The sequence below is a fragment of the Pseudophryne corroboree genome, chromosome 4, assembly GCF_028390025.1.
Source record: "Pseudophryne corroboree isolate aPseCor3 chromosome 4, aPseCor3.hap2, whole genome shotgun sequence".
Classification (NCBI taxonomy): Eukaryota; Metazoa; Chordata; class Amphibia; order Anura; family Myobatrachidae; genus Pseudophryne; species Pseudophryne corroboree.
In genome coordinates this window covers 190394604-190466692 of record NC_086447.1, presented here as the reverse complement: position 1 = coordinate 190466692, position 72089 = coordinate 190394604, and the positions used below count along the sequence as shown (strand labels likewise).

The window sequence follows — 72089 nt, the reverse complement described above, 5'->3', positions numbered from 1 at the left end:
TATACCCCCACCTGCAGCATGAAGACTCCGCCGCGGCACAGTTATGATTGCATCCCCACCCCAGCAGGTGCAAGTGCGGCTCTTGTTTGGTGTCACCCCATTGAAGGGTGACACTCGAGTGCGGGCAGCAACCCCCCGCACCCTCCTCATGACGCCACTGATATATATATATATATATATATATATATATTTAACTTGAAGTAATACTGGATTAAATTGAAATTAACAGTTTATTTGGTACAAATAAATGGTACTGATTTCAATACAATCTTTAGCGGAAAAATAAATAAATATATATATATATATATATATATATATATGAGAAAACAAGAAAATAAACCAGCGGCACTCAGGGTCTTATGAAGAAGTAGATTTGTATTAAGACATCAATGAAGAAAACATCAACGTTTCGGGGAGTTAAACCCCTTTGTCAAGATGTGAGGTAGTGTATGAAAAAGGAAATGACTCACCTTATAAAGATAGAGACCCACCAAACCGAGTGCACGCAGCCGCTCCGTGTCATGCTGTGGATGCTGAGGTGCGCAGGGTGATGACGTATAGTCGCGTCTGGGCAGTGTCAGAGCCGGCTGGTTGCTAGGCAACGCCGGGAAGAGAGAGAGCATCAGCGTTCGTGCGGCTAAGAGAAAAGCAAGTGTAAAATACAGTAAAGCCAAAGCACCAACAAAAAGCTGTAGGCATGGGAGCAAAAAACTGACGGGGTGAAAACTAAAAGCCTGCAATGACATGGGCGTACATTACTATACCGTGAGACACCGTAATGACCCTAAATAGATGAAGCAAAGGGCAGTGGAGCAGAGGGCTCATAATGGTGAACTATAAGTGGGGGTCAGTGCCTGACGGATGTAGAAAAATAGTGAGCATGCACAGACACTGTGTCCTCTGTGTTCAGCAATGAAGGACAATAATAAACAATAATGAACAACACAAAATAATGATGGACAATTAAGGGCAATCAAGCAGATACTGTCCAGCAAATGCATGTACCGCGCTCCCCAAATAAGAAAAAAGTGTTGTCGGCCACTGTTCACCGGGGCTAAAGGATAGTTCAGCCGAAAGTACTCCAAACGATCCTCTCGTTCAGCCCAGTGGGGTAAATCGTGCCAAGGTTGTAAATCCAGGAGGCTTCTTTCCTGAGGAGCTGACCCTCTCTATCGCCCCCGCGTAGAGATTTGGAAACGTGGTCTATAATAATGTGCTTAAGGCCAGATAAAGTGTGATGGGCTTCAAAAAAATGTCTGGCCACAGGTTGATCGGATGCCTTTCCCGTTAGTGCTGCTTTTATCGCAGACCGGTGCATACGTTCACGTAGGGATCTGATGGTCTTACCCACGTAACACAAGCCGCACGGGCATGTTATCAAGTAAATGATGTAGGTAGAGGTACAAGACACCGTATGGCGAATACGGACCTCTTTATCAGATAGAGGTAATTTAAACACCGAGCCTGTCAGCATGTGGGTGCACGTAGTGCAACCCAGGCAGCGGTAGCAGCCGGGTTTCTTGGTGATGAAAGTATCCTTCGGGGGCCCATCAGGGGCCTTAGGGAAGTTGGTGATGTCAGTATGCACCAGCATATCACGGATATTGCGACCTCTCCTGTAGCACATCATGGGTGTTTTGTGCTTGAAGGGAAGTGATGTGTCTGTAGAGACTATGGGCCACAAAGCCCGGCTTGCTCGGGTGAGTATAGGACTGGAGGTGTCGAACGACGTGATCCAAGGAATTCTGCTGTCCGTTGATTTGGATTTGGACTGCAATAGGGTACTACGAGGCATCGTCAGGACCTCTCTTTTGGTGGCCTCAAGGGAGGAGCACTCGTATCCTCTGGCAATGAACTTAAGGATCATCTTGTCGAGTTCGCTCTCCAAATTCGCCGATTGACTGTGAATACGGGCTACCCTTATCATTTGGGACCTGGGGAGACCCTGCTTCAATGACCGAGGGTGGTGGCTATTGGCTCGGAGGAGGGTGTTTTTATCCGTAGGCTTGTGAAAGACACTCGTGTGCAATCTGCCAGCTTGCACTGTGACCAGGACGTCCAGATAGTTGATGGATGCAGGAGACCAATGGTAGGTAATTCTAATTGGTGAGGATCTGGTGTTAATAGACTCTAATAAATCTTCCAAATGATGAACAGGTCGTCAATGTATCTAGTGAACAGTGCAATTGACGAAGGCGATGTCTGGTCGTGAAAGAACATCTGGACCTCCTCCTTGAGCATGTACACATTGGCATACGACGGAGCCACGTTGCTGCCCATCGCACACCCGGTCCTTTGTTGATAAAAGCGGGCGTCGAAAAGGAAATAGTTCCTAGTGAGGGTCAGTTCTAGTAGATTCATAAATAAGTCAAGGTCCACGTCTGCCATTTTTTCATCAATCAGGAAGGACCTCATGGCTGCCAAGCCATCAGAATGCGGCATGCAAGTATACAGGCTGCAAATGTCGACTGTGCAGAGAAGTGCCCCTTCAGGGACTGGACCGAAAGCTTCCAACGTGCACAGAAAGGAGGTGGTATCCTTCAGGCAGGTGGACTGTTTAAGCACCAAAGGCTGCAGTATGCTGTCCAAAAACTGCGACATGGGTTGATATAAGGACTGCCGGGCCGAGATGATGGGGCGGCCGGGGGGCGACTTTAGGTTCTTGTGAATTTTGGGCACTGTGAACAGAACCGGCACTACCGGATGCTTCTGCAGAAGAGCCTTAAAAAGCTTATCCGAAATCAGCTGTTGAGAATGTGCTGATGCTAAGATGTTGTCGAGTTCCTGTTTGTATACAGTAGTGGGATCGGAGCTCAGTAAGCTATATGTGTTGGTGTCAGATAGCTGGGTCAGGATTTCTGACTTATAGTAGGCAAGATCCAGAATGACCACGCCGCCCCCTTTATCAGCGGGGCGAATTACGATGTCGGTGTAGGAGCCTAGATTTTTGAGGGCTGCCCATTCTTGCTTGGATAGGTTGTGGTGATGTCGCTGCTCGGCCTTGGTATATTTGTCAACGGCTTCGTCCATCAGTCGTGTGAATGATTTGATAGAAGGGTTTGAAGAAGGGGGATCAAAAAGAGATTGACTTCTTTTATTTAGAAAGGGTTGGAAGACGGGTGTCGATGAAAGGTCCTGTAGAGGATGTGAGGCAAAATGTTTACTGCCGGCGTAGCTTCCGTGAGAATTGGAACAGATCAACTTTCCAGAAAAGCTCGTAGTGTGAGTTGGTAGGGACGAAGGAAAGCCCATGGTTGAGTACATTTAACTCCACTGAGGTGAGGGTGCGCTTTGAAAGATTGACTACTAGGTCTTGTTTTTTACAGCCCGATCTCTTGAGTCTCGTGTTCTGGCCGCCCCGACGGGTGGCCGCCCTTTTGTTTTTGAAGGCTGGGGGGCAGCTTGATCTAAAGGGATGGCTTGTGTATCTTGCGAGCAGTCAGAGTCGGCTAAGACAAACTCACTGTCACTATTTGACGAGGCTGCTGACCTAGAGGTGTTTTCTCTTCATCGACGCCAGCCCTGCCTGGATGTGCGGGATTTTTGAAAAGTGTTGGATCCGCCTCCTCCCATCAACCAGCGATACACCCTATTATTTTTGTAGTCGTCTTGGACGATATTATGCTTGTTCTTTTTAAACTTGATGAGGTCCCTGCGGTAGTTGTCACATTGGGTGCATAGTTTGGACAGCCAATCGTGCGATTCATCCTGTTGCAGAAACGACAGATGGTCAGCTTCAAATGACTGTATTTTCTCCTTGACCACTTTGAGCTCTCTGCCCGCCTCCTCAATCACCAGCAACATCAGGTCGAGGCTGCATTTATTGGTGATTCCTACCCACTTCTTGCAGAAATCGGGGTTGAACCTCCCTATAGTGGGTGCGTTCCTGACCCTGAAGCCTCTGCATTCCCTATGATAGTCAGATAGGGAAATGCCATGTAATAGAAAGTCGGTCTCCCTTCCTTTCAATTTATACAGCTGCTGGTACAGATCCTCTGGCCCAAAAGATTGCTCCGTGGAGGATGGCTGCTCTCTAAAGCGGAGTCTATCTGCATCCTCGTCAGTAAAGCTATATAAGTCGCCTTTGGCGATGTTTAGGTGTCTGTATCCGCTCACCTCATCCATGGTTGCTGCTGAGGTGCTGGGGTTCATGCCTAGAGTCCTGTTGGAACTCGTGGCTGTGCAGATAAATGCTAAAGTGTCCAGTGCTTAATAATAAAACACCCTGTGTGTCCCAAAGAGTTCACCAAAAGGTGCTGGTAGTGCTGATAAAATGCTGCAGCTAGGCAGGCGACGGCTCAAGCATCTTTCAAGGGAAATGCAAGTAAGCAATGACTGTTGAAAAATCGTGGTGCCTTGGCTCAGGCAAGTGCTGTCCTCAGAACGGCTCCTGAATGAATATCATGTAAACTCAGCCCGGCACTCCTTTGGTAAATCTTGCCAAGGTTGTAAATCCCACTGGGCTGAACGAGAGGATCGTTTGGAGTACTTTCGGCTGAACTATCCTTTAGCCCCGGTGAACAGTGGCCGACAACACTTTTTTCTTATTTGGGGAGCGCGGTGCATGCATTTGCTGGACAGTATCTGCTTGATTGCCCTTAATTGTCCATCATTATTTTGTGTTGTTCATTATTGTTTATTATTGTCCTTCATTGCTGAACACAGAGGACACAGTGTCTGTGCATGCTCACTATTTTTCTACATCCGTCAGGCACTGACCCCCACTTATAGTTCACCATTATGAGCCCTCTGCTCCCCTGCCCTTTGCTTCATCTATTTAGGGTCATTACGGTGTCTCACGGTATAGTAATGTACGCCCATGTCATTGCAGGCTTTTAGTTTTCACCCCGTCAGTTTTTTGCTCCCATGCCTACAGCTTTTTGTTGGTGCTTTGGCTTTACTGTATTTTACACTTGCTTTTCTCTTAGATGCACGAACGCTGATGCTCTCTCTCTTCCCGGCGTTGCCTAGCAACCAGCCGGCTCTGACACTGCCCAGACGCGACTATACGTCATCACCCTGCGCACCTCAGCATCCACAGCGTGACACGGAGCGGCTGCGTGCACTCGGTTTGGTGGGTCTCTATCTTTATAAGGTGAGTCATTTCCTTTTTCATACACTACCTCACATCTTGACAAAGGGGTTTAACTCCCCGAAACGTTGATGTTTTCTTCATTGATGTCTTAATACAAATCTACTTCTTCATAAGACCCTGAGTGCCGCTGGTTTATTTTCTTGTATTCCGATCCAATACTGAGGGCACCTGGGCAATCATCTCTCACACTAAAAGGAGTGCCGGGCTGAGTTTACATGATATTCATTCAGGAGCCGTTCTGAGGACAGCACTTGCCTGAGCCAAGGCATCACGATTTTTCAACAGTTATTGCTTACTTGCATTTCCCTTGAAAGATGCTTGAGCCGTCGCCTGCCTAGCTGCAGCATTTTATCAGCACTACCAGCACCTTTTGGTGAACTCTTTGGGACACACAGGGTGTTTTATTATTAAGCACTGGACACTTTAGCATTTATCTGCACAGCCACGAGTTCCAACAGGACTCTAGGCATGAACCCCAGCACCTCAGCAGCAACCATGGATGAGGTGAGCGGATACAGACACCTAAACATCGCCAAAGGCGACTTATACAGCTTTACTGACGAGGATGCAGATAGACTCCGCTTTAGAGAGCAGCCATCCTCCACGGAGCAATCTTTTGGGCCAGAGGATCTGTACCAGCAGCTGTATAAATTGAAAGGAAGGGAGACCGACTTTCTATTACATGGCATTTCCCTATCTGACTATCATAGGGAATGCATGATCCCCAGAGGCTTCAGGGTCAGGAACGCACCCACTATAGGGAGGTTCAACCCCGATTTCTGCAAGAAGTGGGTAGGAATCACCAATAAATGCAGCCTCGACCTGATGTTGCTGGTGATTGAGGAGGCGGGCAGAGAGCTCAAAGTGGTCAAGGAGAAAATACAGTCATTTGAATCGGACCATCTGTCGTTTCTGCAACAGGATGAATCGCACGATTGGCTGTCCAAACTACGCACTCAATGTGACAACTATCGCAGGGACCTCATCAAGTTTAAAAAGAACAAGCATAATATCGTCCAAGACGACTACGAAAATAATAGGGTGTATCGCTGGTTGATGGGAGGAGGCGGATCCAACACTTTTCAAAAATCCCGCACATCCAGGCAGGGCTAGCGTCGACGAAGAGAAAACACCTCTAGGTCAGCAGCCTCGTCAAATAGTGACAGTGAGTTTGTCTTAGCCGACTCTGACTGCTCGCAAGATACACAAGCCATCCCTTTAGATCAAGCTGCCCCCCAGCCTTCAAAAACAAAAGGGCGGCCACCCGTCGGGGCGGCCAGAACACGAGACTCAAGAGATCGGGCTGTAAAAAACAAGACCTAGTAGTCAATCTTTCAAAGCGCACCTTCACCTCAGTGGAGTTAAATGTACTCAACCATGGGCTTTCCTTCGTCCCTACCAACTCACACAACGAGCTTTCCTGGAAAGTTGATCTGTTCCAATTCTCCCGAAGCTACGCCAGCAGGAACATTTTGCCTCACATCCTCTACAGGACCTTTCATCGACACCCGTCTTCCAACCCTTTCTAAATAAAAGAAGTCAATCTCTTTTTGATCCCCCTTCTTCAAACCTTTCTATCAAATCATTCACACGACTGATGGACTAAGCCGTTGACAAATATACCAAGGCCGAGCTTCGACATCACCACAACCTATCCAAGCAAGAATGGGCAGCCCTCAAAAATCTAGACTCCTACACCGACATCGTAATTCGCCCCGCCGATAAAGGGGGCGGCGTGGTCATTCTGGATCTTGCCTACTATAAGTCAGAAATCCTGACCCAGCTATCTGACACCAACACATATAGCTTACTGAGCTCTGATCCCACTACTGTATACAAACAGGAACTCGACAACATCTTAGCATCAGCACATTCTCAACAGCTGATTTCGGATAAGCTTTTTAAGGATCTTCTGCAGAAGCATCCGGTAGTGCCGGTTCTATTCACAGTGCCCAAAATTCACAAGAACCTACAGTCGCCCCCCGGCCACCCCATCATCTCAGCCCGGCAGTCCTTATATCAACCCATCTCGCAGTTTTTGGACAGCATACTGCAGCCTTTGGTGCTTAAACAGTCCACCTGCCTGAAGGATACCACCTCCTTTCTGTGCACATTGGAAGCTTTCGGTCCAGTCCCTGAAGGGGCACTTCTCTGCACAGTCGACATTTGCAGCCTGTATACTTGCATACCGCATTCTGATGGCTTGGCAGCCATGAGGTCCTTCCTGATTGATGAAAAAATGGCAGACGTGGACCTTGACTTATTTATGAATCTACTAGAGCTGACCCTCACTAGGAACTATTTCCTTTTCGACGCCCGCTTTTATCAACAAAGGACTGGGTGTGCGATGGGCAGCAACGTGGCTCCATCGTATGCCAATGTGTACATGCTCAAGGAGGAGGTCCAGATGTTCTTTCACGACCAGACATCGGCTTCGTCAATTGCACTGTTCACTAGATACATTGACGACCTGTTCATCATTTGGACAGGAGGAGAAACCACGTTGAAGACTTTATTAGAGTCTATTAACACCAGATCCTCACCAATTAGAATTACCTACCATTGGTCTCCTGCATCCATCAACTATCTGGACGTCCTGGTCACAGTGCAAGCTGACAGATTGCACACGAGTGTCTATCACAAGCCTACGGATAAAAACACCCTCCTCCGAGCCAATAGCCACCACCCTCGGTCATTGAAGCAGGGTCTCCCCAGGTCCCAAATGATAAGGGTAGCCCGTATTCACAGTCAATCGGCGAATTTGGAGAGCGAACTCGACAAGATGATCCTTAAGTTCATTGCCAGAGGATACGAGTGCTCCTCCCTTGAGGCCACCAAGAGAGAGGTCCTGACGATGCCTCGCAGTACCCTATTGCAGTCCAAATCCAAATCAACGGACAGCAGAATTCCTTGGATCACGTCGTTCGACACCTCCAGTCCTATACTCACCCGAGCAAGCCGGGCTTTGTGGCCCATAGTCTCTACAGACACATCACTTCCCTTCAAGCACAAAACACCCATGATGTGCTACAGGAGAGGTCGCAATATCCGTGATATGCTGGTGCATACTGACATCACCAACTTCCCTAAGGCCCCTGATGGGCCCCCGAAGGATACTTCCATCACCAAGAAACCCAGCTACTACCGCTGCCTGGGCTGCACTACGTGCACCCACATGCTGACAGGCTCGGTGTTTAAATTACCTCTATCTGATAAAGAGGTCCGTATTCGCCATACGGTGTCTTGTACCTCTACCTACATCATTTACTTGATAACATGCCCGTGCGGCTTGTGTTACGTGGGTAAGACCATCAGATCCCTACGTGAACGTATGGCCCTGCACCGGTCTGCGATAAAAGCAGCACTAACGGGAAAGGCATCCGATCAACCTGTGGCCAGACATTTTTTTGAAGCCCATCACACTTTATCTGGCCTTAAGCACATTATTATAGACCACGCTCCCAAATCTCTACGCGGGGGCGATAGAGATGGTCAGCTCCTCAGGAAAGAAGCCTCCTGGATTTATAACCTTGGCACGATTTACCCCACTGGGCTGAACGAGAGGATCGTTTGGAGTACTTTCGGCTGAACTATCCTTTAGCCCCGGTGAACAGTGGCCGACAACACTTTTTTCTTATTTGGGGAGCGCGGTGCATGCATTTGCTGGGCAGTATCTGCTTGATTGCCCTTAATTGTCCATCATTATTTTGTGTTGTTCATTATTGTTTATTATTGTCCTTCATTGCTGAACACAGAGGACACAGTGTCTGTGCATGCTCACTATTTTTCTACATCCGTCAGGCACTGACCCCCACTTATAGTTCACCATTATGAGCCCTCTGCTCCACTGCCCTTTGCTTCATCTATTTAGGGTCATTACGGTGTCTCACGGTATAGTAATGTACGCCCATGTCATTGCAGGCTTTTAGTTTTCACCCCGTCAGTTTTTTGCTCCCATGCCTACAGCTTTTTGTTGGTGCTTTGGCTTTACTGTATTTTACACTTGCTTTTCTCTTAGACGCACGAACGCTGATGCTCTCTCTCTCTTCCCGGCGTTGCCTAGCAACCAGCCGGCTCTGACACTGCCCAGACGCGACTATACGTCATCACCCTGCGCACCTCAGCATCCACAGCGTGACACGGAGCGGCTGCGTGCACTCGGTTTGGTGGGTCTCTATCTTTATAAGGTGAGTCATTTCCTTTTTCATACACTACCTCACATCTTGACAAAGGGGTTTAACTCCCCGAAACGTTGATGTTTTCTTCATTGATGTCTTAATACAAATCTACTTCTTCATAAGACCCTGAGTGCCGCTGGTTTATTTTCTTGTATTCCGATCCAATACTGAGGGCACCTGGGCAATCATCTCTCACACTAAAAGGAGTGCCGGGCTGAGTTTACATTATATATATATATATATATATATATATACATATATATATATATTTAATTGACAGTGGGTTTTTTTAACTGTAAATACTAACTTTTGATCACACTCAACTGGCAGAAGCCAGAATCCAGGGAGTGATAGCTGCTGAAGACTGAGGTGCGCACTTGCAGAGCCGGTCCTTCCTCTTGTAACGCAGCGGCTGCACTCCTTCTACAGGTCACAGTCCCCTCCCACTTCTCCCTCCCAGCATGGCAAGCGGCACTAGCGTGCGCGATGACTTCATCACATCACGCTGTGTGCGCTTTCCGAGACCCGGCCGCGGCGGTGTTCTGCAGGGTTGTAGGCGCCGGACGGGTGTGTAGCTCAGTAGCTGTTTTTAAAACTAGCTCGCGTGTGTCTGGCGGACCGGCATTGATAGCGGCGCTTACTGCTGGGGAGGCGGGGTGTGCACACTGCCGCGGACGTGACACTGGCTGAGGATGTGCTGATGGGGGTGCGGGTGTGCGGCTCTATTTGGTGTCACCCCATGTAAGGGTGACACCCGGGTGCGGGCCCCACCCCCCGCACCGCCCTCATGACGCCACTGGCTTTCAGCATGGTGCTGTATTTCTTTAATGGTGGGCAGAAGCATTACTTCTCGGGCTTGAATCCTGCATTGGAGGGAGTTCAGAACATAGTCATACTGTAGCTAGACATCTTAGTGCCCTGTGCCAGAAAGAGAATTGGGCCCCCACCAGTGGCGTGACTAGAATTTTTTCTCCCCCAAGCCAAAAAATTCTTTGGCGCCCCCCCCCATGATTGGCACTAGTAAAGGGACAAACATGCGCGCGCCTTAGAAGGGGGCGTGGCTTCATTTAAATGGGCGTGGCTTCGCATAAAGTGGCGTGGAATTGCAGGAAAGGACTACCTTATACCCCAGTTTTGCAACCTGCACGCCCAGACGTTAGCCACCACAGGAAAGAAAAATAATCCTGATTCATGCCCCTTACATTATTTGTCATTTTTCCTCCTTATAGTAATGCCCAGTATACATTATGCCACATACTGCAAAGGCCCTCAGACATTATGCCACACACAATAATGCACATGACACAATATGCACACACTGTAATGCCCCCGACACATTATGCCACACACCGTAATGTCTGTGACACATTATGACAGGAATCGCAATGCCCGTTATACATTATGCTACACACTGCAATGCCCCTGATACATTATAGCACATACAATGTCTGTGACACAGTATGACACACACCGCAATGATCCTGAGACATTATACCACATACCACAATGCCCGTGATATAGTATACAACACATCGTAATGCCTGACACATTATGACACACACCGCAATGTCCGTGATACATTATGCCACACACCGTAATGCCCATTACACATTAAGTTCTACAGTAAGGCTTCTAATTACTTTTAAATTACCTGCTCGTTGCCAGGGGTTTCATGCTCTTGGTTCCATGCACGGTGCCAGGGATTTTCATGCTCAGGGTGTCATGCTCGTTGCCAGGGGTTTCATGCACTGGATGTCATGCTCGTTGCTAGGGGGTAGTGCTTGTTGCTAGGGCCATGCTCCCAGTGCCACATATGCCCCCAGTGCCAGATATTCCCCCCCAGTGCCACATATGCCCCCTCAGTGCCTGCTCCCTCCAGTGCCAGATATTCCCCCACAGTGCCAGGTACATGCCCCCAGTGCCAGATATTCCCCCACAGTGCCAGGTATATGCCCCCAGTGCCAGATATTCCCCCACAGTGCCAGGTATATGCCCCCCAGTGCCAGATATTCCCCCACAGTGCCAGGTATATGCCCCCAGTGCCAGATATTCCCCCACAGTGCCAGGTATATGCCCCCAGTGCCAGGTATTCCCCCACAGTGCCACATATGCCCTCCTAAGTGCCTGCTCACCCCCGCTCCTTTGTGTTGGAGGGACACGGAGCGCATAGCGCGCGCCTCTCTCGTGTCCCTCCTGGCTCTCCAGCGGGTCTAATAAAGGAAGTGCCGGTTCGTGAGCCAATCAGAGCTCACGAACGGCACTTCCTTTATTAGACCGGCTGGAGAGCCAGGAGGGACACGGGAGAGGCGCGCGCTGTGCCCTCCGTGTCCTCCAACACAGCAGCGGAGGGAAGGAGACCGCAGATTGACATGCGGACGCTCGTCCGCATGTCAATCTGTACTAAGTCAGTGGCGCCCCGCAGCCCCTCGCCCCCAAGCCACCGCGAGGACTGCGTGGGCAGTAGTTACGCCACTGGCCCCCACCAGATATTCAAAATAGGGACAGTGCTCGCAGGTCGTACAACACAAATATAAGGGTGTGGGTTCATGGGAAGGGAAGTGTGGTCACAAAATAATACCAGTTCACATTTCACCTCCCAGGAGTTTCCATTATTCGAATTATGCCACACAGGAGTGCCACTTATACACATTATGCTAGGTAGAGCCCCTTTTACACATTACTCCAGGTATAGCCCATTTTACACATTATGCCATGTATAGCCCCTTTTACACATCACTCCAGGTAGAACCCCTTTTTTCACATTATGCTAGGTAGAGCCCCCTTTTACACATTACACTAGGGAAAGCCCCTTAAGTACATTATGCCAGGTACAGTTCTTTTTACACATTATGCCAGGTAGAGCTCCTTTGTACATTATACCAGGTAGAGCCACTTTTACACATTATGTCAGGTAATGCCCCTATACACATTATGCCAGACAAAGCCCCTTTTACACATCACTCCAGGTAGAGCCCCTTTTACACATTATGCCAGGTAGAGCCCCTTTAACACATTATGCCAGATAGAGCCCCTTTTACATATTACACCAGGTAGAGCCCCTTTTACACATTATGCCAGGTAAAGCCCGTTTTACACATCTCTCCAGGTAGAGCCCCTTTTATACATTATGCTATGTAGAGTCCCTTTTACACATTACACCAGGTAAAGCTCCTTAAATGCATTATTCCAGGTAGAGCCCCTTTTACACATTATGTCAGGTAGAGCTCCTTTTGTACATTACACCAGGTAGAGCCCCTTTTACACATTACTCCAGATAACGCCCCTATACACATTATGCCAGGTAGAGCCCCTTTTACACATTACACCAGGTAGAGCCCCTTTTAAACATTACTCCATATAGAGCCCCTTTAACACATGACACCAGGTAAAGCCCCCTATATACATTATGCCAGTTAAAGCCCCTTTTACACATTATGCCAGCTAGGGCTCCTTTTGCACATTACACCAGGTAAAGCCCTTTTATACATTATCCCAGTTAAAGTTGCCTATACACATTATGCCAGGTAAAGACCCTTTTACACATTATGCCAGGTAGATCCCCCTATACACATTACACCAGGTAGAGCCTCTTTCACACTTTACTCCATGTAGAGCCCCTTTTACACATTATTCCAGGTAGCCCCCTATACACATTACACAAGGTAGAGTCCCCTATACACACTACTTCAGGTAGAGACCCCTTTTACACATTATGTCAGGTACAGTCCCCCTTTACAACACTGGGTAGAGCCCCTTTTACACATTGTGACAGGTAAAGACCCTTTTATACATTGCGCCAGGTAGAGTCCCCTTTTACAATTGCAGATAGAGCACCTTTTACACACTGCAACAGGTAGAGCCCTATTATACATTGTGCCAGGTAGATACCCTTTTTACACATTTCACCAGGTAGAGTCCCTTTTTACACATTGCACCAGGTAGATCTCCCTGTACAAATTGCACCATGTAGAGCCCCCTTTTACATATTGTACCAGGTAGAGTCCCTTTTTACACATTGTGCCAGGTAGATTCCCCTTTTACACATTGCGCCAGGTAGAGACCTTTTTACATAGTGTGCCAGGTAGAGCCCCCTTTTACACATTGAGACAGGTAGAGTCCCTTTTTACAATACCAGATAGAGCTTATTTTACACGTTGTGCCAGGCAGAGCTCCCTTTTACACATTGTACCAGGTAGAGGCCTATTTTACAATGCCAAATAGAGCCGCTTTTACACATTGCGCCATGCAGAGCCCCATATTACACATTGCGACAGGTAGAGTCTAATTTTACAATGTCGGATAGAGCTCCTTTTACACATTGCATGGGGTGGGGTGGGGAGAGAGAGTGTGTGTGTCTGTCTCTGTGTGTGTGTGTGTTACTTGCATACCACCAGCAAGCCATTTTACACACTTCCCTCTTCTTTTGAACCTCTGGTCACAGAAGGATATGTCTGGACTTGGAAGAGGTGGATTGTAACACCGGAGCACCGTCCGGCTGCCTGTGTAAGATGTAACCAGGGTAGTGTGGCGGCAGTGGCCATGTGGCTCTGCGGGTGCTAACAGTGGCTCTGCACCCACAGTGCATGTGTGCTGTGTGCAAGGCACCACTAGCACACCGCTAGTTAGAACTCCCCTTTTTTAATATATTTATTTATTTTTTATTAATATACATTAAAACACCAATAACAGTCATCGACAAATTGATGACAATCTTTAAAGAAATCATCATGCAGGTGCATTAATGCACTAGACTGAGTCAAATATACCTCGAGATCTTCAAAACTCAGAATACTGTAAACATGTAAATGTACACTTTTGAGGCAAGCATTTTACAAGTAAACTCTAAAAAACTCTAGAGTGCACAGTAAACTGGCAAATACCTTTACATGTTGTTAATTTTGAAAAAAGGTTTATATTATTTGGATAGAAATATAAGTGTTTTGAAGGAAAGCACCAAGCATTCTCCGACTTCAAATCCTTTACGGTATGTATCATTTTTAATCTTTAACCTCTTTGCTGCTGAGGGTTTTCTCACCCTTGTGCTGAGATCGTTTTTCCCACACATAAGGCACCTGTTTTTTTTCAGACTTTGTATTTTCAGAAAATAGCATTGGTGTTTTTTTCAATACACTTGACATGTTATGGAAAAAAATGGAGTGCAAAAGAGCGCCTACTAGTGTTTATCATATAATAATTTTTGTGTAACCATTCACCCTGTGAGACGTGAGGAAACAGTAAGAATGACACTTGACATGCTGCCATGAGAAAAGTATTGTACAGGCCGTGTGGCAAAATCTTACATTTCACAGAATCCCTGGGGACACACTATTAAGTGTTTTTTTTCAAAGACAGTAGAGATGAGCGCCGGAAATTTTTCGGGTTTTGTGTTTTGGTTTTGGGTTCGGTTCCGCGGCCGTGTTTTGGGTTCGACCGCGTTTTGGCAAAACCTCACCGAATTTTTTTTGTCGGATTCGGGTGTGTTTTGGATTCGGGTGTTTTTTTCAAAAAACACTAAAAAACAGCTTAAATCATAGAATTTGGGGGTCATTTTGATCCCAAAGTATTATTAACCTCAAAAACCATAATTTACACTCATTTTCAGTCTATTCTGAATACCTCACACCTCACAATATTATTTTTAGTCCTAAAATTTGCACCTAGGTCGCTGGATGACTAAGCTAAGCGACCCTAGTGGCCGACACAAACACCGGGCCCATCTAGGAGTGTCACTGCAGTGTCACGCAGGATGTCCCTTCCAAAAAACCCTCCCCAAACAGCACATGACGCAAAGAAAAAAAGAGGCGCAATGAGGTAGCTGTGTGAGTAAGATAAGCGACCCTAGTGGCCGACACAAACACCGGGCCCATCTAGGAGTGTCACTGCAGTGTCACGCAGGATGTCCCTTCCAAAAAACCCTCCCCAAACAGCACATGACGCAAAGAAAAAAAGAGGCGCAATGAGGTAGCTGTGTGAGTAAGATAAGCGACCCTAGTGGCCGACACAAACACCGGGCCCATCTAGGAGTGGCACTGCTGTGTCACGCAGGATGTCCCTTCCAAAAAACCCTCCCCAAACAGCACATGACGCAAAGAAAAAAAGAGGCGCAATGAGGTAGCTGTGTGAGTAAGATAAGCGACCCTAGTGGCCGACACAAACACCGGGCCCATCTAGGAGTGTCACTGCAGTGTCACGCAGGATGTCCCTTCCAAAAAACCCTCCCCAAACAGCACATGACGCAAAGAAAAAAAGAGGCGCAATGAGGTAGCTGTGTGAGTAAGATAAGCGACCCTAGTGGCCGACACAAACACCGGGCCCATCTAGGAGTGGCACTGCAGTGTCACGCAGGATGTCCCTTCCAAAAAACCCTCCCCAAACAGCACATGACGCAAAGAAAAAAAGAGGCGCAATGAGGTAGCTGTGTGAGTAAGATAAGCGACCCTAGTGGCCGACACAAACACCGGGCCCATCTAGGAGTGGCACTGCAGTGTCACGCAGGATGTCCCTTCCAAAAAACCCTCCCCAAACAGCACATGACGCAAAGAAAAAAAGAGGCGCAATGAGGTAGCTGTGTGAGTAAGATAAGCGACCCTAGTGGCTGACACAAACACCGGGCCCATCTAGGAGTGGCACTGCAGTGTCACGCAGGATGTCCCTTCCAAAAAACCCTCCCCAAACAGCACATGACGCAAAGAAAAATTAAAGAAAAAAGAGGTGCAAGATGGAATTGTCCTTGGGCCCTCCCACCCACCCTTATGTTGTATAAACAGGACATGCACACTTTAACCAACCCATCATTTCAGTGACAGGGTCTGCCACACGACTGTGACTGAAATGACGGGTTGGTTTGGACCCCCACCAAAAAAGAAGCAATTAATCTCTCCTTGCACAAACTGGCTCTACAGAGGCAAGATGTCCACCTCATCATCATCCTCCGATATATCACCGTGTACATCCCCCTCCTCACAGATTATCAATTCGTCCCCACTGGAATCCACCATCTCAGCTCCCTGTGTACTTTGTGGAGGCAATTGCTGCTGGTCAATGTCTCTACGGAGGAATTGATTATAATTCATTTTAATGAACATCATCTTCTCCACATTTTCTGGATGTAACCTCGTACGCCGATTGCTGACAAGGTGAGCGGCGGCACTAAACACTCTTTCGGAGTACACACTTGTGGGAGGGCAACTTAGGTAGAATAAAGCCAGTTTGTGCAAGGGCCTCCAAATTGCCTCTTTTTCCTGCCAGTATAAGTACGGACTGTGTGACGTGCCTACTTGGATGTGGTCACTCATATAATCCTCCACCATTCTTTCAATGGTGAGAGAATCATATGCAGTGACAGTAGACGACATGTCCGTAATCGTTGTCAGGTCCTTCAGTCCGGACCAGATGTCAGCATCAGCAGTCGCTCCAGACTGCCCTGCATCACCGCCAGCGGGTGGGCTCGGAATTCTGAGCCTTTTCCTCGCACCCCCAGTTGCGGGAGAATGTGAAGGAGGAGATGTTGACAGGTCGCGTTCCGCTTGACTTGACAATTTTCTCACCAGCAGGTCTTTAAACCCCAGCAGACTTGTGTCTGCCGGAAAGAGAGATCCAAGGTAGGCTTTAAATCTAGGATCGAGCACGGTGGCCAAAATGTAGTGCTCTGATTTCAACAGATTGACCACCCGTGAATCCTTGTTAAGCGAATTAAGGGCTCCATCCACAAGTCCCACATGCCTAGCGGAATCGCTCCGTGTTAGCTCCTCCTTCAATGTCTCCAGCTTCTTCTGCAAAAGCCTGATGAGGGGAATGACCTGACTCAGGCTGGCAGTGTCTGAACTGACTTCACGTGTGGCAAGTTCAAAGGGCATCAGAACCTTGCACAACGTTGAAATCATTCTCCACTGCGCTTGAGACAGGTGCATTCCACCTCCTATATCGTGCTCAATTGTATAGGCTTGAATGGCCTTTTGCTGCTCCTCCAACCTCTGAAGCATATAGAGGGTTGAATTCCACCTCGTTACCACTTCTTGCTTCAGATGATGGCAGGGCAGGTTCAGGCGTTTTTGGTGGTGCTCCAGTCTTCTGTACGTGGTGCCTGTACGCCGAAAGTGTTCCGCAATTCTTCTGGCCACCGACAGCATCTCTTGCACGCCCCTGTCGTTTTTAAAAAAATTCTGCATCACCAAATTCAAGGTATGTGCAAAACATGGGACGTGCTGGAATTTGCCCATATTTAATGCACACACAATATTGCTGGCGTTGTCCGATGCCACAAATCCACAGGAGAGTCCAATTGGGGTAAGCCATTCCGCGATGATCTTCCTCAGTTGCCGTAAGAGGTTTTCAGCTGTGTGCGTATTCTGGAAAGCGGTGATACAAAGCGTAGCCTGCCTAGGAAAGAGTTGGCGTTTGCGAGATGCTGCTACTGGTGCCGCCGCTGCTGTTCTTGCGGCGTGAGTCCATACATCTACCCAGTGGGCTGTCACAGTCATATAGTCCTGACCCTGCCCTGCTCCACTTGTCCACATGTCCGTGGTTAAGTGGACATTGGGTACAACTGCATTTTTTAGGACACTGGTGAGTCTTTTTCTGACGTCCGTGTACATTCTCGGTATCGCCTGCCTAGAGAAGTAGAACCTAGATGGTATTTGGTAACGGGGGCACACTGCCTCAATAAATTGTCTAGTTCCCTGTGAACTAACGGCGGATACCGGACGCACGTCTAACACCAACATAGTTGTCAAGGCCTCAGTTATCCGCTTTGCAGCAGGATGACTGCTGTGATATTTCATCTTCCTCGCAAAGGACTGTTGGACAGTCAATTGCTTACTGGAAGTAGTACAAGTGGGCTTACGACTTCCCCTCTGGGATGACCATCGACTCCCAGCAGCAACAACAGCAGCGCCAGCAGCAGTAGGCGTTACACGCAAGGATGCATCGGAGGAATCCCAGGCAGGAGAGGACTCGTCAGAATTGCCAGTGACATGGCCTGCAGGACTATTGGCATTCCTGGGGAAGGAGGAAATTGACACTGAGGGAGTTGGTGGGGTGGTTTGCGTGAGCTTGGTTACAAGAGGAAGGGATTTACTGGTCAGTGGACTGCTTCCGCTGTCGCCCAAAGTTTTTGAACTTGTCACTGACTTATTATGAATGCGCTGCAGGTGACGTATAAGGGAGGATGTTCCGAGGTGGTTAACGTCCTTACCCCTACTTATTACAGCTTGACAAAGGCAACACACGGCTTGACACCTGTTGTCCGCTTTTCTGTTGAAATACCTCCACACTGAAGAGCTGATTTTTTTGGTATTTTCACCAGGCATGTCAATGGCCATATTCCTCCCACGGACAACAGGTGTCTCCCCGGGTGCCTGACTTAAACAAACCACCTCACCATCAGAATCCTCCTGGTCAATTTCCTCCCCAGCGCCAGCAACACCCATATCCTCCTCATCCTGGTGTACTTCAACACTGACATCTTCAATCTGACTATCAGGAACTGGACTGCGGGTGCTCCTTCCAGCACTTGCAGGGGGCGTGCAAATGGTGGAAGGCGCATGCTCTTCACGTCCAGTGTTGGGAAGGTCAGGCATCGCAACCGACATAATTGGACTCTCCTTGTGGATTTGGGATTTCGAAGAACGCACAGTTCTTTGCGGTGCTTTTGCCAGCTTGAGTCTTTTCAGTTTTCTAGCGAGAGGCTGAGTGCTTCCATCCTCATGTGAAGCTGAACCACTAGCCATGAACATAGGCCAGGGCCTCAGCCGTTCCTTGCCACTCCGTGTGGTAAATGGCATATTGGCAAGTTTACGCTTCTCCTCCGACAATTTTATTTTAGGTTTTGGAGTCCTTTTTTTACTGATATTTGGTGTTTTGGATTTGACATGCTCTGTACTATGACATTGGGCATCGGCCTTGGCAGACGACGTTGCTGGCATTTCATCGTCTCGGCCATGACTAGTGGCAGCAGCTTCAGCACGAGGTGGAAGTGGATCTTGATCTTTCCCTAATTTTGGAACCTCAACATTTTTGTTCTCCATATTTTAATAGGCACAACTAAAAGGCACCTCAGGTAAACAATGGAGATGGATGGATACTAGTATACTTATGGATGGACTGCCGAGTGCCGACACAGAGGTAGCTACAGCCGTGGACTAACATACTGTGTCTGCTGCTAATATAGACTGGATGATTGATAATGAGATGAAATCAATATATATATGTATGTATATATAATATCACTAGTACTGCAGCCGGACAGGTAGATAATATATTTATTAGGTAATGATGACTGATGACGGACCTGCTGGACACTGTCAGCTCAGCAGCACCGCAGACTGCTACAGTAAGCTACTATACTATAGTAGTATGTACAAAGAAGAAAGAAAAAAAAAAACCACGGGTAGGTGGTATACAATTATGGATGGACTGCTGAGTGCCGACACAGAGGTAGCTACAGCCGTGGACTAACGTACTGTGTCTGCTGCTAATATAGACTGGATGATTGATAATGAGATGAAATCAATATATATATGTATGTATATATAATATCACTAGTACTGCAGCCGGACAGGTAGATAATATATTTATTAGGTAATGATGACTGATGACGGACCTGCTGGACACTGTCAGCTCAGCAGCACCGCAGACTGCTACAGTAAGCTACTATACTCTATAGTAGTATGTACAAAGAAGAAAAAAAAAAAACAACGGGTAGGTGGTATACAATTATGGATGGACTGCCGAGTGCCGACACAGAGGTAGCTACAGCCGTGGACTAACGTACTGTGTCTGCTGCTAATATAGACTGGATGATTGATAATGAGATGAAATCAATATATATATGTATGTATATATAATATCACTAGTACTGCAGCCGGACAGGTAGATAATATATTTATTAGGTAATGATGACTGATGACGGACCTGCTGGACACTGTCAGCTCAGCAGCACCGCAGACTGCTACAGTAAGCTACTATACTATAGTAGTATGTACAAAGAAGAAAGAAAAAAAAAAAACCACGGGTAGGTGGTATACAATTATGGATGGACTGCTGAGTGCCGACACAGAGGTAGCTACAGCCGTGGACTAACGTACTGTGTCTGCTGCTAACATAGACTGGATGATTGATAATGAGATGAAATCAATATATATATGTATGTATATATAATATCACTAGTACTGCAGCCGGACAGGTAGATAATATATTTATTAGGTAATGATGACTGATGACGGACCTGCTGGACACTGTCAGCTCAGCAGCACCGCAGACTGCTACAGTAAGCTACTATACTCTATAGTAGTATGTACAAAGAAGAAAGAAAAAAAAAACCACGGGTAGGTGGTATACAATTATGGATGGACTGCCGAGTGCCGACACAGAGGTAGCTACAGCCGTGGACTAACGTACTGTGTCTGCTGCTAATATAGAGTCTAGACTGGATGATAAATTATTGATAATGAGATGAAATCAATATAATATCACTAGTACTGCAGCCGGACAGGTACTATATATATTTATTATGTAATGACTGATGACGGACCTGCTGGACACTGTCAGGTCAGCACAGCACCGCAGACTGCTACAGTAAGCTACTATAGTAGTATGTATAAAGAAGAATGAAAAAAAAAAAAACACGGGTAGGTGGTATACAATATTATATATATATATATATATATATATATATATTATATACAATTATATATATATATATATTCAACTGGTGGTGATTGATTATTAAACTGGTGGTCACTTCAGGACAGGTCACGTTGCAACTTGCAACTAGTACTCCGAGGCCTAAGCAGACAATCACAAAATATATTATTATACTGGTGGTCAGTGTTTTCACAACAATGGCAGTGTGGCACTGACTCTGGCAGCAAAAGTGTGCACTGTACGTTATATGTACTCCTGAGTCCTGCTCTCAGACTCTAACTGCTCCCCACTGTCAGTGTCTCCCCCACAAGTCAGATAATACACTTACAGTCACACTATCTAATCTATAAATATCACTTCAGCAAGTAGTATAGTAGTATACAGTAGTACTCCTCCTAATAATAGTGCTAAAAGTAGCCTGCTAGCGATCAGGTCGGAATCTTCCGACCTGATAGCACGCTAGCTATTTTTTGTAGCGCTGTGATCAGGTCAAAACTCGGCAAAACTGCGCATGCGTATGCACCGCAATGCGCAGGCGCGTCTTACGGGTACAAAGTGGATTGTTGCTGGGCAATGGAGTTAACGAAGAATCCATTCACACAGCCAATCGCAAGAAGATTGGCAGGACGAAGGCGTTTATGGATGTCAACTGACCGTTTTCAGGGAGTGGCTGGAAAAACACAGGCGTGTCCAAGCGTTTGCAGGGCGGGTGTCTGACGTCAATTCCGGGACCGGACAGGCTGAAGTGATCGCAGCGGCTGAGTAAGTTCAGACCTAATCAGAAACTGCACAAAACCATTTTGTACCGCTCGGCTGCACAAGCGTTTGCACACTTGCAAAGCGAAAATATACTCCCCCATAGGTGGCGACTATCTGATCGTATCGCTGCAAAACGTAGCTAGCGAGTGATCAACTTGAAATGACCCCCTATGTCTATTAGGGACAGTATTCCTTGTCTTGTAGACAAAGGGGGTAATTCAGAGTTGATCGCAGCATCAAATTTGTTAGCAGTTGGGCAAAACCATGGGGGTCATTCCGACCTGATCGTAGCTGTGCTAAATTTAGCACAGCTACGATCACTTACACTGACATGCAGGGGAACTCCCAGCACAGGGCTATCTCACCCCGCATGTCAAGCCGCTTTCCCTTCCCCGCACAAGTACAAAGGCATTGCACAGCGGCGATGCTTTTGTACTTGAAGAGTAACTCCCGGCCAGTGCAGCTCCTGCTTCTGGCCGGGAGTTACTCGTCGCTGCCCAGGTCGCAGCGGCTGCGTGTGACATCATGCAGCTGTTGCAGCACACCCCCTGCACGGTCCGGCCATGCCTGCGTTGGCCAGAACGCGCTCACAAAATGCCGAACAAACGCCGCGCCGACCCCTCCCACCCAGCGATCGCTAGGCAACAACAGCCGTCGGCTGTCTCGCATGTGCCGGCGCACTACGGTGCCAGCACATGCGCACTTCTGACCTGATCGCTGCGTTGCCATGTCCATGTGCTCTGCAGGTATGGCAGATATAACATGTGCAGAGAGAGTTAGATTTGGGTGGGTTATTTTGTTTCTGTGCAGGGTAAATACTGGCTGCTTTATTTTTACACTACAATTTAGATTGCAGATTGAACTCACCACACCCAAATCTAACTCTCTCTGCACATGTTATATCTGCCCCCCTGCAGTGCACATGGTTTTGCCCAACTGCTAACAAATTTGCTGCTGCGATCAACTCTGAATTAGGCCCTAAGTGCAAAGGTCATGAGTAGATGAAAAACTGAGTGGGAGTTGATGGTATTGGAGAGAGTCTGATAACTTTACAGTGCCAAAAGTGCCAAATATATGGGTGAGTCTAATGTTTGGGGCTCTGTGATGAGAAGAACTCACGGAATGACCCCCATAGCACCCGTCTCTGATCTTCCATTACTATGGAGTGGTTATAAAATTCATTATATTCCTCACATTGGAATGTTTCAATATCTTCAGCTCTGGAGCCTCTATAGCAGGCAATGCTCTTCCCCAATGTTCTCCATTAGAATCCTGATATTGATGACGTCTCACTACCCGCTATACACAGATACTCATGAGCAAACATGAGAGTGGTACAATGGGAGACTCTGCACTCAGATTGCAATTAATGTTACATTCACATATGTGCCTATTACAGAAAATGCCTGTAAAGTATAATTAGGTAAGAGGTAATCAAGAGACTATATAGTGACTATGTACAGATGTGGCCAGGCTCATCTTACTGCAATGCGGCAGGTTGCATCACAGCATGCTGCATGACATGCCAGGCTGCGACTATTCGCACCGGCGATCACTTCATGCAGCAAGCCGTGTTGCAGTATGCTGCATTTCATGGCTACATCTGTATCTTGTTCTGTTAAGGCTTTACCAACATTTTGTTTGACTTCTCAAACATTTGCTCCAGATACTGGGAACAGTAAGGTACCGTTGGTTGTTTGTAATATTAATATATTCCCTGCTACTATGACCATTACTAAATGCTGCTACGGGTTAGGTTGCTTCATTTGGAAAGAAGCCTGACACACTCCTCTCTATCCTGAATATTAGATGGAATTTGGTTTGTTCATGTAATGGAGCATATCATATGCATTATAACTAACTCACCGGCCAAATGCATGGCCATTTGAAGGTCTTAACATCCCATCACTAACCAATGGTTTATAATTTCATTGATCACATCCACCTGGGCGCATTCATTTCACATCCACCTGGGCGCTGGGTCACTCAGTCTCCACCTGAGCATCACCTCCCTGTGTAATTGTTCTTTACAGGAAAATGAAGCTGAGCTTCATAATACTGTAGGTCAGGGGCCTGATTCTGAGGTGCATGCGTCTTTATTCTAACGCCGCTACGATTCTGGCAGTGGCGCGTGTATTTAGAAACACCAACGGTGGCAACATCAAAGCTTGCTGGCAGGGGCAGTCTCGCCATCTGAACATGGTATCCATAGTCAGCGCTACTGCATCTTTAGACACAGCTGCTGTAAGCGACACGCCCGCATTTGGCTAGTCACTCCCCTGTTACCCTTACTTTTATATATCTGAATGGCAAAATACAGAATACAAATCTGGCAATAAAATGTAAATAACATTTGTAAAATATTATACATTTCATATATTTTTTAAATAAATATGAATAATTATAAAATGAGTTGCAATTGTAAAAATATTAACATACAGATGGAGCTACATCGCAGGCGGGAGCCAGGAATGCCAGCAAGCGCACAGGGACGCTCCCATTCACTTTGAATTGGGCATGCGCGTCTACGTCACATGCACGCTCCATTCGTGCCCAGCGGTCCGCCTCACCGGGCGCACTCAGTCTGTAGGGCCTATTTCACAGTTGTAAGCAAACCCAATAGTTTGCATACAACTCAAATGGCGGGAGGTCTGTGCCAATGCAGATCCTGTTTCTGAGCATGTGCAAAATGGGTCCAGCGTCGTTGCACGTAGTGGGCTTCATGGAGGGGGTGGTCAGTGCTCCTCCAACACGCCCCCGTTTTCTGGGAGTGCTTCCAACGGACATTTACTGGCCTCAGCTATGAATCTGAGACAGTCATCTAAGTAACCTGAGGGTTACTCAGATGGCCAATGTTCTTGCAAGTGATCTGATGGCTTATGGCTGTATATAAGGATATAGCTACAGATTACAGAAGCCGGCATATGCAGTAGTACAGTGTAGGAGTAGCACAGCTATTACTGCTTACCGTGATACTCTGAATAAGGCCCAGAATTCCAAGTATTATTAAAGAAGGAGAACCTACAAAAAAAACTGAGATAAACATCTACCTGGAGGGTAAGCTTGGAGGTGACACATGAGATCAACAGAACTCATTATTGTTTGAGCCAAAAAGGGAACAAAACCAGTAAGTGTCTGTTACTGAATAACATCTTCAGTGACACCATGGCCAAGAATTCAGATTATATGAACAATGAACATCTTGTTCTCCCCTGATGTTGTATAATAGCGTTAGGCATACCGTATTAAGGATAAACTCTCACAGGCCTTAATAAGATGGAACCTACACAACATATTTCGGAAGTAAATGCTCCAGATGGATGATTTACCATCATGGAATTGAATTCATGACGTGTCCTCTATCAGGGTTTCTCTGAGGACTTGTATACTTAAAAAAATGGTTCATGGAGTTCTTAATAAATAACATCAATAGTTTTTTCTTTGAAATATTGCCCGTCCAAGCAAAATGTAATATCTTCCGGTCCCATGTGACATAGCTAGGTTTGGTAACATATACAGTTGATGGTTCATTCAGTCTATTTGCTATTTGCTTGAGCAAAACACATTCTCTTCATGGCAATACATTTTACTCTTATGTAGTGGGTTTATGTTATATTACTACACCAAACTGTTGGACGCTGGTTAATCTGATAAAAAATAAAGCAGGTGAGGTGAGTACCTAATGTGCAGGGTACTGGGGACCACTGATATTATTTGAATAAACACTTCAACTTCTATTAATAACTTTTAAAAACAACTCTGGGGTCTATTCATGAAGCAGTGAAAATAGTGGAGAAGTGAGCCAGTGGAGAAGTTGCCCAAGGCAACCAATCAGCTGCTCTGTATAATTTTATAGTAAGCAAATGATAAATGTTACTTCAGTGGTGATTGGTTGCCATGGATCTCCAAAAGACGGAAAGATGGAGGTTTTAAAAGTGATTACGAAAATATGTAAGTTTTCTCCAGTTCATAAGGCATTTAGGGGTAAATTTACTAAAGCTTCTGATTGGTTGCTATTGGCAACATCACCTCTTATCATTTTCAGAAGCTTTAGTACATTTACCCCTAAGAACTGATTTGCCTCCTTTTTTTTTTTTACTTTATGTGACTTTATATGAATTCAGTGGTTGCGCCCCTCAAAGCCGTTCCATAAATCAATTGAAAATGTAAAAGTAAATTAGCTATCAAAGCAACATGGGAAGTGATTTCCAGGAATAGAAAAAGCATATCAAAATAACACATATCCATATATATAAAAGTCTAGTGCAGAAATATGCTTTAGTGGTTGGAGACTTTGATTAATCTGCTTGAATCTCTAATAAGAACTACTGTAAAGGGCCCATACACTTACGCAACATGTCCGTCTGACATGTCGCCGGCGATCACTCCGGCAGCCTCCCAGGGGGCAGGATCGCCCAAGATACATCGTATGCTGTGCTTTTGCATACAATGGGGTATATTTACTAAGGTCCCGATTTTGACCGAGATGCCGTTTTTTCTTCAAAGTGTCATCTCGGTAATTTACTAAACTCAAATCACGGCAGTGATGAGGGCATTCGTAATTTTTTGGAAGTCCAAGAAAAAAATTACGAATGAATACACCATCGGTCAAAACGCGGCTTTTTAACTATGAATCTCGGTAATTTACTAAGAAGTGCAAAGCAAAAAAAAAAAAACCACTGTCGTGAAAAATTACAACTCGTAAAAAAGTGCTAAAAAAAAACAGACCTGCTTTTTTTTCCCGTGATTGGATAGGCATGCACGGATCCATGAGATCCGTGCATGTATATCAGTGGGAAGGGGTGGGAAAGTGGTTATTTTCGGAAAAAAAAATGCGTGGGGTCCCCCCTCCTAAGCATAACCAGCCTCGGGCTCTTTGTGCCGACCCTGGTTGCAGAAATATGGGGGGAAAAATGACAGGGGTTCCCCCATATTTAAGCAACCAGCATCGGGCCTGCGCCTGGTCCTGGTTCCAAAAATACGGGGGACAAAAAGAGTAGGGGTCCCCCGTATTTCTAAAACCAGCACCGGGCTCCACTAGCTGGACAGATAATGCCACAGCCGGGGGTCACTTTTATATAGTGCCCTGCGGCCGTGGCATCAAAAATCCAACTAGTCACCCCTGGCCGGGGTACCCTGGGGGAGTGGGGACCCCTTCAATCAAGGGGTCCCCCCCCAGCCACCCAAGGGCCAGGGGTGAAGCCCGAGGCTGTCCCCCCCATCCAATTGGCTGCGGATGGGGGGCTGATAGCCTTTTGTGAAAATGAAAAGATATTGTTTTTAGTAGCAGTACTACAAGGCCCAGCAAGCCTCCCCCACATGCTGGTACTTGGAGAACCACAAGTACCAGCATGCGGCGGAAAAACGGGCCCGCTGGTACCTGTAGTACTACTACTAAAAAAATACCCAAAAAAAGACAAGACACACACACACCTTGAAAGTAAAGATTTATTACATACATCCACACAAACATACAAACATACTTACCTATGGCCCCACACAGGTCGGTCCTCTTCTCCAGTAGAATCCAAGGGGTACCTGTTGAATAAATTATACTCACCAGCTCCAGGGTCCCAGGCTCCTCGTAGCATCCATTTGTAATCCACGTACTTGAATAAAATAAAAAAACGGACACCCGAGCCACGCACTGAAAGGGGACCCATGTTTGCACATGGGTCCCCTTTCCCCGACTGCCAGAAACCCACTGTGACTTCTGTCTAAGTGGGTTTCTTCAGCCAATCAGGGAGCGCCACGTTGTAGCACCCTCCTGATCAGCTGTGTGCTCCTGTACTGACTGACAGGCGGCACACGGCAGTGTTACAATGCAGCGCCTATGCGCTCCATTGTAACCAATGGTGGGAACTTTCTGCTCAGCGGTGAGGTCACTTTCGGTCAACCGCAGGGCAGAAAGTTCCCACCATTGGTTACAATGGAGCGCATAGGCGCTACATTGTAACACTGCCGCGTGCTGCCTGTCAGTCAGTACAGGAGCACACAGCCGATCAGGAGGGTGCTACAACGTGGCGCTCCCTGATTGGCTGAAGAAACCCACTTAGACAGAAGTCACAGTGGGTTTCTGGCAGTCGGGGAAAGGGGACCCATGTGCAAACATGGGTCCCCTTTCAGTGCGTGGCTCGGGTGTCCGTTTTTTTATTTTATTCAAGTACGTGGATTACAAATGGATGCTACGAGGAGCCTGGGACCCTGGAGCTGGTGAGTATAATTTATTCAACAGGTACCCCTTGGATTCTACTGGAGAAGAGGACCGACCAGCGTGGGGCCATAGGTAAGTATGTTTGTATGTTTGTGTGGATGTATGTAATAAATCTTTACTTTCAAGGTGTGTGTGTCTTGTCTTTTTTTGGGTATTTTTTTAGTAGTAGTACTACAGGTACCAGCGGGCTCGTTTTTCCGCCGCATGCTGGTACTTGTGGTTCTCCAAGTACCAGCATACGGGGGAGGCTTGCTGGGCCTTGTAGTACTGCTACTAAAAACAATATCTTTTCATTTTCACAAAAGGCTATCAGCCCCCTATCCGCAGCCAATTGGATGGGGGGGACATCCTCGGGCTTCACCCCTGGCCCTTGGGTGGCTGGGGGGGGGACCCCTTGATTGAAGGGGTCCCCACTCCCCCAGGGTACCCCGGCCAGGGGTGACTAGTTGGATTATTGATGCCACGGCCGCAGGGCACTATATAAAAGTGACCCCCGGCTGTGGCATTATCTGTCCAGCTAGTGGAGCCCGGTGCTGGTTTTAGAAATACGGGGGACCCCTACTCTTTTTGTCCCCCGTATTTTTGGAACCAGGACCAGGCGCAGAGCCCGATGCTGGTTGCTTAAATATGGGGGAACCCCTGTCATTTTTTTCCCCATATTTCTGCAACCAGGGTCGGCACAAAGAGCCCGAGGCTGGTTATGCTTAGGAGGGGGGACCCCACGCATTTTTTTTCTCCGTTTTACAGTGTTTATTTAAAAAAAAAAAAAAAATGAACCCCAGCACGGATCACACAGATCCGGCCGAGATTCATTTTGAAAAAGTCGGCAGTGTTTTGCTAATCACTGCCGTAAAAAAGGTAAAAAAAACACGAATGACATCGACATCGGAACAAATGAAAAATCCGAATACGACAGCTTAGTAAATTAGTCGTAATAAATTCAAAAAGTTGCAGTTTTACACTTTCGATGTCATTCGTGATTGAACTTTGACCTTTTTCCGAAAATTACGAATGTTAGTAAATATACCCCAATGTATCTTGGGCGATCCTGGGCGATCCCAGCCACGCCTGCGGGGTCAGACATGATTGAATGTGCAGCACATTCAATCTGGAGGATACGATCCGATGCTCCCGGAAACACCTCCAAAAACACCTCCAAAATGCCAGATTTCATCCGATATATCGGGCCTAATGCCCGAAATCGGATGAAATCGGGCATTATCGTCCTAGTGATTGGGGCCCTTTAGACTAACAAACACTTTTTATTTAAACACTTCATTATTACATACTTAGACGATATTGAATTAGATTAACTGGAACAAATAAATACAATGAAAAAGAGAATCTGAAAAGCATATGAGCGTATTAATAACCATATTAATGACACTATTTTCTCTTACCTGTTTAATGGCAATTAGTAGTTTTCCGTAGCAGTACACAATCACAAGGAAAGGCAGGGCCAAGCAGAAAATGAAAAGGCACACAATGTAAGATGTGTTTATGGCATCACGAGAGTGCCAGTTCACTGAACATGTGGTACCCGGGCCTTCCGGGCCATAGCTGCTCCACCCAAAAAGTGGCGGAACAGTCCAGCATAGTGAGTAAACCCAGGAGACCAGGATCCCCAGCCAAGCCTTCTTAAAGTTTGTCACATCTGCTTCTGTGCTCCCCAGCATGGTACAGTAACGTTCATATGACAATACAGCCAGAGATACCAGAGATACAGTTCCTAGAGGAGGGAATAGAAGACAAAATAGAATGGTCATAATGCTTCAATCTATAATTTCTTTAATCAAACAGTGGCATTATAAATAAGGGGCAAAAGAGAACCATTTGCACAGGGCCCGCCGAACAAGTAGCCCACCACTGGTCTCCTTAATAAAGAGATTTTGGGGCTTGTATATAATAGCCTGTGGGATGTAGGCACAGGAACGATTCCGTCAAGGTATAGTAGGTCATATTTTTAAAACAGCAATAATTTAAAAGGCAAACCCTGATGCGACCAGTCAGAAATCTCAACCAATCAGCTACTCTGTATAATTGGCAACCAATCAGCTGCTCTATATAATTTTATTGTATGCAAATCATAAATGTTACTTAAAGTCTGATTGGTTGTCATGGGCAACTTCTCTACTGGCTTACTTCTCCACTCTTTTTACTGCTTAGTATATCTCCACCATAATAGAGGTCTATTTACTAAGCCATGTAAAGAGATAAAGTAGGTGTAGATAAAGTACCAACCAACTAGCTTTTCACTGTAATTTTTTTTTTAAACACAGCCTATAATATGGCAGTAAGGAGCTGATTGGCTGGTACTTTACCTCCATCCACCGTATCTACCTCCACCGCTTAGTTAATAAACCCCTTATACTTGTACCATTTCCCTGGCACCCACAGCCCAGTAAAAGGGCCTTTCAGCTCGGGGCTGGCAATCTCTGGGTTCCAGTTGATCTGGCTCACACTGTGAGAAAGGGATTCCATGCTGCGAGTTTCCCTGTTACAGCATGACAGGCCCCGACCTGGTGCTAGTTTTTCACTTTAGCAGGAGACCTCTCTGTCACATTGTTTTACTGGCAATCAGTCCAGAGTACCTAATGCTGGAAGTTATCCAATGTTATATGATTCAATGGGGTTGGTCAAATAAAGGTTAAGTGAAACTCAAAGCAGCCATCCCATGAAGTCTTATGCTGGTAAATTACAAGGTGCATTGCTGCCCCTCGCCTCATTCAGAGTGGAACCATCTGCTCAGCTTGTCAGATCCAAAGGAGGACACTTTCCACCTTATATGCTAGGTTTTCCCATACTAGTCCAAAAAGATCAGGGCATGACATCACAAAACAGTATATGTGTTGGGGAGCTGCATTCCTGCAGCTGTGCAATTAACTTTAATGGATGCCATAAATTTATAGGGGGATTTATAGGCTTTGTACAGAAATAGCCAGTGCGCAAGAACCATAAACCTTTCCTTGTTGGCACATTTTTTCATCAGTAAAGAAGATCAACAGGGATACTGTACATTAGATAAACTGATATGATCTGAACTGGCAGGGTGAGGAACAAATGAGCCTGGATGGGTGACAACACACAATTTTACTAATGATTGATTTAGAGAAAAGTAAAGGAAGATTGCCGGAATAAGGGGTCTATTTCATACTTGCCTGCCTACTTTTGAAAAAGCATTTCAGGGAGATTGTGAAAGTAACACCTATAAGTGCGGGCGTGTACTGCTAAGTCGGACAGGCGTGTAACGAAATGACTTACATCCAAATGTAAATGAGCCCCAAAGTTATGGTGTGTACACACGGTGAGATTTTTTCTTACGATTTTGACTATATAGTCAAAATTGTAAGAAAAGTTAGTGCAGATCACAAGGTGAAAGTCACCTTGCGATCCCGATTCGATGCCGATGCGCGGTCCTGCGCGGTCAACATTGCAAGAATAAGTAGACTGGGCAGGCAAGTCAATTTTGACTATCTCTATAGAAGAGATAGTCAAAATTGACACTTAGCCAAAATCGCAACATACAGTAGTCAATATCGCAAGCACATAATGAGTGTGCTTGCGATACTGACTATGTGCCGACCTAGCCCCTGTCACATAATGAGAATCGAGCATAGCCCGAATCTCACTGTGTGTATCGGCAGTCAGTAAGATCTATTTGTTGAAGAAAAGACACTGATATTTTGCAGGATTTGTTTGTGTATTGTATTCTACAAGAGGTTCCATATTCTGTAAGTGACCACGAGAAACCTTATTTAAACTGAATGTAGCCATATGGATCATTGTGCCTTATAACCAATGCAGGGAAATGGCACTGATGAGCCCAATTGAATGTATGCCCATGGCAACCAATCAGCTGCTCCGTATAATTGTATAGTATGTAAATTATAGCTGTTACTTGAATGCTGATTGGTTGCCATGGGCAACTTCTCCGCAGGCTCACTTCTCCACACTTTTCACTGCTTCATGAATAGACCCCAAAGGGCCTTATTCACTTTGGGTCGCTATTGAGGCTGAGATTTTCACTAATCGCATGTGATGCGCCACCCAGAAAGGATAAAAGACGCCCACCGCTGCATTCGCAAATCTGCGTAAAAAATGTGCACCATCGACATTTGTGACTGACCCCAGCTTACTTAAATCAATGAGAACGCAATCACACCGGGCGTCATGTTTCTGAACGCAGCATTCGCAGATGATGTCAGATACAAGTTACCACCCACAAACGGTCACTTCCTGTTAATCAAATTGTGATCTCTTTATAATTAGGCTGAATACGCAGTGCAATCGCATTTTTCCCAAACGCAATGCGTTCACAGCGCATGCACAGTCTACCAATAATCGCTAACTGCATGCAATCGCACATTTGCAAACAGTAGTGAATCAGGCCCAACGTTATTTAGTAAGATTATTATATAGTTACAGGAGTAAATGTTTTTCTCACAGTATAAAAGAACATTTTACCTGCAGTGAAGTTAGCTGCATCTACTGCACTGTGTGTTTCAGGTATGTTCGCCACTGCAGTACGTATGCAGCACAATACATTTACCATAGTGATGGCAGCTCTTTCTGCATACGCCAAGCAATTAATACTGCTGACTGGGCTACAACTAAATTGCTACTGTTTTACTACTTTATGGTTAGCCTTTGTCGGGCTTGCCTACCTTCCCGTAGTGCACAGGAGAGGCAGTCTGAGCAGTACTGTGCACGGTGGCAGCAGTGTCTGCGGCGGCAGCAGAGCCGGCCCTAACCAATATGATGCCCTAGGCAAAATTTTGGCTGGTGCCCCCTAGCACCACCGCTGGTTCTGCCTCTGACCTTGCACGTCTTTCCCAGCACCATCACCCCTCACCCATAGCAGTCCTTGTACCCCCTATATTTTAAATAGGAACAGTTCGCACATTTGACGCACAGCCCAAAAAGGGGCATCTTCTTGCATTTTTAATGCCCTTATACACATAATGACACATATAGTGCCCCCTACACATTTGCTGCACATTATTAGTGCCCCTATACGCATAATGACACACATACAGTAGTACCCTGTTACACATATGTTGCACATTATTAATTAATTTTTACATGACACACATAATGCTCCTTACACATATTCTGAACACTACTGCACAACCAACCCACTCACATGCACACAGCACTCACACTTCCACTAACACTGTGACCTCTGCCTCTGCTTGGATACAGATGTGTCCTCACAAATCTTGCATCAATGCTAACGTCGGGCACCTTTTTTTAATTAAAATGCATCTCATTTTGCATTGCTATGTGGCTAGGATGCACAAGCAGCTTCTGCTGATTAAACTGATATGCAGCATGCCTATATACTGTGTGAGACTATGGCTGTATCTGCATATGAAATGCTACATACAGAATATAGGCATGCCGCATATCATTTTAATCAGCAGAAGCTGATGATGCCCCTAGGCATATCAAATGCCCTAGGCAATTGCCTAGTTTGCCTATGCCTATGGCCGGCTCTGGGCGGCAGGGTCAACAGTGATGGAGGCGGCATCGGCAGCAGTGGTGACCTCTCCCCTCCACGGTGAATGTAAGGGAATTAAAAGTGAGTGCTACGTGTCACAGGTATGTAGCTGCACTGTGAAAGGACATCACTGATAGCCATCCCTGAATTTAAATTGTGCCCTGACACCTAGATGAGACAACAATAAGGACTATTTTTTTATTTTGTGATCTTACCTTCCTTATACATAATAATTTTGTTTTAGCTGCTACTTACATTTCCTTGCACTCCAATGGGCAATGACTAGAGTAGACACTGGACTCTGGTAAATGGAATACAGTTTTGAGATAGATACAATTATTGTTTTCTGTAATTGGAAGTAAATACCTTGCCTCGGATGTAGAGATGAGCGGGTTCGGTTCCTCGGAAACCGAATCCGCCCGAACTTCATGTTTTTTTACACGGGTCTGAGCGACTCGGATCTTCCCGCCTTGCTCGGTTAACCCGAGCGCGCCCGAACGTCATCATCCCGCTGTCGGATTCTCGCGAGGCTCGGATTCTATCGCGAGACTCGGATTCTATATAAGGAGCCGCGCGTCGCCGCCATTTTCACACGTGCATTGAGATTCATAGGGAGAGGACGTGGCTGGCGTCCTCTCCGTTTATAGAGAAGAGAGTGAGACTAGAGTAGAGAGAGACACAGTAGTAATTTTGGGGAGCATTAGGAGGAGTACTACTACTTGCTGAAGTGATAGATAGATAGTGTGACTGTATAATGTATATCTGACTTGTGGGGGAGACACTGACAGTGGGGAGCAGTTAGAGTCTGAGAGCAGGACTCAGGAGTACATATAACGTACAGTGCACACTTTTGCTGCCAGAGTGCCACACTGCCATTGTGACCACACTGACCACCAGTATAATATATATTGTGATTGTCTGCTTAGGAGTACTACTTGCAAGTTGCTGATAGTGTGACCAGTGACCTGACCACCAGTTTAATAATCACCACCAGTTTAATATATATATATATATATATATATATATAATTGTATATAATATATATATAATATTGTATACCACCTACCCGTGTTTTTTTTCTTTTTTTCTTTCTTCTTGATACATACTACTATAGTAGCTTACTGTAGCAGTCTGCGGTGCTGCTGAGCTGACAGTGTCCAGCAGGTCCGTCATCAGTCATTACATAATAAATATATATATACCTGTCCGGCTGCAGTACTAGTGATATTATATATATATATTAATTTCATCTCATTATCATCCAGTCTATATTAGCAGCAGACACAGTACGGTAGTCCACGGCTGTAGCTACCTCTGTGTCGGCAGTCGCTGGTCCATCCATAATTGTATACCACCTACCCGTGTTTTTTTTTTCCTTTCTTCTTGATACATACTACTATAGTAGCTTACTGTAGCAGTCTGCGGTGCTGCTGAGCTGACAGTGTCCAGCAGGTCCGTCATCAGTCATTACATAATAAATATATATACCTGTCCGGCTGCAGTACTAGTGATATTATATATATATATATATATATTAATTTCATCTCATTATCATCCAGTCTATATTAGCAGCAGACACAGTACGGTAGTCCACGGCTGTAGCTACCTCTGTGTCGGCAGTCGCTGGTCCATCCATAAGTATACTAGTATCCATCCATCTCCATTGTTTACCTGAGGTGCCTTTTAGTTGTGCCTATTAAAATATGGAGAACAAAAATGTTGAGGTTCCAAAATTAGGGAAAGATCAAGATCCACTTCCACCTCGTGCTGAAGCTGCTGCCACTAGTCATGAAATGCCAGCAACGTCGTCTGCCAAGGCCGATGCCCAATGTCATAGTACAGAGCATGTCAAATCCAAAACACCAAATATCAGTAAAAAAAGGACTCCAAAATCTAAAATAAAATTGTCGGAGGAGAAGCGTAAACTTGCCAATATGCCATTTACCACACGGAGTGGCAAGGAACGGCTGAGGCCCTGGCCTATGTTCATGGCTAGTGGTTCAGCTTCACATGAGGATGGAAGCACTCAGCCTCTCGCTAGAAAAATGAAAAGACTCAAGCTGGCAAAAGCACCGCAAAGAACTGTGCGTTCTTCGAAATCCCAAATCCACAAGGAGAGTCCAATTGTGTCGTTTGCGATGCCTGACCTTCCCAACACTGGACGTGAAGAGCATGCGCCTTCCACCATTTGCACGCCCCCTGCAAGTGCTGGAAGGAGCACCCGCAGTCCAGTTCCTGATAGTCAGATTGAAGATGTCAGTGTTGAAGTACACCAGGATGAGGAGGATATGGGTGTTGCTGGCGCTGGGGAGGAAATTGACCAGGAGGATTCTGATGGTGAGGTGGTTTGTTTAAGTCAGGCACCCGGGAAGACACCTGTTGTCCGTGGGAGGAATAGGGCCGTTGACATGCCTGGTGAAAATACCAAAAAAATCAGCTCTTTGGTGTGGAAGTATTTCACCAGAAATGCGGACAACATTTGTCAAGCCATGTGTTGCCTTTGTCAAGCTGTAATAAGTAGGGGTAAGGACGTTAACCACCTCGGAACATCCTCCCTTATACGTCACCTGCAGCGCATTCATAATAAGTCAGTGACAAGTTCAAAAACTTTGGGCGACAGCGGAAGCAGTCCACTGACCAGTAAATCCCTTCCTCTTGTAACCAAGCTCACGCAAACCACCCCACCAACTCCCTCAGTGTCAATTTCCTCCTTCCCCAGGAATGCCAATAGTCCTGCAGGCCATGTCACTGGCAATTCTGACGAGTCCTCTCCTGCCTGGGATTCCTCCGATGCATCCTTGCGTGTAACGCCTACTGCTGCTGGCGCTGCTGTTGTTGCTGCTGGGAGTCGATGGTCATCCCAGAGGGGAAGTCGTAAGCCCACTTTTACTACTTCCACCAAGCAATTGACTATCCAACAGTCCTTTGCGAGGAAGATGAAATATCAAAGCAGGCATCCTGTTGCAAAGCGGATAACTGAGGCCTTGACAACTATGTTGGTGTTAGACGTGCGTCCGGTATCCGCCGTTAGTTCACAGGGAACTAGACAATTTGTTGAGGTAGTGTGCCCCCGTTACCAAATACCATTTAGGTTCCACTTCTCTAGGCAGGCGATACCGAGAATGTACACGGACGTCAGAAAAAGACTCACCAGTGTCCTAAAAAATGCAGTTGTACCCAATGTCCACTTAACCACGGACATGTGGACAAGTGGAGCAGGGCAGGGTCAGGACTATATGACTGTGACAGCCCACTGGGTAGATGTATGGACGCCCGCCGCAAGAACAGCAGCGGCGGCACCAGTAGCAGCATCTCGCAAACGCCAACTCTTTCCTAGGCAGGCTACGCTTTGTATCACCGGTTTCCAGAATATGCACACAGCTGAAAACCTCTTACGGCAACTGAGGAAGATCATCGCGGAATGGCTTACCCCAATTGGACTCTCCTGTGGATTTGTGGCATCGGACAACGCCAGCAATATTGTGTGTGCATTAAATATGGGCAAATTCCAGCACTTCCCATGTTTTGCACATACCTTGAATTTGGTGGTGCAGAATTTTTTAAAAAACGACAGGGGCGTGCAAGAGATGCTGTCGGTGGCCAGAAGAATTGCGGGACACTTTCGGAGGACAGGCACCACGTACAGAAGACTGGAGCACCACCAAAAACGCCTGAACCTGCCCTGCCATCATCTGAAGCAAGAAGTGGTAACGAGGTGGAATTCAACCCTATATATGCTTCAGAGGTTGGAGGAGCAGCAAAAGGCCATTCAAGCCTATACAATTGAGCACGATATAGGAGGTGGAATGTACCTGTCTCAAGCGCAGTGGAGAATGATTTCAACGTTGTGCAAGGTTCTGCAACCTTTTGAACTTGCCACACGTGAAGTCAGTTCAGACACTGCCAGCCTGAGTCAGGTCATTCCCCTCATCAGGCTTTTGCAGAAGAAGCTGGAGGCATTGAAGGAGGAGCTAAAAGGGAGCGATTCCGCTAGGCATGTGGGACTTGTGGATGGAGCCCTTAATTCGCTTAACAAGGATTCACGGGTGGTCAATCTGTTGAAATCAGAGCACTACATTTTGGCCACCGTGCTTGATCCTAGATTTAAAACCTACCTTGGATCTCTCTTTCCGGCAGACACAAGTCTGCTGGGGTTCAAAGACCTGCTGGTGACAAAATTGTCAAGTCAAGCGGAACGCGACCTGTCAACATCTCCTCCTTCACATTCTCCCGCAACTGGGGGTGCGAGGAAAAGGCTCAGAATTCCGAGCCCACCCGCTGGCGGTGATGCAGGGCAGTCTGGAGCGACTGCTGATGCTGACATCTGGTCCGGACTGAAGGACCTGACAACGATTACGGACATGTCGTCTACTGTCACTGCATATGATTCTCTCCCCATTGAAAGAATGGTGGAGGATTATATGAGTGACCGCATCCAAGTAGGCACGTCAGACAGTCCGTACTTATACTGGCAGGAAAAAGAGGCAATTTGGAGGCCCTTGCACAAACTGGCTTTATTCTACCTAAGTTGCCCTCCCACAAGTGTGTACTCCGAAAGAGTGTTTAGTGCCGCCGCTCACCTTGTCAGCAATCGGCGTACGAGGTTACTTCCAGAAAATGTGGATGATGTTCATTAAAATGAATTATAATCAATTCCTCCGTGGAGACATTGACCAGCAGCAATTGCCTCCACAAAGTAGTACACAGGGAGCTGAGATGGTGGATTCCAGTGGGGACGAATTGATAATCTGTGAGGAGCGGGATGTACACGGTGATATATCGGAGGATGATGATGAGGTGGACATCTTGCCTCTGTAGAGCCAGTTTGTGCAAGGAGAGATTAATTGCTTCTTTTTTGGTGGGGGTCCAAACCAACCCGTCATTTCAGTCACAGTCGTGTGGCAGACCCTGTCACTGAAATGATGGGTTGGTTAAAGTGTGCATGTCCTGTTTATACAACATAAGGGTGGGTGGGAGGGCCCAAGGACAATTCCATCTTGCACCTCTTTTTTCTTTCATTTTTATTTGCGTCATGTGCTGTTTGGGGAGTGTTTTTTGGAAGGGCCATCCTGCGTGCCACTGCAGTGCCACTCCTAGATGGGCCAGGTGTTTGTGTCGGCCACTAGGGTCGCTTATCTTACTCACACAGCTACCTCATTGCGCCTCTTTTTTTCTTCTTTGCGTCATGTGCTGTTTGGGGAGTGTTTTTTGGAAGGGCCATCCTGCGTGACACTGCAGTGCCACTCCTAGATGGGCCAGGTGTTTGTGTCGCCCACTAGGGTCGCTTATCTTACTCACACAGCTACCTCATTGCGCCTCTTTTTTTCTTTGCGTCATGTGCTGTTTGGGGAGTGTTTTTTGGAAGGGCCATCCTGCGTGCCACTGCAGTGCCACTCCTAGATGGGCCAGGTGTTTGTGTCGGCCACTAGGGTCGCTTATCTTACTCACACAGCTACCTCATTGCGCCTCTTTTTTTCTTCTTTGCGTCATGTGCTGTTTGGGGAGTGTTTTTTGGAAGGGCCATCCTGCATGACACTGCAGTGCCACTCCTAGATGGGCCAGGTGTTTGTGTCGCCCACTAGGGTCGCTTATCTTACTCACACAGCTACCTCATTGCGCCTCTTTTTTTCTTCTTTGCGTCATGTGCTGTTTGGGGAGTGTTTTTTGGAAGGGCCATCCTGCGTGACACTGCAGTGCCACTCCTAGATGGGCCAGGTGTTTGTGTCGCCCACTAGGGTCGCTTATCTTACTCACACAGCTACCTCATTGCGCCTCTTTTTTTCTTTGCGTCATGTGCTGTTTGGGGAGTGTTTTTTGGAAGGGCCATCCTGCGTGCCACTGCAGTGCCACTCCTAGATGGGCCAGGTGTTTGTGTCGGCCACTAGGGTCGCTTATCTTACTCACACAGCTACCTCATTGCGCCTCTTTTTTTCTTCTTTGCGTCATGTGCTGTTTGGGGAGTGTTTTTTGGAAGGGCCATCCTGCGTGACACTGCAGTGCCACTCTTAGATGGGCCAGGTGTTTGTGTCGGCCACTAGGGTCGCTTATCTTACTCACACAGCTACCTCATTGCGCCTCTTTTTTTCTTCTTTGCGTCATGTGCTGTTTGGGGAGTGTTTTTTGGAAGGGCCATCCTGCGTGACACTGCAGTGCCACTCCTAGATGGGCCAGGTGTTTGTGTCGGCCACTAGGGTCGCTTAGCTTAGTCATCCAGCGACCTCGGTGCAAATTTTAGGACTAAAAATAATATTGTGAGGTGTGAGGTATTCAGAATAGACTGAAAATGAGTGGAAATTATGGTTTTTGAGGTTAATAATACTTTGGGATCAAAATGACCCCCAAATTCTATGATTTAAGCTGTTTTTTAGTGTTTTTTGAAAAAAAACACCCGAATCCAAAACACACCCGAATCCGACAAAAAAAATTCGGTGAGGTTTTGCCAAAACGCGGTCGAACCCAAAACACGGCCGCGGAACCGAACCCAAAACCAAAACACAAAACCCGAAAAATTTCAAGTGCACATCTCTACTCGGATGTCTGGTTAAGCACCATGTATGGGCAGTTCAGTCTAGGATGGGATATAGTATTACATGTTCTTTGCACATCGAAGTGCAAGGTAGACCAGGTAATCCCATTCCCCTGCAGACAACTCTCCCATTTAGATGGATCCTCTGTGAGAGCAGCTCAGATGGGCATTTATTGCTTCTTAAGGTGATATTTGCTTATGTTTATTGCATTCTGGAAGAATGCAACTTAGTATATCACAGTAACTATCAATCACATTGCAACCATACATAAAGGGATACATATGATACATGACTGCCGGTATTGACCGTACAACCTCTGGTAATATGCTACCCATACTTAGACCTGGTGAAATGCTGCTCTTCGTACTAGAGTTTTCACCTGCCCCTGCAGGATGCACCGCTGAGTTGCAATAGATATGCCCATAGCTGGAACATGACACGCCCCCTCAACGGCACAGCCTGCAAACAATCTCTTTTCAAAAAGTAGGCAAGTATGACATTTGTGTTTGAGTCTTTAAAATAAATACTATAACTTACAAATATACAATCGCACCAACATAGCACAAAGCCATGCTTGGTGGCGGGCTGCCACTCTGCATTATAAAAAGCAACCTACAGTAGCTTGTGCAAGGGCTACTGACAAGACCAGTGTCAGACTGGGGCATGGAAGGCCCACCGGGGGAATGCAGTGATAAGGGCCCATACTTAGGGGTGTGGTCAACCTACAAAAGGGGCTTGAAATACACAATAGACTTGTGCAGTGTAATGCAACGTATCATACCATGTATAATACAAGTGCATAGTCTGGAACCTGATCCCTAGAGGAAGGAGTGGGGCCCCAGACAGTGGGGCCCACCGGTGATTTCCCCTGTACCCCTGTGGGCCAGTCCGACCCTGGACAAGACTGAAGGACACTCAGACAGAAATAGGACCCAGATTTACTGACAGTGACAGACACACTGACAGCACTAGCAACACGTTCACATGTCAGAGACAGACAGGCTTATACAAGCAGGACACGGACAGTGCTAGAAGGCAGGCTCACAGGTCAGACAGGCATACTGACAGGTCACATAGTGGCACCTTCTGATGACATACAGTAGGGCCTGATACATAGGTGCATCAGCAACTGCATATTTGGACACAGGAGATCTGGTAAATATGTTAATGACGTTGCAGTGGGTATTTCTACAGACACGCCACTGACGGCGCCTCTGATCCTCGGTTTCCATAGAAAGACACACCATTGGTTGACACATCAGGCATCGGAGCCACCCTATGTGTGCTCAGATTGTCCATAGCGAGTAAGCCTCCAGGAGCCTTTACAGCTGCATACGTAGACACCCCTCGCCCCACCCCCGTAATGGTCTCAGCACATCCATAGTTTCTGTAACCGCTCTCAGTTATCTTCCTTACTACCAGTCACTAATTTTATGGCTAGATTCTCACAGCGCAAATATCAGCATTGCATCCACCTCTGAATCAGATCCACGGACATGTGATTGGTCAGTTCTCCTCCCTAGTCACTCCCTTATATGTACTGATAGCTTCCTGCAGTGCCTGAAGGGAAGGCATACTGTACAACCATTTCCAGCACCCACAGGGGTTTCTGGGCAGCAAGAAACTTTTCTAAAGCATGTGTGTCTCAGTCCCCCCTCCGTGTCTATATGCTTCTCTGTAGCCCCCTTTATGTGTATGTCTCCCATTGTCCCTAATGCCATGTTCTTCTATTGCTTCCATTTGCTTCCACAACACACTTGTACCACACCTTCTCTCGCTCTGCCTTCCCCTTCCCCCCTCATTACACATTTCATTCCTCCTTCTCTGCTCTACAGGTATGTGTTAGGCACAACCAGTGCTAGTGACTGTGGATCAGAAGTAATGTGGATAGGCAAAACCGCAACTGCGTTTGCGGTACCTCAGACCCTAGGCACAGTGAGTGTTAAGTAAGAGATATAGGGGTCTATTCATGAAGCAGTGAAAAGAGTGGAGAAGTGAGCCAGTGGAGAAGTTGCCCATGGCAACCAATCAGCTGCTCTGTATGATTTTATAGCATGCAAATTATAAATGTTACTTCAATGCTGATTGGTTCTTCTCCACTGGCTCACTTCTCCACAGTTTTTACTGCTTCATGAATAGACCCCATATACATGTAAAGTTATGCTAACCCTAACTCTCCCTCCACGAGTGCTGGCATCCCAACTACACCCTGTATTATTTATTCTGCTGTTGTTTATTTACTGTGTTGGGGAGGAGTGAGTGATGGAGGGGTGAGCCAGCAGCCGGTCACATAGAAGCTGCTGGAACCAGCTGCAGTTGGCTGAGGTGGGCAGTTAGGGCAGTTACGGAGTCTATAAATAGCTGCTCTTCGCAATGGCCAGTGTGCAGTCTGTGCCTTCTGAGGGGAGCAGCCATAAGAAGGGAGGTGGTTTTCCTCCTGAGTGCCTCCCAGTGACCACTGATTACCTGGGGGAAAGGGGCTAGTGAGGTGTGTATGTACATGCCCATATCTGTGACCCATACTGTGCTACCTTGTGCATTAAATAGACTGTATCTAAGCCCTGCAAAACAGACTTTAGTGTACCAATAAAATCACATACTGTACTTAAGGTGACACACAGCCCCTCCACTTCAGCAGCTCTGTACTCCCAGCTCACATCACAACAATCTGTACTCCCAGCTGATACATTAATACTACAGCAGACTATGCTCCAGAGTGAAAAGAGGTAACAGAGACTATGGGGGGTATCCAAGTACATCCGATCCGTTTTCAGCTGGTAAAAATAGACAGATATCGCGATTAATGATCGATGGTCATTATCATGGCATCCAATTAGGATCCATTTTGATTGGACAAAAATGGACCTGCGATCAGGCAAAAACACATGGGATCGGGGATAAGTCCTTTAGCGATAAGTGCCTGCATCTGGGGGGGGCACATTGGGGCTAATATGATAGCGCCCAGCAATGACTGTGGGTAATTGAATACCCCATATGTAGTGGCTCTGTACAGATGTAGCCATGCTCATATTTGCTGCGATGCATCATGCTGCAACATGGCTTGCTGCATGGCATGCCAGGATGCGACTATTAACAGCTGGCAATCGTTCCATTAAAGCAATCGCCGGTTGCGAATAGTTGCAGCCTGGCACACCGTGCAGCATGCTGTGATGCAACACAGTAAGATGAGCATGGCTACATCTGTAGCTGGTATCCGGTCTTAAGATCTACATTAAAAAGGTCTACAGTCAATACGTCGACCCCTAATGGTTGACATGCATTAGGTCAACAGGGTCAAAAGGTCAACAACCAAAAGGTCAACATGGGCAAAAAGTCGACAGAGTCAAAAGGTCGAAAGGCTGACAGGGTCAAAAAGTCAACAGTCAAAAGGTCGACAGGGTCAAAAGGTCGACACATGGTTTTTTAAAATTTTACAACTTTTGCTCCATTTACTATCCATGTCACAAACTATTACCTTTAGTAACCTTGTGGTGAGCCCTGAGCGTGGTGAGCACATGCATTTCATAAAATTGACTATCCATGTCACAAACTATCATCATTAGTAACCTGAAACGTGGCGAGCGAAGCGAGGGGACGCATTTCAAAAAATTGGGGTCCAAATTTTTTAAAAACACAAAGCAACACCCAATTTTTGATGTGTGTCAACCTTTTGACCCTGTCGACCTTTTGACCATGTCAACGTCTTGTCTCTCGACCTTTTGACCCTGTCGACCTTTTGACTGTCGACCTTTTACTGTCAAGCTAATGACTGTCTATCTTTTTAATGTCTATTTCCTGTATCAGAACCCTGCAGCTACGCATGGAGTGGGGAGCAAACCATTACCTTCAGCAGTGTTAAGGACAAGTTTCAGCCTAGATAGCTTTAACCCCTCCCAAAGTTCACCTGTCTCCTTTAAAAGCTCTGCTAATAACAGAAAAGGGGAAACTAATGGTGTGTACACACGGTGAGATTTTTTCTTACGATTTTGACTATATAGTCAAAATCTTAAGAAAAATTAGTGTAGATCGCAAGGTGCAAGTCACCTTGCGATCCCGATTTGATGCCGATGCACGCTCCCACGCAGTCGGCATCGCAAGAACAGATAGACTGTGCAGGCAAGTCAATTTTGACTATCTCTATAGAAGAGATAGTCAAAATTTACACTTAGCCAAAATCGCACATAATCAGTATTGCAAGCACACTCATTATGTGCTTGCGATACTGACTATGTGCCGACCTGGCCCCTGTCGCATAATGAGAATCGGGCATAGCTCGAATCTCACCGTGTGTATAGGCCATTAGATAAACTCTAGATATCTATAAAGGGATTTTTGTCCGGTATTCTACAGAAGAGACTTTCTATGAAAATTCCTTCCTCATTTATATTTTCCAAGGATATAATGCTAACAGAGTGTAACAGCGCTAAAGAGTGTAATCTTCAGCTGCAGGAAGGGAATATTACAGCATTTATTTATAATGAAATATACTTGCCCCACCAACAGTCTTTCTATAAGGTGGCAACTACCCTGCAGAGAATACATTAAATTAAAGTGAAGGGATGCACTAAATCTTCATAAACGTTCCAAGAAAATTGATCTATCAAACACCACTACTTAAGGACTTCACTGACAGACACAAGTCCTAGAACACACACATAAGTAGGGAGAGGCAGTTAGCACCCATATTTTTTTCTATATTATCTAACAACAGGTGGTTATGTAATAGTGGAGTGGGACTAAATATTAACTGCACAAGATTACCACCTTTAAAGACTCAACTGAACTGTGCCGCTGCAAATGTTCAGATACTTTCATTAGAAATATATATTTAGAGTTTTTATCTGTTGTACTGTTTGTAATGTATGTGATTATACTGTATATGGATTCTTATGTACTAGTGTATTTATACATGTTCATCTAGTGTTTCAGTACAATTTCAAACAGTTTATAAGAATTTCATTTTGATACCACTAGTTATTTTACATTACTGTGTATGACTTCTTCACACCAAGAAGAGCAGATCTGTGTCACTAGGTCCAGGTAAAAGATTAAGGTTCTGGTGAATGGAAACCTCAGTATTTGTGTAAGTTCCGGTACAATAAATAGTCATACAGTTGTAAGAGTGAAATTCTTTGTAAATGTTAGTGGATTGAATCTACACATATTTTTGAAATTTATCTTGAAATTGTGGCCATCCAGACATATTGGAAAAACTGTTGCATTAAATAAAGAGAGACTTATTAAAATTCCTAGCAATAATTCTTTGTAGCCTGAGCAGAACCTCCTTACATCGCTGGTGAAATAAGAGGAGCAAGTAATCTAAAATTACACCTGTTGGGATATCACATGTCCATCATCATATAATTGGACCTAAGCATGGCAGGTAGCAACAATTTTCTTATTTAACCATTTTTGCTGAGAATCATAAAATCGCTTGAACAAATAGTTTCTGCAGTTTGGCTAACATTTGTCCCAATATGAGAGGTAGTTACGAGGTACAATATTCTGCTGGTGACGCAACGGAGGAAAGTGCCTCTACTACTTGCAACAATTAGATAATGTTTTTCTGCCTCATGTGCTGGTGCCTATTTTTAAGCGGTACCACCTCACTTCACAACCTGGCTATCCCATTGATTCTCTTAGTTGACAGAGGAGTTGCATTTGCGGGCAAAAACGCAATTTGTGTTCTGTGTCCTAGTCTGTTAAAATTTAATGGCTGTTCCAGAGAGTGCTAAATCTAATATGTGTTAGAATCATACAAATCTGCATCAGTGCATATGTGTTCTGCCATTTTTCAGGTCATGTGGAGAGCAATATCATGCAATATAAATCAGGTGGTGTAGTACTGACTCTGCCTCAGCCTGCGTGACATGAGCGGGCAGCAAAGCCCGTGATATGGAGTGATGTGTGACCATGCCACTCTGGTGTGTATAGAGTTGCAGAGTATCTGCATTTTGCCACCAAAAAAAAAGTGTTGTAAGGTTCTAGATATCCCCATTTTGTAATAAGTATATGCTATTATGGGAGGCATTCATTTTGCTGGCTGTTGGGATCCGGCTGTCAGCATACCGACATTGATATCCCAACACCCGGTGAAATACCGGCAGTCAAAATCCTGACCGCCAGCTGGAACCCCCACTCGGATGGTACTCCACGACACCACCCGAAGGGTAATATAACCCTGTGGCTACCAAAGGTCGCCACCGGGCCTGAAGTGTGGCAAACACAGCTGGCCCGCGAGGGGCCACCCGGCGCTTGCCGCAGATATGCCAGCTGTTGGGATCCCGGCATTGGTCTCCTGACCGCCGGGATCCCGACAGCCAGGATATCATACTGAATCCGTTATTAGATGGTTGCACTGATCCTAGTTATATTTAGAAAGCACAAATTATAAACTGGTATAATTCTGGACATCACTTTCTGCCATTGGCAAATCTCCACAGCCTATAATATGACTGTAATTGGTTCGCCAGATATAAAGAGCATGAACTTGTGACTGGGAAAAGTTACTATGTGGATGTTTGTGCAGTTTACTTGCATAGTGGAAGAAAATAAAATAAAAAGATATGTAAAGTGTCTGTACCAGAAATGAAACAAGTTATATTAAAGTTTACCTAGAAACACACAGAGATTTATAAGTGATTTTATGTTACAATAAAGGCTCTGTTAGTAAGCATATTGGCCAACAGGAAATGTAGCCATGATCCTCTTACTGTGATGCGGCATGTTGTATCACGGCTTGCTGCATGGCCTGCAAAGCTGCAACTATTCGCCGGCTGAATAGTCGCAGTCTAGCCTGCCATGCAGCAAGCCGTGTTGCAGGATGCTGCATAGCAGCACATATGAGCATAGCTGCATCTTATACAGTACTGTGCAAAAGTTTTAGGCAATCATGGAAAAAATGCTGCAAAATAAGAAATCTTTCAGATCTTCTGTGGATGTAGACTTGCTCAAATCCTTCTGTCTCCATGTCATCCCAGACAGACTCAATGGTCTTGAGATCAGGGCTCTCTAGGGGGCCATATGAAAACTTCCACAACTCTATTTCTCAGCATTGAGGACACCATTAATCCTGACCAAACCCCCAACTCCATTTGCTGAAATGCAGCCCCAGACTTGTAAGGAACCTCCACCATGCTTCACTGTTACCTGCAGACACTCATTATTGCACCACTCAACCAGTCCCTCGGCGAACAATCTACCTTCTGTTACAGCCACATATATTTCAAGTTTTGACTCATCAGTCCAGAGCACCTGCTGCCATTTTTCTGCACCCCAGTTCCCATGTTTTTATGCATACTGAAGTTGAGTCGAATCAATGCCAAGCAACTCTACTATGCATGAAAACATAGGAACTGGGGTGCAGACAAATGGCAACAGGTGCTCTGGACTCATTATCATAATGTGAAATACAGTACAGTATTTGGTTGTAACAGAAGGCAGTTTGTTCGCCAAAAGGCTGGAGAATGGTACAATAATGAGTGCAGGCAACCGTGAAGCATGGTGGAGGTTCTTTGCAAGTTTGGGGCTGCTTTTCAGAAAATGGAGTTGGGGATTTGGTCAGGATTAACCGGTTCCTCAATGCTGAGACATACAGGCAGGTACTTATCCATCATGCAATACTATCATGGAGGCATCTGATTGGCTCCAAATTTATTCTGCAGCAGGACAACGACCCCAAACATACAGCCAATGTCATTAATAACTATATTCAGCATAAATAAGAACAAGGAGTCCTGGTAGTGATGATATGGCCCCACAGTGCCCTGATCTCAAAATCATCGAGGTTGTCTGGAATTACATGAAAATACACGGAAGCTTACATTCACAAAACATCTGTGGTTAGTTCTCTAAGATGTTTGGAACAACCACCCTGCCGAGTTCCTTTAAAAACTGTGTGCAAGTGTACCTATTAGAATTGATGCTGTTATGCTGTTTTGAAGGCAAAGGGTGGCCACACTAAATATTGATTTGATTTAGATATATTTTCTGTTTATTCACTTTGCATTTTGTTAATTGATCAAAATAAACCATTAACACTTCTATTTTTGAAAGCATACCTACTTTGCAGCATTTTTTCCACACCTGCCTAAAACTTTTGCACAGTACTGTATATATTATAAACATTTTATAAGGATTGGAAAAGTAATGTATAGTAGCATCAGATGTTATAGAGGTTAGTATGTCACCTGGATCAATAGCAGATTTACTGGCAGCGGGGATGTGAAGGTTCTAAGCATCACATGAGAGTTTATAGAGGGCAGTTAAAGTTAGAAGGACGAATAATACGAATCAATGTATGAGCTGTAACTTGATGGCACTGTAGTATATACAGATACAGCATTTCTTCTGATACCAAACTATATGGTATCCGGACTCCAGGTCGATAACAAAAAGGTTGACACACCTTAGGTCGACGCCAATTGGTCGACACACCTTAGGTCGACATGGACAAAAGGTCGACATGGACAAAAGGTCGACAGTAACAAGGTCGACATGAATTTTTCAAAATTTTTTCCTTTTTTGGAACCTTTTCATACTTAACGATCCACGTGGACTACGATTGGAACGGTAATCTGTGCCGAGCGAAGCGGTAGCGGAGCGAAGGTACCATGCCCGAAGCATGGCGAGCGAAGCGAGCCATGCGAGGGGACGCGGTGCACTAATTGGGGTTCCCTGTCACTCTACGAAGAAAACGACACCAAAAAAACATAAAAAACTCATGTCGACCTTTTTCCATGGCGACCTTGTTCCTGTTGACCTTTTGTCCATGTCAACCTTTTGTCCACGTCGACCTAAGGTGTGTCGACCAATTGGCGTCGACCTAAGGTGTGTCGACCTTTTTGTTGTCGACCCTGAGTCCCAGACCCAACTATATAACAATCTGGACTATTACTTTAGTCCAGCAGTAATGGGTTAAGCCCTCTGATATATTTTTAAGCATTTACATGAAGTATAGTTTTTTTATTGTTTTTTTTTTTTCAAACTAGTACTACTAGCAACAATTACCTCTCAGTATAAAAAGAACTTATTAATTATATACACAAAGCAAAATACATTTCTTCATTAGAGAACTAAATGAACATGGAACAAAAGCAGTATTTCACTTGTTCCTGAGACTTAAACAATTACCCATGACTGCAATTTCTGCCTATAAACAGTTTGGTTTAGGAAAGAGAGTATTAAACAGAAGACAAACCATTCTCACTGATCTGACACATTAACACTGTGTTGTGAGAATCCTGCTCATGACCAATCAGTCTACTAACAATCTGTCTTTTAGGAGGAAAGAGGACAAATTAATGTTTTTACTTTAATCTTGTTAGAAACCTGTAATTTAATAAAGCCATATAGAAGGTGAAACCTTCTGTTATCTACACTATAATATTACAGAAGAAAGCTAAGATTTGCCAATATTTTCTTAACTACTGTGGGGGACACATGACTTTGGGAATATATCCTGGCATGATTTACATTGTCAGAAAACCCTGATCTTATGAGCCTGTCCTGTCTATGTTAGGTCCAGGTAGGCAAACAAGAACTGGTCAGAGAACAATCCACGGACCTTGAGTGAAGTCACTAAGGAAGATTTACCGATATTCAGGAATTGGTCCCAATAATTCTAATTTCCTATTGCCACATATTGCATCAATAAGAAATATATTACTCCGGAATTCACATACAGAGGTGGGGTATTAGCCTGTTCCTGTGATCTATAAAAAGTGAAGTGATAACAAATGTGAACAATTCACTTTATTTCTGGGTTCGGATCCTGTCAAAGCTACTGTGCATGTACTGTATATGCAGATTACATGGGAGGGACTCTTTGGATTCCTGTCCCAAAAAATTTGGCGCAATGTAGCCTATAGACTAGAATAACTAAAACCATCTAAAGCTGCACTTTACCGAGCTTGGAATTTTTCACAATGTAGCAGCAGCCGTAGAAACTTATCTCCTATATATAGTGTGCTAGCCCTTCTTAAATCATGGAAATACAGATGTATATCATTGTGGCTGCATCTAGTAGCAGGTGCGACTAGGTTGCCGGGATGATGCACACGCTGACATGCACGTGCGTATATTCACACCCGTGACCCATACGCGTTGCATTGATGGGTCATGGATGCGAATAGGCATGCCTAGGGGTGTCTTCGCCACTAAATCCGCCCCTGGACTTACTTGTTATTAGTACTACAGTTATTTTGATTTAACCATCTTCATGCATATCACTTAAACCTGGACTGTTAGTGTGCCTTGAGGACCGATCTTGGGATATATTTATGGTAGGTAAGGAGAAGTGATTGAACACAAATCTACTTGTCCAATCTTTAGAACTGTAGAGACATATATATTAAGCAGTGAAAAGCAGTGGGGGGAATTCAACTGTTTGAAAAGTTGGTTGGGTGTCTGTTTTTTCCTGCCTATTAGATAGGAAAAAACAGATGCCCAACTGACTTTTCAAACAACTGAATATCCCTCAGTACGTCTGTGTTTACCCTGATTGTTAGGGATCTTTGACCTATACATTTAGGGTAACAAATGGCAAAGGCAAAGCCGGAGGAAGCCTATTTAACAAATATTACTGCGGTACATTTACCTCCTAAAGTACATACTGTTTTATTCTGCATTTCTGTTTGGTCGTCCATATCAAACAGGTTGCCTTGTCACCATCCCCTTCCTTTTTTTTTTCTAATTGTATTTTGGAAAAACTGACAGAATAAAAAAAAAAGGAAGTTTATGAAACTTTAAGGTAAGCAGGAGATAGATATCTACTGTTAGCGGTCATTCAGCCCTAGTCTCCTACAGTATGTAGCAGCAGCAGAGCTGGATAATAAGGGCAGCTAACTGAGTATCACACCTCTTGGGACTGTCAGCTCTCACACTCTATTCTGATTATAAGTGACACTTTCTCACTATCGCACAGCATCCGACTACAAAGTGTTCAACAAACACAAAACCCTAGCCTTCAGCCAGTGACATTCACTCTGAAAGAAACGCTGTTCTTTGGAGAAGTTACAGGAAAGCTTTTTTCCTGGCTGTGTGCATAAGATCTGAATATTTCTTATGCTACTTTTCCAATTGGCTCCTTATATGTAAATATAAAACACTTTCAAGATGTATATTCTCAATGGTTACTTACAAGTTATTATTTTGTGTGCCAGCTACAAGTGTTCATCATCTGTCTCCAGACTGATACATAGCATATGTTTGGTGACCTGGCAGAAACATTTACAGTACAACTAAGTTTGGCAAATGTTTATCAAAATTAGAGTAGTTCAAGGAGACACAGGGACGGGAAAGCTAAAGACACTGGGTACTGATAATAAGGTATTATTGGAACAGTAATAGGTCTGAGAAACAATATTTTGAAGAAGAAGAAGAGGAAGAAGAAGAAGAAGAAGAAGAAGAAGAAGAAGAAGAAGAAGAAGAAGAATAGGAAGAAGAAGAATAGGAAGAAGAAGAATGTACCCAGAATTGGGATAAGTAAACTTCTATCTAGATCATAATCAGTAATATGCTAAATGGGAAGAATAGATTAGCCAGTTCTTTGGGATGTCTTCCCATTCTACATAACAAACGGTTCATCAATGAATTACAGATAAAAGATGAGAATAAACACAAGACTCACCAAAAAGTGCATTGACAAATCCATACCAGATGCAGCCAGCATCCCCTATGAGCCAGTGTCCCTGTGTGCTTGCAGCAAAACTGAATGGAGTGCCCAGGATGCAGACCATTAGGTCACTCAGGGAGATGTTCATCAATAGCATATTAATGGGTGAGCGCAGGACCTTGTAGTGGCAGAAGAGGACAAGTACCAGCAAGTTATTTAAAAAGCCCAAACTTCCAATAATGCCAAGGGACGCAGCTACCAGCAGGTGGCCTGTAGGGGACAAGTTTTCCTGATACGTTCCTTGTTGGTTGCTGCTGCTTCTGCAGGTGACAGTGTTGCTGTCACTGCAGCTGGCACTGAAACTAGGGAAAGCCATGTGTGTTGTGAGAGAAACCTGCAGTGTGATATAAACACTGGCTTCCCATACACACTACACTTTTTTTTTTCCTATCTGGGATTGTTCAGGAGTTGTGAGCTGGGAAGGGTTAAAAGGCAGCTTTGTGAGGATGCTCACTGCCTGCCAGGCTCCACCATGCGGCCATTTGGCAGCTGGCTCTTCTCTGCCTTTTTATGTATGCTGAATTTAAAGGGGGAGCGGCATGCACCTCTCAGAGGGGCTGCCACTCAGGAGTGGGGGCTGTGCTCTCAGACCAGCATTGATGGGTGAGAGCAAAGAATCAGCTGCAGAAAGCTGGAAAATACATTGTAAATTGTGCCACTGTGATAGCCAGAAAGGAAATACAGTAACCTATTCTTACACATTAGGTTGCTGTCAAGAATGCACAATTATGGTTTTTTGAGCATGTAAAAAGAAAACAACAAAAACAGTATTAAACAAAAAACAACATACTGTATAATGAAAAAAATTAAATAAAAACAAATGTGTGGCCAATTTCAAAATGTGTGTCAGCATTATTATAGTACAAGTTTAGACACCCCACCCCTAAAAAAAAAGAAGATATGTCATAATTCAGAGTACAAAGGAAATATTAACATACTGTATTTAATTATCACTCCCCATACATTATGGTATTTGTATGAGTCTCCATTATGCTGGTCCTGTTGAGTTGGTCGTATGCCAAACACCATGGCACAAAAAGCATTTTGTGCTTTTAAAGCAACGTGGTGTATACCTCAGTCTGTACATATCTCCCAAGTGTACCTGCCAAGTCTTAGACAGAGGACAAGGAATCAGGCTGAGAACGGGTATATATATATGTATATATATATATTTACCACCGTGCGGCACTCAGCTTGCTGTAACAAAGACTCTGGAAACCAGATGAATTTCAACAACGTTTCAGTGCTTGCAAGCACTATCGTCAGGTTTATATATATATACAGTGCATCCGGAAAGTATTCACAGCGCTTCACTTTTTCCACATTTGATATGTTACAGCCTTATTCCAAAATGGAATAAATTCATTTTTTCCCCTCAAAATTCTGCACACAATATCCCATAATGACAACGTGAAAAAAGTTTTTTGGGAGATTTTTGCAAGTTTATTAAAAATAAAAAAACAAAGATATCACATGTACATAAGTATTCACAGCCTTTGCTCAATACTTTGTTGATGCACCTTTGGCAGCAATTACAGCCTCAAGTCTTTTTGAATATAATGCCACAAGTTTGGCACACCTATCTTTGGGCAGTTTCGCCCATTCCTCTTTGCAGCACCTCCCAAGCTCTATCAGGTTGGATGGGAGGCGTTGGTGCACAGCCATTTTCAGATCTCTCCAGAGATGTTCAATTGGATTCAAATCTGGGCTCTGGCTGGGCCACTTAAGGACATTCACAGAGTTGTCCTGAAGCCTCTCCTTTGATATCTTGGCTGTGTGCTTAGGGTCGTTGTCCTGCTGAAAGATGAACAGTCACCCCAGTCTGAGGTCAAGAGCACTGTGGAGCAGGTTTTCATCCAGGATGTCTCTGTACATTGCTGCATTCATCTTTCCCTCTATCCTGACTAGTCTCCCAGTTCCTGCCGCTGAAAAACATCCCCACAGCATGATGCTGCCACCACCATGCTTCACTGTAGAGATGGTATTGTCCTGGTGATAAGCGGTTCCTGGTTTCCTCCAAACATGATGCCTGGCATTCACGCCAAAGAGTTCAATCTTTGTCTCATCAGACCAGAGAATTTTGTTTCTCATGGTCTGAGAGTCCTTCAGGGGCATTTTGGCAAGCTCCAGGTGGGCTACCATGTGCTTTTTACTAAGGAGTGGCTTCCGTCTGGCCACTCTACCATACAAGCCTGATTGGTGGATTGCTGCAGAGATGGTTGTCCTTCTGGAAGGTTCTCCTCTCTCCACAGAGGAATGCTGTAGCTCTGACAGAGTGATCATCGGGTTCTTGGTCACCTCCCTGACTAAGGCCCTTCTACCCCAATCACTCAGTTTAGATGGCCGGCCAGCTCTAGGAAGAGTCCTGGTGGTTCCGAACGTCTTCCATTTATGGATGATGGAGGCCACTGTGCTCATTGGCACCAGATATTTTTTCTGTACCCTTCCCTAGATTTGTGCATCGAGACAATCCTGTCTCAGAGGCCTACAGACAGTTCCTTTGACTTCATGTGCTCAGACATGCACTGTCAAGTGTGGGAACTTATATAGACAGGTGTGTGCCTTTCCAAATCATGTCCACTGAATTTACCACATGTGGACTTCAATTAATCTGTAGGAATATCTCAAGGATTATCAGTGGAAACAGGATACTCAGGATGCACCTGAGTTTAATTTTGAGCTTCATGGCAAAGGCTGTGAAAATCTGTTAAATCAATAAAAAAGGGATCCAAAAATCTTCCGGGTAACTACAGACCAGTTAGTTTGACATCTATAGTGGGGAAAATATTGGAAGGAATTCTAAGGGTCAGCATACAGGAGTATCTACAGACCACTAGGATTATTAGCAAGAACCAGCATGTGTTTGTGAGGAACAGGTCATGTCAGACTAACTTAATTAGCTTCTATGAAGAAGTGAGCAATAATCCTGATCAGGGAAAAGCAGTGGATGTGGTCTTCCTAGATTTTGCAAAAGCCTTCGATACAGTGCCTTACAGGAGACTAATCATCAAATTAAAGGAGCTTGGCCTAGGAAAAACTATTTGCACATGGATAAGCAACTGGTTGGATAGCAGGGTACAGCGAGTAGTGGTCAACGGGAAGTCCTCAACCTGGTCCCCAGTATTCAGCGGAATACCACAAGGGTCCGTACTCGGACCACTACTGTTCAACATATTTATCAATGACCTAGAAATAGGCCTGGAAAGCACAGTGTCAATCTTTGCAGATGATACTAAACTGTGTAAGGTAATTAACTCGGAATTGGATGTGGAGTCCTTGCAGAATGATCTATCTAAACTTGAACTCTGGGCGTCTAAATGGAAAATGAGGTTCAATATAGACAAATGCAAGGTTATGCATTTCGGGACTAAAAACAAACCCGCAGCCTACATATTAAATGGCGAACGCCTAGGTGAAACAGATTTGGAAAAAGATTTGGGGGTACTCATTGATAATAGGCTTAATAACCATACACAATGTCAAAGTGCAGTAAAGAAGGCAAGTAAGCTGCTAGCGTGCATAAAACGGGGAATTGAGTCTAGGGACTCGGATGTAATCCTGCCGCTGTATAAAGCATCGGTACATCCGTTGTGTTCAGTTTTGGGCACCACCGTATAAAAAAGATATCGGTGAACTCGAAAGGGAGGCGAGCTACTAAATTGATTAAAGGCCTAGAGGGACTGGATTATGAAGAAAGGCTTACTAGGTTGAATATGTATACACTAGAAAAGGGGCGTCTAAGAGGAGATATTATTAATATCTTCAAATATGTAAAGGGACAACACAAAGAGTTATCAGAGGAATTATTTATTAAAAGAACACAGTTTAGGACAGGTGGGCACTCGCTGCGGCTGGAGGAGAGAAAGTTCCGAATGCGACGGAGGAAAGGGTTCTTCACTGTTAGAGCAATTAGGATGTGGAATTCCCTGCCAGGGAAGGTGGTAATGGCGGACTCTGTAAACGGAATTAAAAAAGGAATGGATACATTTCTGAATGAAAATGATATCCAAGGTTATAATATTTAAAATATCAACATGGTTAATCCAGGGGTTATATGAGTTATAGTAGTTAACTAGTCATAAAACATTATTCAGCGGGTATGTAGATTCATCACAACTTAATACAGGTTGAACACGATGGGCAATTTGCCTCTTTTCAACCTCAATTACTATGTTACTATGTTACTATAGAGCTGTAAATTTGAGACGTGTTAATGTAAGTAAATATTAATCCATGGTTCTTGGCGTTACCCGAGCAGCATCCGTAACAGATATAGTAAAAAGTGACAGGACCATTTTTGTAGTTTATAAGATTCTACACACTGGAGGTGCAATCCAAATTTTGATCTGATTATCCGTTTGGACGTTATCGTTCCCACAACACAAGTCACGCATCGGTAATGACGTCATTATGTCAACCCCCTGTTCATCCCTTATGGGGAGGTTCATTAACATTCTAATTAAGTAGTTTTCTTATTTTCCACCTGAAGAATACCTACAGTATGTTAAATATCAGCTTCCTAACATATCGGGAAGTAAGAGAATTAGTGATGAGTCAGTAAGTAAGTGAGTGAGTGAGTGAGTAAGGGCTTTCACATTTATATATATATAGATATAGCTGTGTATCCAAAGTGCACATACTGTATATACCCGTACACATTTATATCTGTGCAACATACTGTATTCATCTTTTGAGCAAATATTTTACAAGCAACAACTTGTAAAGGGGTGTGTTCCTTGGAGTGTATTTACTAAGCCTTGGATGGAGATAAAGTGGACGGAGATAAAGTACCAGATAATCAGCTCCTATCTGCCATGTTACAGGCTGGGTTTGAAAAAATACAGTTAGGAACCAATTGGCTGGTACTTTATCTCCGTCCACTTTATCTCCATCCAAGGCTTAATAAATAGACCCCAGTCCCTAACATTCCTGACCTAAAACAACCCTTTCAAACATATAGTATAGCTCTGTATCCAAAGTGTACATATATATATATATATATATATATATATATGTTTTAATGAAAAGTGCACTTATAAATAGCCAGGGCTTTTTCTGGAAGTAGGTGAGCTGTGCAATTGCACAGGGCGCTCACCTGTCCCTGACCCCACTGGTGTCTGGTTATGTCACGCTGCTGGAGACCTCCAACACACCCATCACACTGGGTGCTCTATGGACAAGAAACAGCCCTGTATATAGCTGTGTATCCAGAGTTCACATATACAGACGTGTCCCTCTGCAGACTTACCTGCAATATGAACGCATCCTAGGCACGGTTTCCTGGCATACCGTGGTGTGTGCAGGAGCATGTGTATGCACGCTCCCGCCCGCGAACGCTCAAAAAAAGTATCCAGCGTCAGCAGGCAGTGGAAGTAAGATGCTCCCTCTGCTGTGTATATAGAAAGGGACCCAACAGCTCACAGTGAGGATGGGTAGTGGGAGGATATGCTCCCGCTACCCGAAGCTATAAACTTAGTCAGCGATGGATATGCTCCCGCTACCCGACGTTATAAGTTTAGTCAGCGCTGCGATCGCGGGGCACATGCACCCACGATTATTAGCATAAGAAAGGACTTATGGCGGCGTGCATCTCGGGAATGCCATACCACGGCGGTCATATTGCACAAGATGTGTGAGGACACATCTGTACATCAGACCCTACAACATGGCCCCTTTCATCAGGTACACAATGCTCTGCTCCTGGACTTTCCCCTGAATGTATGATTTCCGTCATCTGTGGTGAAACAGCTTTCTCATAAATCATAATTTCAGCACAGGTGACAGCAATCATACATTCAGAGGGAAACCCAGAAGCAGAACATTGTATACCTGATGGAGGATCTGATATTTTTGTACACATTATAGAGATGAGCGGGTTCGGATCTCAGAGAACCGAACCCTACCGAGCTTCACGTCTCGAGCCCGGATTCAAGCCCGGCTCGGGTTTTCCCGCCTGACTCGGAAACCAGAATGAGGCAAAACTTCATTATCCCGCTGTCGGATTCTCGCGGGGTTTGGATACCATATAAGGAGCCACGCGTTACCAGTGGCGCATGCAGGTTTTTTTTCCAAGCACTCAGAAACCCCCCCCCTTCCCTCTGCAAGTGCTGGAAGGAGCACCCACAGTCCAGTTTCTGATATTCAAATTGAAGATGTCACTGTTGAAGTACTGGCGCTGGCGCTGAGGAGGAAGTTGACGAGGAGGAGTCTGATGGTGATGAGCTTTGTTTAAATCAGGCACCGGGGGAGACACCTGTTGTCCTTGGGATGAATAAGTCCATTGTGATGCCAGGGCAAAATACCAAAAAAGCCACCTCTTCGGTGTGGAATTATTTTTCCCCAAATCCGGACAACAGGTGTCAAGCCGTGCGTTGCCACTGTCAATCTGTAATAAGTAGGGGTAAGGATGTTAACCACCTAGGAACATCCTCCCTTATACGTCACCTGCTGCGCATTCATCAGAAGTTAGTGTCAAGTTGTAAAAACCTAAATCCCTTTTTCCTCTTGTACCCAAGCTCCTGCAAGCCACACCACCAACTCCCTCAACGTCAACTTCCTCCTCAGTCAGGGACATCAGTAGTCCTGCAGACCATATCACTGGCAAGACTGAGGAGTCCTCTCCTAACCAGGATTCCTCCGTAGGATCCTTGAGTGGTACGCCTGCTGTTGTTGCCGCTGCTGTTGTTGCTGCTGGGAGTCGATCGTCATCCCAGAGGGGAAGTTGGAAGACCACTTGTAATACTTCAATTAAGCAATTGACTGTCCAACAGTCCTTTGTGAGGAAGATGAAATATGACAGCAGTCATCCTGTTGCACAGCGGATCACTAAGGCATTGACATTGACTAATGGTGTTAGATGTGCATCTGGTATCCGCTATTAGTTCAGTGGGACTTAGAGAATCGTTTGAGGTAGTGTGTCCCCAGTACCAAATCCAATCTATGTTCCACTTCACTAGGCAGGCGATACCGAGAATGTACATAGACATCAGAAAAATTGTCCTCAGTATCCAAAAAATGCAGTTGTACCCAATGTCCACTTAACCTTGGACATGTGGACAAGTGGAACAGGGCAGACTAAGGACTATATGACTGTGACAGCCCACTAAGTAGATGTATGGCCTCCCACAGCAACAACAGCAGTGGCACCAGTAGCAGCATCTCGCAAACGCCAACTCGTTCCTAGGCTGGCTACGCTATGTAGCACCGCTTTCCGTAAGAGGCACACCGCTGACAACCTCTTACGAAATTGAGGGACATCATCGCACAATGGCTTACCCAATTAGACTCTCCTGGGGATTTGTGATATCGGACAATGCCACCAATATTGTGTGTGCATTACATCTGGGCAAATTCCAGCACGTCCCATATTTTGCACATACAATTAATTTGGTGGTGCAGAATTTTTTGAAAAATGACAGGGGCGTGCAGGAGATGCTGTCGGTGGCCCAAAAAATTAAGGGCCACTTTAGACATTCAGCCTCCGCGTGCCGAAGACTGGAGCACCAGAAAACACTCCTGAACCTGCCCCGCCATCACCTGAAGCAAGAAGTGGTAACGAGGTGGAATTCAACACTCTATATGCTTCAGAGGATGGAGGAGCAGCAAAAGGCCATTCAAGTCTATACATCCACCTATGATATAGGCAAAGGAGGGGGAATGCACCTGACTCAAGTGCAGTGGAGAATGATTTCCGTCTTGTGCAAGGTTCTCCAACCCTTCGATCTTGCCACACGTGAAGTCAGTTCAGACACTGCCAGCTTGAGTCAGGTCATTCCCCTCATCAGGCTTTTGCAGAAGCAGCTAGAAAAATTGAAGGAGGAGCTAAGACGGAATGATTCCGCAAAGTATGTGGGACTTGTGGATGGAGCCCTTCATTCGCTTTGCCAGGATTCAAGGGTGGTCAATCTGTTGAAATCAGAGCACTACATTTTGGCCACCGTGCTCGATCCTAGGTTTAAAGCCTACATTATACCTCTCTTTCCGGCAGACACAAGTCTGCAGAGGTTCAAAGACCTGCTGGTGAGAAAATTGTCAACTCAAGTGGAACGTGACCTGGCAACAGCTCCTCCTTCATTTTCTCCCGCAACTGGGGCTGCAAGGAAAAGGATAAGATTTCTTAGCCCACCCGCTGGCGGTGATGCAGGACAGTCAGGAGCGAATGCTGACATCTGGTCCGGACTGAAGGACCTGCCAACGATTACTGACATGTCTACTGTCACTGCATATGATTCTGTCACTATTGAAAGAATGGTGGAGGATTATATGAGTGACAGCATCCAAGTAGGCATGTCAGACAGTCCGTATGTATACTGGCATGAAAAAGAGGCAATTTGGAGGCCCTTGCACAAACTGGCTTTAGTTTACCTAAGTTGCCCCCCCTCCAGTGCGTACTCCGAAAGAGTGTTTAGTGCAGCCAGTAACGTTGTCAGCGATCGGCGTAGGAGGTTACTTCCACAAAATGTGGAGAAGATGATCATCAAAATTAATTATAAATTCCTCTGGGAAGACCTTTACCAGCAATTGCCTCCAGAAAGTACACAGGGACCTGTGATGGTGGATTCCAGTGATGACGAATTAATACTCTGTGAGGAGGAGGATGTACACAGTGAAAGGGGTGAGGAATCGGAGGATGAGGATGAGGTCGACATCTTGCCTCTGTAGAGCCAGTTTGTGCAAGGAGAGTTTGATTGATTGCTTCTTTTTTGGTGGGGGCCCAAACAAACCAGTCATTTCAGCCACAGTCGTGTGGCAGACCCTGTCGCTGAAATGATTGCTTTGTTAAAGTGTGCATGTCCTGTTTATACAACATAAGGGTGGGTGGGAGGGTCCAAGGACAATTACATCTTGCACCTCTTTTTCTTCTTCGCATCATGTGTGTTTGGGGACTAGTTTTTAAAGTGCCATCCTGTCTGACACTGCCGTACAACTCCAGGGGTACTGCCGTATCAGTCCATGGGTACTGCCGTCCAGTCCAGTGGTGCTGTCTTGTGCTGCTTCAGTCCAGTGGTGGTGTCTTGTGCTACCATAAGTCCAGTGGTGGTGTCCTGTGCTGTATATTATTTACTCCAAATAAAATGGTTATATACATTACTTATATTATTATCCAAATAATTTTTACAGGGTTTGCCCTTTGTGGTATAGGGGTACGCTCGCCTGTGCTGCATATTATTATAATAGCTCCAAATAAAAGGGTTATTATTATCCAAATTAATTTTACAGGCTTTGCCGTGTGTGTGTTTGGTTTAGGTGTACGCTCTCCTGTGCCACCAATATTGTGCGTGTTTTACATCTGGGTAAATTCCAGCATGTCCCATGTTGTTTGTGCCGCACACTTGTGTCGCTTAGCTTAGTCATACAGCTACCTCATTGCACCTCTTTCTCTTCTTTGCATGATGTGCTGTTTGGGGCCTAAGTTTTTTAAGTGCCATACTGTCTGCAACTGCAGTGCCACTCCTAGATAGGCCAGGTGTTTGTGTCGCACACTTGTGTCGCTTAGCTTAGTCATACAGCTACGTCATTGCAACTCTTTTTCTTCTTTGCATGATGTGCTGTTTGGGGACTAGTTTTTTTAAGTGCCATTCTGTCTGCAACTGCAGTGCCACTCCTATGATAGGCCAGGTTTTTGTGCCACACACTTGTGTCGCTTAAATTAGTCATTCAGTTACCTCATTGCACCTCTTTTTCTTCTTTGCATGATGTGCTGTTTGGGGCCTAGTTTTTTTAAGTGCCATCCTGTCTGCAACTGCAGTGCCACTCCTAGATAGGCCAGGTGTTTGTGTCGCACACTTGTGTCGCTTAGCTTAGTCATACAGCTACATCTTTGCACCTCTTTTTCTTCTTTGCATGATGTGCTATTTGGGGACTAGTTTTTTAAGTGCCATCCTGTCTGCCATTGCAGTGCCACTCCTAGATGGGCCAGGTGTTTGTGCCACACACTTGTGTCGCTTAGCTTAGCCATCCAGCTACCTAATTGTACATCTTTTTCTTATTTGCATCATGTGCTGTTTGGGGCCTATTTTTTAAATCTGCCATCCTGACTGCCACTGCAGTGCCACTCCTAGATGGGTCAGGTGTTTGTGCCACACACGTTATCCAGCCACCTCGGTGCAACCTTTTGGCCTAAAAACAATATTGTGAGGTGTGAGAGGTGTTCAGAATAGACAAGAAATGAGCAGAAATGAATGTTATTGAGATTAATAATACCGTAGAATCATAATTACCCCCAAATTATGTGATTTTAGCTGTTTTTATGTTTTTCTCAAAAATCACCCAGACCCAAAACCAAAACCAAAACACGAAGGGGTGGTTTTGGCAAAACCAATCCAGATCCAAAACACGAGCATGGAACCAGAACCAAAACATGAAAAGTGCCCACCGCACATCTCTAACACATTAATATCTGTGCAACAGATAAATCTGCTGAGCACAAATAAAACTACAAAATGTTAAAGCCCTAACAGACCCCTAACCCGCCATAGGTCATAAAAAAAGGTTAAAAAGTGGATCAGATAGCCCAAGTAAAATTGTAGCATATTTTATTTATACAAAAGCTGGATATATAAAAATGGGTTGTTATTATTAACCCATTACAGCTTATTACAGCTTGACACCTGTTGTCCGCATTTGTGTTGAAATAATTCCACACCGAAGAGCTGATTTTTTTTGTATTTTGACAAGGCATGTCAATGGCCATATTCATCCCACGGACAACAGGTGTCTCCCCGGGTGCCTGACTTAAACAAACCACCTCACCATCAGAATCCTCCTTGTCAATTTCCTCCCCAGCACCAGCAACACCCATATCCTCATCCTGGTGTACTTCAACAGTGACATCTTCAATTTGACTATCAGGAACTGGACTGCGGGTGCTCCTTCCAGCACTTGCAGGGGGAGTGCAAATGGTGGAAGGCGCAAGCTCTTCCCGTCCAGTGTTGGGAAGGTCAGGCATCGCAACCGACACAATTGGACTCTCCTTGGGGATTTGTGATTTAGAAGAACGCACAGTTCTTTGCTGTGCTTTTGCCAGCTTAAGTCTTTTCATTTTTCTAGCGAGAGGATGAGTGCTTCCATCCTCATGTGAATCTGAACCACTAGCCATGAACATAGGGCAGGGCCTCAGCCGTTCCTTGCCACTCCGTGTCGTAAATGGCATATTGGCAAGTTTACGCTTCTCATCAGACGCTTTCAATTTTGATTTTTGGGTCATTTTACTGAACTTTGTTTTTTGGATTTTACATGCTCTCTACTATGACATTGGGCATCGGCCTTGGCAGACGACGTTGATGGCATTTCATTGTCTCGGCCATGACTAGTGGAAGCAGCTTCAGCACGAGGTGGAAGTGGATATTGATCTTTCCCTATTTTAACCTCCACATTTTTGTTCTCCATTTTTTAATGTGTGGAATTATATGCCAGTATCAATAGCAATGGCCTACTACTATATATACTGCGCACAACTGAAATGCACCACAGGTATGGATGGATAGTATACTTGACGACACAGAGGTAGGTACAGCAGTGGCCTACTGTACCGTACTGCTATACATTATATACTGGTGGTCAGCAAACTGTGCAAAACTGAAATGCACCACAGGTATGGATGGATAGTATACTTGACGACACAGAGGTAGGTACAGCAGTGGCCTACTGTACCGTAATGCTATATATTATATACTGGTGGTCAGCAAACTGTGCAAAACTTAAATGCACCACAGGTATGGATGGATAGTATACTTGACGACACAGAGGTAGGTACAGCAGTGGCCTACTGTACCGTACTGCTATATATTATATACTGGTGGTCAGCAAACTGTGCAAAACTGAAATGCACCACAGGTATGGATGGATAGTATACTTGACGACACAGAGGTAGGTACAGCAGTGGCCTACTGTACCGTACTGCTATATATTATATACTGGTGGTCAGCAAACTGTGCAAAACTGAAATGCACCACAGGTATGGATGGATAGTATACTTGACGACACAGAGGTAGGTACAGCAGTGGCCTACTGTACCGTACTGCTATATATTATATACTGGTGGTCAGCAAACTGTGCAAAACTTAAATGCACCACAGGTATGGATGGATAGTATACTTGACGACACAGAGGTAGGTACAGCAGTGGCCTACTGTACCGTACTGCTATATATTATATACTGGTGGTCAGCAAACTGTGCAAAACTGAAATGCACCACAGGTATGGATGGATAGTATACTTGACGACACAGAGGTAGGTACAGCAGTGGCCTACTGTACCGTACTGCTATACATTATATACTGGTGGTCAGCAAACTGTGCAAAACTGAAATGCACCACAGGTATGGATGGATAGTATACTTGACGACACAGAGGTAGGTACAGCAGTGGCCTACTGTACCGTAATGCTATATATTACATACTGGTGGTCAGCAAACTGTGCAAAACTTAAATGCACCACAGGTATGGATGGATAGTATACTTGACGACACAGAGGTAGGTACAGCAGTGGCCTTCTGTACCGTACTGCTATATATTATATACTGGTGGTCAGCAAACTGTGCAAAACTGAAATGCACCACAGGTATGGATGGATAGTATACTTGACGACACAGAGGTAGGTACAGCAGTGGCCTACTGTGCCGTACTGCTATATATTATATACTGGTGGTCAGCAAACTGTGCAAAACTGAAATGCACCACAGGTATGGATGGATAGTATACTTGACGACACAGAGGTAGGTACAGCAGTGGCCAACTGTACCGTACTGCTATATATTATATACTGGTGGTCAGCAAACTGTGCAAAACTGAAATGCACCACAGGTATGGATGGATAGTATACTTGACGACACAGAGGTAGGTACAGCAGTGGCCTACTGTACCGTACTGCTATATATTATATACTGGTGGTCAGTAAACTGTGCAAAACTGAAATGCACCACAGGTATGGATGGATAGTATACTTGACGACACAGAGGTAGGTACAGCAGTGGCCTACTGTACCGTACTGCTATATATTATATACTGGTGGTCAGCAAACTGTGCAAAACAGAAATGCACCACAGGTATGGATGGATAGTATACTTGACGACACAGAGGTAGGTACAGCAGTGGCCTACTGTACCGTACTGCTATATATTATATACTGGTGGTCAGCAAACTGTGCAAAACTGAAATGCACCACAGGTATGGATGGATAGTATACTTGACGACACAGAGGTAGGTACAGCAGTGGCCTACTGTACCGTACTGCTATATATTATATACTGGTGGTCAGCAAACTGTGCAAATTTGAAATGCACCACAGGTATGGATGGATAGTATACTTGACGACACAGAGGTAGGTACAGCAGTGGCCTTCTGTACCGTACGCCTATATATTATATACTGGTGGTCAGCAAAATTATGCACTGTACTCCTACTATATACTGTCTACAATGCAGCACAGATATGGAGTGTTTTTCAGGCAGACAACGTATACTGGTAGTCACTGGTCAGCAAAACTCTGCACTGTACTCCTCCTATATAATATTATACTGGTGGTCCCCAGTCCCCACAATAAAGCAGCACACTGAGCACAGATATGGAGTGTTTTTCAGGCAGACAACGTATACTGGTGGTCACTGTCAGCAAAACTCTGCACTGTACTCCTGCTATATAATACAGCTGCTCCCCAGTCCCCACAATTAAGCAGTGTGAGCACAGATATATGCAGCACACTGAGCACAGATAAGGAGCGTTTTTTTCAGGCAGAGAACGGATAAAACTGGTGGTCACTGATCAGCAAAACTCTGCACTGTACTCCTCCTATATTAATATACAGCTGCTCCCCAGTCCCCACAATTAATCAATAAGTAAAGCAAGCACAAATATTTGCATCAACAATACACGGAGAGGACGCCAGCCACGTCCTCTCCCTAACATTTCCAATGCACGAGTGAAAATGGCGGCGACGCGCGGCTGCTTATATAGAATCCGAATCTCGCGAGAATCCGACAGCGGGATGATGAGGTTCGGGCGCGCTCGCGTTAACCGAGCCATACGGGAGAATCCGAGTATGCCTCGGACCCGTGTAAAAAGTGTGAAGTTCGGGGGGGTTCGGTTTCCGAGGAACCGAACCCGCTCATCACTAATATTTACTAAGATTCATAATGTTCAGAATTTGGTTGAAGTTTAAACACGACTGACATCGGTAGTGTTAATTTGCAACTTTTTTGTTTTTTTCCGACTCATTTACTAAGCTTTCATATGTTGTGTTTTCGTATTTTTCGATGTCGATGTCATTCGTATATTTTTTAATGTGAATGTAAGCGGATCAGTTTATGGTACGAAGTCTGCGCCCGCGTAGGCGATTCACTGCTTACCTCTGTCTACGTCTTATGCGCCGCCCCTCAACCTGGGCTTCTGGGGTCGCCTCTTCGGAGCCCTCCCCGCCGTGGCCCAGCTGGAACTCGACGGCTAGAAAAGGGACAAGAAATAGTCTTACTGCGGGGCCACTGGTTCCCTCTGGGGAATAGGCGGCACACCGGGGCAGCTGCGACGTTCACCGATTAGGTGAATGTCATCATCGGCCCGTGGGCCTCAGCTACCCAAATCATCACCTATTGGCACTTGCGCACCGAGGTGTGAGCGAGCCCGCTAGGCCTAGCGGGATCCCGCAACCGGTGCTCAACACGGACAAGTACACAACTCACAATTAGTACTTACGCAGGCAATCTTGTCAGCTTGCTTGAAGCGCCCCTCCGCTCCTGTGAAAAGGACGACAGCAACCTCCCTACAACTAAACAATGGCTAACAACAAACTGAGCCTAACTGTTAGAAACTACAACTTATTGGGCCGGCTACTTCTCCTAATCACTAACAGGTCAAGCAAGCACAAGTTCAATGCGAATACATTTGTTATGAGGAGTACCTTATCATCCGGTCCGTCACAGGTTCTGCTGCCCCTCCCTGGTGAGGCCCCACCTGTGAGCGTACACCCGACGCGAGGGTCAGCCGACCCTCCGCGCCTCACCTACAACGCACCCCGCCGAGCGGCCGCACAGCACGCTCGTCGAGGTACGCAAGGCACGGGGTTCCACTTATTATGTCGACAGCCCGATGGTGTTCTCCTTCCCTGGTTGGGGACCGGGGTCTGTTGCCCGGGTCACCTTATGATGCCCTAATGCCCCACAGGCCTGGTGCCTGGCTTGCACCCCGGGCCTAGTGCCCGCCTAACTGGTGGCCGTTGGGTGACCTGGGCCTAATCCCCAGGGTCACCTTATTTGTCCTCACTTGGCCGTGAGGGCTCCACTATATGCCCCACGGGCCAGGAGGACCCAACTCAGTGCCCACGGGCCAGAGGGGCCCGACTAACTACCCACAGGCCGAGAGGGCCTGACCATGCCCACGGGCCTAGTGCCCGAACACCCGGTGGTCTAGTGGTAGGAGGCTCGGCACGAGGCCGCTTACCGGGCCGTTGGGAGAGGCCGCGGTGGGGAGCTTCGTTAGCTCTTTCGCTTCCCACACACCGCGGCACTCTCCGCCGGGACTTCCGGTGGGCTCCTCTGTCCGGGCCGTTCCGACGTCTTCGTCCTCTTCCCGGGCGTCGGCAGGCTCTTCCAGCTGGATCCTCTTCTGTCTTCTTCTGCCGCTTCCAGGCCGCTCCCGTCGTCGTCGTCGTCGCCGCCGCCTCTTCTTCCGCTCCCCGGGAACCGCCGCCGTCTTCTTTCTTCCTTTTCTTCTGGAGCTCTTCTCTGCTCCGTCCCCGGCGCCGACTGACTTCTCCCGCTCCGCCGCGTCTGTTATAAGACGCAGGGAGGGGGCGGAGCTATGACGCGACGAGTCTCGATTGGCTCGTCACGGCATGTCCTGATTGGCTGACCGGGCGCGAGCCCTGATTGGCTCCCGCCCGGCGCCGCTCCGTGCCGCGATTGGAGGGGCTTGAATCCAAACGGATGCAAGCCCCTCCGCACTCGGGACCCGCTGAAATGCCGCCGCCGACCGGGGGAGTGGGGGCAAGCAACTGCCCCCGTCCCCCCCAATCCGCTGCCCTCTCACATTTCCCCCCCCTGTTTCCTTTGTAGTCCCTACAAAAATGCGAGCCGCGGCCCACTCAAAATCTGGGTCCGCAAAACGGGGGGACGGCACCCCAAGGGTAGTTCGCGTCGACCGCCTGGGCAGGGTTGCGGAGGTGGGGACGGGAACTTCTGGCACCGAAGTCACCAGTTCTTCACTCCCGGCCGACTCTCCCGATGGTGGAGGGCCCGGGACCCCTTCAGGCGGCGGCATCCACCAATCATCCTCCTCCGGATCCGGAGTAGTTCTTGGGACTGCCTCCAAGGGAAGCAGATCCTCAAATAGGCAGGGACGCAGCATGTTCCTATGTAAGGTGCGGTCACGCCCACTCCCGTCTTCGGCCTTTACTTCGTAGACGGGGTTGTCAGGAGACACTCGCCGCTGCACAACGTAGGGCATCACCTCCCACCGTTCGCTCAACTTGTTCCCAGGACGTTTCTCGCGGACTAGCACTCTTTGCCCCTCCGTGAACGGTCCTCCTAGTGATCTCCCGGGGCTAGGGTGCAGGTTGGACCCGATGTTCCCCGCTGCCACCTCCTGGGCGAACGTCAGGCGGCGTTTCTGTTCCTCAATCCACCCACTGTGTGTCCACTCTTCCTCCTCCGCCGGTAGAGACAGATCGAGGTCCTGCAGGTCCTTCTCAGGTCGGCCGAACAACAGGAAATACGGCGAGAACCCAGTGGTCCGATGCACTCTGTTATTGTAGACCCACACCAATTCTGGAACGAAGTCGGGCCAACGTCGCTTCTTGTCAGCCTCCAGGACCCTTAGCATTTGTAGCAACGTCCGGTTGAATCGTTTGCAGGCCCCATTCCCCTGGGGGTGGTACGGGGTGGTCCTTGATTTATTCATGCCATAGGTGCAACACAACCGCTCCATCACCCGCCCTTGGAAGCACGCACCTTGATCCGAATGGAGGCGCTCCGGGCAGCCGTACCGCCGGATGAAATGCTCCACAATGGCCCTAGCCGCCGTGTCGGCCGTCTGGTCCCTGGTAGGGACAACCACTGTGAATTTGGTGAAGTGATCGGTCATGACAATGGCATACTGGCACCCACGCACCGACTCTCCGATCAAAACATAGTCCACCATGAGGAGCTCCAGGGGTCTGGTGGTCCGGATGGTCTGCACCGGTGCCCGTTGTTCGCCACCTTTGGTGACTGCACACCTCCTACAGGTCTGACACACGCTTTCTACCAGGGTCTGCAAACCCGGGAAGAAATACTGTCGGCGGACCCATTGCAGGGTCTTCTCTGTACCAAAATGGGCACCTTCTTCGTGGGCCTCTGTCACCAGGCCACGGGCCGACTCGCGGGGGAGAACAACCTGCCATACTTTTCGGAGCTCATGCTCGAGATAAGCTTGGCGGCACAACACCCCTCCTCGTACGGCCAATCGTTCCCACTGACGTACCAGCCTCTTGCCCCACGGGCTAAGCCGCAGCCTCTCCGCGGAGGTCGGCCAGTGGTCCCGCTCCTTCCACCCCCGCACATACCGCACCTCCGGGTCTTGCCCTTGGGCCGCAGCCCAGTCCGGCAAGGTCTGCTGTAGGAGAATCCCGCGTGCTGCCTTGGGCCCGTTCGAGCTGGGGGTCATCCTGGTAAGGTCAGGCATCTCCTGACCCTCTCTCTCTTCATCCGTGGGCCCCGTAGGTAGCCCTACCGGGTAGCGAGACAGGGCGTCTGCGTTGGCATTTGCCTTACCCGGCCGGTATCGAATCTTAAAGGAGAACTTGGCCAAGCGGGCTACCCAACGCTGCTCCAGGGCGCCCAACTTGGCCGTATGCAGATGTGACAGGGGGCTGTTATCCGTGACCACTTCGAAGTCGGTGGCGGTCAAGTACTCTGCAAACTTCTCGGTGACCGCCCAAACAACTGCCAGCAACTCCAGCTTGAACGAGCTGTAGTTGTCAGGGTTCCGCTCCGACTCCCGGAGACTCCGACTCCCATACGCGATGACTCGCTCCTGGCCCTCCTGTAACTGGGAGAGGACGGCCCCCAGGCCTTGGTGACTCCCGTCGGTGTATAATATGAACGGCTTATCGAAGTCCGCGTAAGCCAGCACGGGTGCCTGGGTGAGGGCTTGTTTAAGCCCTGTGAAGGCAACCTCCTGTGCTTGGTCCCACGCCACTGCCCGATTCCGCACATCCGTGGCAACACCTCGCAGCAGTCCATGCAGAGGGCCGGCAATTTTGGCAAAATCTCGAATGAACCGCCGATAATAGCCCACCAACCCCAGAAATGCCCTCACCTCCGTCACGTTGCCCGGGGTCTTCCATTCCTGGACTGCGGCAATTTTATCGGGGGTGGGCCGCACCCCTTCCTCTGAGACTACATGGCCCAGGTACTCCAGGCTGGACTTCAGGAGGTGGCACTTCCGTGGCTTCAATTTGAGGCCGTATTGCTCCAATCGCTGGAGCACTTGTTCCAGCCTCTGCAAGTGTTCCTCCAGGGTGGGGGCGAACACTATGATATCGTCCAGGTAAATGAAGATTGCCTCGAAGTTTAGGTCCCCGAGACAGCGCTCCATAAGGCGCTGGAACGTGGCCGGTGCATTGGAGAGCCCGAAGGGCATTCGACAAAAATCAAAAAGCCCCATGGGCGTCACGAACGCCGTCTTCGCCTGATCCTTCTCCGCAACGGGCACCTGCCAGTACCCACTGGCCAGATCCAAGGTGGAGAAGAAGCGCGACTTCCCCAGGGCCGCCAACGACTCCTCAATGCGGGGCAAGGGATAAGCGTCCCGGACGGTGCAGCTGTTTAACCTCCGGTAGTCCACGCAGAATCGGATCGTCCCGTCTTTCTTTTTGACCAGCACGATGGGGGCAGCCCATGGGCTCTTACTCTCCCTGATGACGCCGTTGGCCAACATCTGCTGGATCATGGTCTTAACCTCTTGGTACAGCTTCGGGGGAATCTGCCGATAGCGCTCCCGAGCGGGCAGACTGTCACCGGTGTTTATCTCATGCTCTATCTCGGTCGCGTGCCCAAAATCTTCCTCGCTGCGAGAGAACGACTTCTGTCGTGCCCACAACATGCGCTTGACCCGGTCTACCTCGGCGGTACTAAGGCCCTCCAGTGATACATCCATCTGGTTCAGTATCACATCCCCGTTCCACTCCGCGGTGGGTTCCTGTTTTTCCTCGAGGGCGACGGCCAACGTCCAAGGCTCGCATGCGTCTGGCTTTAAAGTAACCCTAGGGCCGGGTTCAATACCACCCTCGGGGATAGCCTCTAGATGGGCCAGCACTGACCTGCCCGGGATCTTAATTGGGGCGTTTCCCAGGTTGCACACCCGTAGGGGTACGGTACCATTCCGTACGACCGCTACGGTTCGGGCCAGCAGCAACCCGGCCTCCACTTGTCTGAACCAACAAGGCTCTATCACAACCTCCTTCCCTTCTAGCCGCTGCTGTGCACGGACGGGTACTTCCAGGACCACCTCCTGTCTCGCCGGGACCCTCACCCTTTGATTATATCGCGTCTTGATCAAGCCGAGAGGACGCAGGGTTTCTGTAGAGGCGGCCTCCTCCTTCTGCTGGACGACCCTCTGGAAAGCCTGCTGCACCGGCCTCTGTACACCCAGGTACTTCCAGTACTGGGGGCCCTTATCATGTACAAGTACTTGATCTAGACTCCGTAGGATGTTCATCCCCAGAATCACCGGCCCATGGTGAAACTCCTCGCCACTCACCACTACGAACCCTTTTCTTCCAAGGGACTGCCCATACACCTCCACCTCAATCCACACAACCCCTGTCACGGGAATGGGGAGGTTGTTCGCGGCCACTAGGGTTACCCAATTTCCGACACTGGTGGTCGTGAGATGGGCATAATCTTCCCTAAACCGTTTTTCGGACATGGTGGACACTTGGGATCCGGTATCCAAAAGGCAACGTTGATCCCTCCCTCCTAGCTTTGCCACTACCGTGGGACACTCACCGAACAAGTCCGATGAGTCGACGACGTCTACTTGCGCGCCGCCTTCCCCCGCGGATTGTCCCGTTACCGCGAGGGACCTTAGTTTAAAGGTCTCCTACGCCCCTCCCGTCCGGAGCGGCGTCCCGGACAGTCCCGAGCGAAGTGTCCAGGCTCCTCACATTCCCAACACACCAGCTCGCGGGGTCCTCTCGAGCGCCCCTCGCCTCCCCGCCGTCCGGCGGTCTCCGTTTCCTTTTTTTTCCGAGGGTTCCTTCCCTTGGGCCGGTCCTCGTCATCCCAGCTCCTCCTTTCAGGGTCGGCGTCACGGTTTTCGGCCCGTTCCACCCGCTGCCTCAACTGGGACACTTCGTCCTGGACGAGAAGGAGCGTGGTGGTTAACTCCTTGATGCATCCTTCCAGGGGGCTAACCTCCGGTGTTCGGACCCTATCTACCGGTTGGGTGGGTGGTGCGGCCACGGCGCTGGAACTAAGCTCCGCATTTTCCTCCTTCTTCAGCGCCATCCCTAACACTTCGAAGAAGG

General features: G+C 46.5%; 1 protein-coding gene across 1 annotated transcript; it reads right to left on the bottom strand.

The window, feature by feature from the left end:
• Positions 1 to 29193: 29193 nt before the first annotated feature.
• LOC134910870 (opsin-3-like) lies at positions 29194 to 52057 on the bottom strand. Its single transcript, XM_063919255.1, has 3 exons — positions 51546 to 52057; positions 29290 to 29618; positions 29194 to 29202 (listed from the first exon to the last, which is right to left on the bottom strand). Exons 1-3 carry the CDS (start codon positions 51904 to 51906, stop codon positions 29194 to 29196), a joined length of 699 nt encoding a protein of 232 aa, XP_063775325.1. The 5' UTR covers positions 51907 to 52057.
• Positions 52058 to 72089: the final 20032 nt, after the last annotated feature.

Excerpts from the sequence above, each read along its gene's own strand:
- LOC134910870 (XM_063919255.1), bottom strand. The coding sequence starts at position 51,906 with ATGGCTTTCCCTAGTTTCAGTGCCAGCTGCAGTGACAGCAACACTGTC. Across the intron at positions 29,619-51,545 it reads ATTTGTCAATGCACTTTTTG|GAACTGTATCTCTGGTATCT; the intron begins GTGAGTCTTGTG and ends TCCCTCCTCTAG.